The sequence below is a fragment of the Chenopodium quinoa genome, unplaced genomic scaffold (genome assembly GCF_001683475.1).
Source record: "Chenopodium quinoa cultivar QQ74 unplaced genomic scaffold, ASM168347v1, whole genome shotgun sequence".
Classification (NCBI taxonomy): domain Eukaryota; kingdom Viridiplantae; phylum Streptophyta; class Magnoliopsida; order Caryophyllales; family Amaranthaceae; genus Chenopodium; species Chenopodium quinoa.
The window spans coordinates 145,363-217,451 of NW_018742541.1; the positions used below are offsets into that span (position 1 = coordinate 145,363).

The 72,089-nt window shown below is 36.0% G+C and overlaps 3 protein-coding genes, 1 long non-coding RNA gene and 1 pseudogene across 4 annotated transcripts; 2 read left to right on the forward strand and 3 right to left on the reverse strand.

Moving 5' to 3' along the window:
* The first annotated feature begins 27,973 nt into the window (after positions 1 to 27,973).
* On the forward strand, positions 27,974 to 32,456 carry LOC110720184. The gene is made up of 10 exons (XM_021899194.1): positions 27,974 to 27,979; positions 28,456 to 28,506; positions 28,596 to 29,175; positions 29,764 to 29,813; positions 29,909 to 30,004; positions 30,103 to 30,315; positions 30,398 to 30,490; positions 30,610 to 30,714; positions 30,815 to 31,252; positions 32,148 to 32,456. Exons 1-10 carry the CDS (start codon positions 27,974 to 27,976, stop codon positions 32,181 to 32,183), a joined length of 1,668 nt encoding a protein of 555 aa, XP_021754886.1. The 3' UTR covers positions 32,184 to 32,456.
* Positions 32,457 to 35,004: 2,548 nt separating this feature from the next.
* LOC110720099 (cytochrome P450 71A20-like) lies at positions 35,005 to 36,020 on the reverse strand. The gene has a single exon (XM_021899097.1). The coding sequence runs from the start codon at positions 35,740 to 35,742 to the stop codon at positions 35,068 to 35,070; it is 675 nt and encodes a 224-aa protein (XP_021754789.1). The 5' UTR covers positions 35,743 to 36,020; the 3' UTR covers positions 35,005 to 35,067.
* An 11,622-nt stretch (positions 36,021 to 47,642) lies between these two features.
* LOC110720077 lies at positions 47,643 to 50,856 on the reverse strand. Its single transcript, XR_002511261.1, has 2 exons — positions 50,636 to 50,856; positions 47,643 to 47,806 (listed from the first exon to the last, which is right to left on the reverse strand). It is a non-coding gene; the product is annotated as an uncharacterized LOC110720077 (long non-coding RNA).
* Positions 50,857 to 51,415: 559 nt separating this feature from the next.
* On the reverse strand, positions 51,416 to 53,824 carry LOC110720078 ((-)-germacrene D synthase-like). Its single transcript, XM_021899080.1, has 6 exons — positions 53,556 to 53,824; positions 53,076 to 53,448; positions 52,772 to 52,990; positions 52,531 to 52,669; positions 52,187 to 52,435; positions 51,416 to 51,824 (listed from the first exon to the last, which is right to left on the reverse strand). Exons 1-6 carry the CDS (start codon positions 53,812 to 53,814, stop codon positions 51,528 to 51,530), a joined length of 1,536 nt encoding a protein of 511 aa, XP_021754772.1. The 5' UTR covers positions 53,815 to 53,824; the 3' UTR covers positions 51,416 to 51,527.
* A 12,994-nt stretch (positions 53,825 to 66,818) lies between these two features.
* LOC110720185 lies at positions 66,819 to 67,842 on the forward strand (annotated as a pseudogene).
* The last annotated feature ends 4,247 nt before the right edge of the window (positions 67,843 to 72,089 follow it).

Consider the following 72,089-nt stretch of genomic DNA (forward strand, 5'->3'; position numbering starts at 1 on the left):
CGTCTCTGGAGCAAAAGAGCTTCTGATGAAAATGTTCACGCGTCTCTGAACAATAGAGCTTCGGTGCTTGAATGTTTGTTGCGATAATGTTCTGAAGAAAAATTTCCGAAGACCAACGTTTGTCGATCTCTAAAGCTCGCCTGAACTTTGCTTTCGCTAAAACCAGTATGTTGGTGTTTCCGTAATGAGCCATATCTTAGGCGCTTTAAGCTAAGCAAGACGATCTTTCATCAGGTCAACCACTTATTGTGATTGTAATCAAACTTACTATTTAATCATGTCAAATTGCTTATAGGGGTTAACTGGCGCACTAAGGAACCCAAAATTGTTGTATGAAGTCGAAATCACCTTTCTGAGAGGCTTCGAGCTCTTTTGTTGTTGAGATATTTCTGGCGCCAAGAGTTGATTTTGTCGCCGAACTCTGTGATAGGGTCTTCCCTGTTCTGCTGCACCTGTACTTATTTTTTAGGGTTGACCTAAGGCTTAATGTTATCTTAGGGTTGACCTAAGGTTTAATGTTTCTTGACTCATCGACTTAACACGACTCGAGGTATAAACTTGACTCGCTGATTGAATGATTCGAGGTTGACTCGACTCGAAGTAACATGACACATGTGACTCGTGACCCATGTGTGCATTATAATGTGATCGTGCGACTCGAAAATGCAAAAAGAAAAAATTTTCGTCATTTTTATGGAGGGTATCGACTTCCTCCTGAAAAAGAAAGACGTGAAAAAGAAAATCAAAAGTTTGAAGATGCATGTTGAATGAGCTTAGTTAAATGTTGTGTTGATGTTTAAAGGTTTTGATGATGAGGAAATTAAGTTACAGCAAACTCATCTCATAAAGACTTTTCAAGTGTTTGTGCAGCCTAGGTGAAATTGATCTTGGAGATGGAAGAAGTAACTAAAGCTGAGAAGACTTGAAGGAGTTCTTTATCAAGAAAGTAATTCAATATAAAAGAAGAGTTCCCTAACAGGAACTGAGTTCCCTCACAGGAACGTTCCTTCACAGGAACTTGAAGAATGCTGACTAAGATCTTTGGAGGAACTTAGTAAGCGTAGAGTCCAAGTAAACCTACCAGAACAAGAATACAGCGCAACAATGTTTTAGTTAAGATTTTATCTTCTAGATTCATTGTTAAATATGTTAAGTAGGATATGCATGAAACTTATTAGAAGCGTGACAGTTAGCTTGGCAAATAAATTAAAATCGAAAAAAATAAAAGATAGAAATCGGATAAAGATTTTCTTTAAATATTTATCTTTTAAAATCAGTTTGTTAAAAAGATATTATGCTCAATATTTCTATCTTATTTTCTGAAAAGATTTTCTTCAAAGGATTTAGTTAAAAAACCGTGTTTTAAGATAAGTTAAGTTTTACTTATTTATCTTTATGTAAACCTACTGTTTATACAGGTAATACTCGTATAAATAGTAGATAATAACATGAGCCTAGGTTTTTGTGAGTTTGATGTGTGAAGAATTTACAGAGCGATAGTCGTGTAAGTTTGCCAAGCTTATCATACTGTCATATTAGCTTCGGGTTTCATGCATAGCTTACCTATCATATACTAGGTGTTAATTCTTGTATTTGGTTTTGGGTTTATTAGGGTGAGAGTATTTTTATCATTGCATACAGAGAGAGCTTCTGGTGAGAAGGGGGAAGATCTGTACTTAGGGAGTACGAGTGAGTTTGAGTGTGGGACTCAAACTGGGTAGAACAAGGTGTTGTTCTGTAGCAAGTTCGAGTGGAAACTTGTGAGTAGACTGATTTATAATAGGTTGTAACTTGGTGTTTGCCCTATTATAGTGGAAGTATTTGTGTTTGAAATCCCTAAGGTAGGGTCGAGGTTTTACTTCTAGTTGGGCACTAGAAGGTTTCCTCGTAAAATCTGTGTGCATCGCAAGTTCCTGTTTTGTTCTGTTTTATATTTGTAAAATTATTATTTAGGAACTCAACTACAATTCACCCCCCTCTTGTAGTGTTCATCTCAATTAACAATTGGTATCAGAGCACGGTTCTCACGTGCAAGCAGATAATTTTGTTGAGTAAGTTCCTGGAGAGATGAATTACAAGGAGAAACTTGAAGAAGGGTACTCTACCCAACGTCCACCTATGTTCAACGGTAAGTTTTATGCCTACTGGAAGAACAGGATGGAGATATTCATCAAGGCCGAAAATTACCAGGTTTGGCGTGTAATTGAAACTGGTGATTTTGAAATAACTCAAATCAATGACAAGCATGAGGTAGTCTCTAAATCTATTTCTGATTATGATAAAGAAGATTATCAAAAACTTGAAATGAATGCTTTAGCTATAAAGTATCTGCACTGTGGACTTAGACCCCATGAACATAATCGTATCATGGGATGCAAGTCTGCCAAACAGATTTGGGATTTGTTACAGGTAACTCATGAAGGTACTTACGAGGTAAAACGTTCTAAAATAGATTTATTGATGTCTAGGTATGAAAGGTTTGAAATGCAATCCAAAGAAACCATAGAAGAGATGTTTACTAGATTCAATGATATTATTAATGAACTGAACTCCCTTGGCAGGAAAATTCCTATTGATGAACAGGCAAGGAAGATCTTAAGAAGCCTACCACAAGATGAACGCTGGAGATCCAAGGTTACTTCCATGCAGGAAGCTAAAGGACTTTACTAAGTTCAATATGGAACAACTAGCTGGATCATTGATGACTCATGAACTTCATCTGAGTTCCAACACTGAAAGTTCCAGAAATAAAGGTTTGGCACTCAAGGCCGAAGACTCAGAAGGATCAGATGTTGATGAAGAAGAGATGGCTATGCTAGTGAGGAAATTTAAGAAGATGATGAACAATAGGAAGTTTGACAGGAACAAGAAGTATACAAGTTCCAGAAACACAACGCGTTTCAAGTGTGGATCAAAGGATCATTTTATCAAAGATTGTCCTGTTCAGGATGGAGAGAAAGGAAAGACTAAAAGCAAGGAGCAATCCAAGGAGTCAAGAGTCTACAAGCCTTACTTCACCAAGGACAACGTTAAGAAAGCCATGCTTGCTGCTTGGGGAGATACAGATTCAGAAGAAGAAGAGGAGGATCAACCATCAGAAGAAACTGCTCATTTATGTCTAATGGCAAAAACTGATGAAGCTGCCAAGCTAAAGGAGCTTGAGTCTGAGGTATGGTTCTCTTACAATCAATTAAAACATCTGTCTAAAGAGAATCTAATAGATACTGTTTTGGAAATCCAAGAAGATCTAAAAGAATTGCATAGATCCAAACATCTAAGTGATAAAGCTTTGATAACTTACAAAGAAAACAATGAATGGGTTGATAACATGAAGTTTGACATTCAATACAGGTTCTTCAGTCTGTTTGATGACAATAAAATTCTAAAAGAGACTCTAGAGAACTTAAAACAAGATAACATACTCTTGAATGTGGAATTGTCTTTGTTAAAACTAAGTGTTGATACTCCTAACTCTGAAGTTCCTCCACCGACTGATTATCCGAATTTTGAAAAATTGAAACATGATTTGGAAAAGTTAAAAATGGATAAGGCACGTCTTGAGGAGGAACTTGAGAGGGCTAGGAAAGGTAAACAACCAATAGAGTATAGAGTTCCTGATTGGATCACTAAGGCTCAAACTAAGAATACTGAAGGTTTAGGTTTTAAAAAGAAGTTCCAGAAAGAAAAGAAGTATGTCAATTTTCCCAGTAGAATTGTTTGTTATTTCTGTGGCAATACAGGGCATAAGCAAGCTAAGTGCCCTAAGAAAGAACAAAGCACTCAAAAGAATATCAAACATGTAAAACAAATCTGGGTAAAGAAAAATGAATCAACCCATGTTACACAGGAACCCAAGGAAACCTGGGTTCCTGACTCTAACGTTTAAATTCTTCTCGCAGGTTCCAGTGAGGGGGAACAACACATGGTACCTCGACAGTGGTTGTTCTAAGCACATGACTGGAGATAAAACTAGATTTCTCTCACTGGATGCCTACTATGGTGGAACTGTGACCTTCGGTGATAATATGAAAGGTTATATAATTTCTATTGGTAAGATAGGAAGGTCACATTCCCATGCTATTGATAATGTATTTTTGGTCGAGGGCCTCAAGCACAATTTGTTAAGTATTTCTCAGTTTTGTGACAAAGGTAACTCTGTTAGCTTTACTTCAAATAAGTGTAGAATCATCCACAATGACACTGGGAACATTATTTTAGAAGGAACTCGAAAAGGGAACACATATGTTGTGGATCTTAACGAGGTTCCTAACAGTAGTTTAACATGTCTTAGTGTTATTGAGGATGATCCTCTTTTATGGCATAAAATATTTGGCCATGCAAGCTTTTCTTTACTTGATAAACTAAGATCTAAGAACTTAGTGGAAGGACTTCCTTGCATTAAGTTCCTGTATGACAAAGTGTGCGAAGCTTGTGCTAAAGGTAAACAGACCCGAATTTCTTTCAAGTCCAAAAAGATGGTAAGTACCAAAAGACCTTTGGAACTCATTCATATGGATCGCTGTGGTCCAATGAGAATCCAAAGTAGAAGTGGTAAGAAATATGTATTGGTTATTGTTGATGATTTTTCAAGGTTCACTTGGGTTTTCTTTCTTGTAAGTAAGGATGAAACGTTTGACGAGTTTGTTGCTTTTTTTAAGAAAGAACAGAGAAGAACAGGTAATCAGTTGATACATCTTAGATCTGACCATGGAACAGAATTTGAGAATTCAAAGTTTGATGAATTTTGTGCTGAGTATGGTATGGATCACAATTTCTCTGCCCCAAGAACTCCACAACAAAATGGAGTAGTGGAACGCAAGAATAGGAGTCTTGAAGACATGGCAAGAACAATGCTGATATCAAGCAGGCTGCCTAGGAATTTCTGGGCTGAGGCAGTGAACACAACATGTTATATACTCAACAGAGTATCTGTTAGGGCCATCACCAACAAAACTCCCTATGAACTTATGAAAGGGAGAAAACCTAATATTTCTTACTTTAGATCTTTTGGTTGTAAATGTTTTGTTCACAATAATGGTAAGAGGAACTTGGGAAAGTTTGATGAACATAGTGACGAGACAGTTTTCCTAGGATATGCCTCAAATAGTAAAGCTTATAGAGTTTATAATAAAAGAACAATGTGTGTTGAAGAGTCTGTACATATTATATTTGATGAGACTGAAAATTTGGTTGATGTACATGATTGTGATGATGATTTCAAAATTGGACTTGTGCGTAAGAAAAATCCAGATGAGGAACTAGCATCACGGCAGAAGCAGCATGGTGAAGTTGCAGAAGTAACGAACAATGAAACAAATGCTGAACCAGAGTTGGAGAATGCACCAGGAACTCCACTTCAAGAACAGACTGAAAATCTTAATGAAGGCCAAAATGTGGAAACTCCTGGAGAAGTTCAACCTGAGTTCCAGAATCAAGTTCCTACAGAAGAACCAGTCAACAAAAGAGAGGATGTACCCAATCAAAGATTTCACTCCAAGGCCCTGGAAATATCAGAAATCTCATCCAGTTGACACAATCATGAGTAACATCACAAAAGGAACTAAAACCAGATCTCAGCTTAGGAACTTCTGTGCATTCAATGCATTCCTTTCTTCCATGGAACCTAAAAATTATGTTGAGGCTTTAACTGACGCAGACTGGATTAATGCTATGCAAGCTGAACTAAATGAATTTGAAAGAAATAAAGTTTGGCATCTGGAACCTAGACCTAAAGACAAGAAGTCCATTGGACTAAAATGGGTATTCAGAAACAAACTAGATGAACATGGTATTATTGTCAGGAACAAAGCTAGACTAGTTGTACAAGGTTTCAACCAGCAAGAAGGAATTGACTATGAAGAAACATTTGCACCTGTAGCCAGGTTAGAAGCTATTCGTTTACTTATTGCTTTTGCTGCTTATATGGGTTTTAGGCTGTACCAGATGGATGTCAAATGTGCATTCTTAAATGGATACTTAAATGAGGAAGTCTATGTGGAACAGCCTCCTGGATTTGAAAATCCAGAGTTCCCAAACCATGTCTATAAACTTGACAAGGCTCTTTATGGGTTAAAGCAAGCTCCTAGAGCATGGTATGAAAGATTATCTAAGTTCCTTTTGGCTAATGGTTTTAAACGTGGAAAAATTGATAAAACATTGTTTTTAAAGTCAAATGGAACTGATATCTTAGTTGTACAAATTTATGTTGATGATATTTTATTTGGTGCAACTAACGAATCTCTGTGCAAGTATTTTGCTGACCTTATGAGTGGAGAATTTGAAATGAGCATGACTGGAGAATTAAATTTCTTTCTTGGTTTGCAAATTAAGCAAACTGAAGAGGGAATTATGATTCATCAGCAAAAATATATTAAGGAACTGATCAAGAAATACAAGTTGGAAAATGCCAAAACCAACTATACTCCTATGGGAATTGCTACTAGATTGGATGAAGATCCATCTGGAACTTGCATTGATCAATCTATGTATCGAGGTATGATAGGTTCACTACTTTATCTAACAGCGAGTAGACCTGACATATCTTTTAGTGTGGGTTTGTGTGCCAGGTTCCAAGCAAATCCAAAGGAGTCTTACTTGTCAGCAGTAAAAAGAATCCTTAGATACTTGAAAGGAACTGACGATTTGAGTCTCTTCTATCCTAGAAGTGATTCTTTTGATTTGAATAGTTTTACAGATGCTGACTATGCAGGTGATTTGGTAAACAGGAAAAGCACTTCAGGTATGGTACAGTTTTTAGGACCTTGTTTAGTTTCTTGGGGTTCCAAGAAGCAAAACACAGTTGCTTTATCTACAGCAGAAGCTGAGTATGTAGCTGCAGCAGCATGTTGCTCACAAGTTCTATGGATAAAACAACAGGTCAGAGATTTTGGTATTATTTTTAAATGTGTACCGATTTACTGTGATAATACAAGTGCTATTTGTATTTCTAAAGATCCAGTTCAACACTCAAAGGTAAAACATATCCACATTAGGCATCACTTTCTTAAAGATAATGTGGAGCAAGGGAATATTAAGTTAGAATTTTGCCAAACTGAAAATCAAATTGCTGATATTCTGACCAAGCCCTTGAACAGAGAAAGATTTGAGAAATAGAGACTGGAACTTGGAATGATCAAGCTGAAGTACTAGCCTCTGAAGTTCCAAGATATGGCAAAGTCAAAAATATTGTAAATAGAGCAAAAAGAACTTCTACCACAAACTTGGTGTGATAAACATAGCTAAAGTGTCACCGTTGTTAACTGCCAAAGGTAAGTTCATTAAATTGCTCAATAGTATAAGTTATTAAATTTGTACATTGCATACATGTTGAAAGCGTGTTCCAATTGTGTTTTATAGAAACCTCAATCAAGTTTAACTGAATTTGGAAATTTAAAATTTTTGAAAGATTCATCCAGTGTTTAAATTTTGAAAAATTAATTGAATTTGTTCAATTAATAACTAAACAGTGAAAATTTCCTAAATTCTCTCACACCGCTTCATTTATTATAAAAGCAAATTTTCACCCACTTTTTTCACCTCACTGCCACATCGAATTTACTCCCTCTCAGTAAAACTTTGAAAACCCCTTTAAAACCCTTCCTTAAGCTTCAATGGTGATCATTGCTGAGTTTGTTTCCTCTGAAGAATCCCAAAGTCTAGAAAACTCAATTCAGGAAGAATCATCTCCTTTAGCCATGGTTAACTACAAAGCATCTTCTACCTCTCAAACACCTTCTGAAAACCCTAAGAAATCTCCTCCAAAACCAAAAGAAGTAGAGAGTAAAATCGATCAAGGGGATTCCTCTGTCTCGAATGTTCTTCAAAATTAAAGGAGTGGAAGGAAAGAAAACAAAGTGTAAAATCTCTGGAAGAGCACATTGAGGAAGTTGATGAATTTGAGAAAGAGAAAAACCCGGAAGAGACAACAGAGGAGAACAGAGAAGAAGATGAAATAAGCGAGGGAGAAGAGGAAGAAAAGAAGAGGAGAACAACTCAGAAAAGGAAGAATCGGAAAAGGAAGATGAAGAAGAGGAGGTAACTGATCAAGAGGAACTTGAATCAATGGCAGGAAGGTATGTAGTAGGTCATCGTCTTGACGTTGTGTGGTGTAGGAAAGCAAGATTTTTAGAGTTTATTGATTTAATTAAATTTCAAGGTTTGGAATTTCTGTTGACTAGGGTTTCATCAAATTACTTGTATCCTGCTGCTATGAATGAATTTTGTCAGAATTTTCAGGAAAAATTGGGAATAATAACGAGCATGGTGAATGATGTAAAGATTGACTTGGACCTAGAAACTCTAGGTAAAATTCTAAAAGCTCCTACTGAAGGTTTTGATACTTACTTGAAGGGAAAGGGTAGTATCAATGTAGGAAATTTCATGGTTAGGGATATTGTTGAGGAATTAGGAGGACAGAGGGGTAAGAAGATCATGAGTCATAATGATCTAAGCCCTCTAAATAAGCTACTGTTTAATTTGGTGAAAAAGACTATTCTGCCTAGGACTGCTAAGAAGGGGGAGGCATGCTTATTGGATATGGCTGTAATCTTCTGCATTTCAAAGAAGATTAAGGTGAACTTTCCTTCTTTGATGTATCAGCATCTAGCTCATTGTGTTTCAAGTAGGACAAAAGTGGGGTATGGAGCCATTTTGTCTACTGTTTTTGAAAATGCAGGAGTGATCTTAAAAGGAAAATATGGGGCTTTGAATGAGAAGCCAGAAAATGTGATCAATGAGGAAACCCTTGCTGGGTTAAGTCTGGAAGTAGTACAGGGAAAAATTCAGAAATTAGAGAAAGGAGAGAAAAAGAAAGAGAGAGTTACAGGGAAGAGGAAGGAAAAGGCTATGTTAGAACAACCTGTAAGGGAGAGTAGGAGGATTTCTGCCAGTAGTGTTCCTCAAACTAGTATGGAACAACCACTGGAATTGGATGTCAAGGAGAATATCCTTGAAGGGCAAGGTACTGAGTTGGCTGACAGAATGGAGAGGGTAGAGAGTCAAATGAAGGACTCTGCTGGAAAACTTCATGTGCTGACACTTGAAAAATTGGTCCAGGAGCAGGGGAAGGAGTTGAAGGAACTCAAAATAATGATGCTCAAACAGACCAAGGACCTTCAAGAACAGAAGGAGTTCCAGGAGAAAGAACTTCATAAGGCTCTACAGGAACAGAAGGAGGAGTTCCTAGTGAAGCTCAAGGGGATTGAAGAAAAGTTGGAGGCCTCTGCAAAGCAAACAAAGGAGGACTTTAACAAGATTCTGGAGTTTCTTGAAACCTAGCCTACCCCATCTCAAAATCAGCCTACCCCATCTCAAAATCAGCCTATCTTTTTCTTTCACTGTCTTAGTTATGAACATTTTTAATTTTCGTTTTTAAGTATTTGAACAATTGATTTTGATTGTAAATTTTTAAATTGTTCATCTGGATGTTATATATTTTTAATGAAAAGTTGGAACTCTTGCTTATACTTGTGTGTTGTGTATATTTCGAACACTTATGCTGAAGAGTAGATCCCACACTCGATGAATTGCTTGCGGGGCTGTTGGTGGATGTTCAATAAACTTGACAATACGGGACTTTTTGATAATGCCAAAAGGGGGAAAAGAAGAAGCAAACATGGAGGTTGAAGTTGTTCTGGGTTCCAAATGAGAAAGTATCATAACTTTCTCAGTTTCGTTTACTTTCAGTTTACTTAGCTTACTTTTTGTTTTTGTTTTATTTCTGTTGTGTGTTTATTTTCTGTCAATAAAATTAAAATACAAAAATACGACCTTTTATTTTGTTTTAACTTTCTCAAGAGTTTGCTTAAGTTTGTCATCATCAAAAAGGGGGAAATTATTGATGTTTAAAGGTTTTGATGATGAGGAACTTAAGTTACAGCAAACTCATCTCATAAAGACTTTTCAAGTGTTTGTGCAGCCTAGGTGAAATTGATCTTGGAGATGGAAGAAGTAACTAAAGCTGAGAAGACTTGAAGGAGTTCTTTATCAAAAAAGTTATTCAATATAAAAGAAGAGTTCCCTAACAGGAACTGAGTTCCCTCACAGGAACGTTCCTTCACAGGAACTTGAAGAATGCTGACTAAGATCTTTGGAGGAACTTAGTAAGCGTGGAGTCCAAGTAAACCTACCAGAACAAGAATACAGCGCAGCAATGTTTTAGTTAAGATTTTATCTTCTAGATTCATTGTTAAATATGTTAAGTAGGATATGCATGAAACTTATTAGAAGCGTGATAGTTAGCTTGGCAAATAAATTAAAATCGAAAAAAATAAAAGATAGAAATCGGAAAAAGATTTTCTTTAAATATTTATCTTTTAAAATCAGTTTGTTAAAAAGATATTATGCTCAATATTTCTATCTTATTTTCTGAAAAGATTTTCTTCAAAGGATTTAGTTAAAAACCCGTGTTTTAAGATAAGTTAAGTTTTACTTATTTATCTTTATGTAAACCTACTGTTTATACAGGTAATACTCGTATAAATAGTAGAGAATAACATGAGCCTAGGTTTTTGTGAGTTTGATGTGTGAAGAATTTACAGAGCGATAGTCGTGTAAGTTTTCCAAGCTTATCACACTGTCATATTAGTTTCGGGTTTCATGCATAGCTTACCTATCATATACTAGGTGTTAATTCTTGTATTTGGTTTCGGGTTTATTAGGGTGAGAGTATTTTTATCATTGCATACAGAGAGAGCTTCTGGTGAGAAGGGGGAAGATCTGTACTTAGGGAGTACGAGTGAGTTTGAGTATGGGACTCAAACTGGGTAGAACAAGGTGTTGTTCTGTAGCAAGTTCGAGTGGAAACTTGTGAGTAGAGACTGATTTATAATAGGTTGTAACTTGGTGTTTTCCCTATTATAGTGGAAGTATTTGTGTTTGAAATCCCTAAGGTAGGGTCGAGGTTTTACTTCTAGTTGGGCACTAGAAGGTTTCCTCGTAAAATCTGTGTGCATCGCAAGTTCCTGTTTTGTTAGTTTTATATTTGCAAAATTATTATTTAGGAACTCAACTACAATTCACCCCCCCTCTTGTAGTGTTCATCTCAATTAACATGATGTTTTATACTATATCTCAAGGTGCAAGGATTAATCCATCCTAGGCTATCTCAACTGTTGACTCAATGATGAAAGCATTTGGGTAACTTAGGCACGGAGGCTAAGTACTTCATGCTTCATGATGCAATGATGATTATGATTGATGAGTGATGTTGATATGATAAGGCATGCTTCAGCGTTGTGTTAAGATTTCATGACAAAGGGTTCCTCAGGGAAATATATTTGGTCATGTATGCGTGATGTGTGTGATAGTGACACTAAGGCTAGGCCACAAGAGCTAAGTGTGTGGAAAAACATATTGTTAGAAGAGCCAAATAATGGTGACTCTTAGGCTAGGTAAGCTAATGATGTAAGGACCAAGCCCCCAAGTCTAGCTCTAAGTGAAAAGGGATGAGCATTGGAGATTCCTTGATATGATCATGGTGTAAGTGTGTGAATGTGAATATGAATGCATGTTTATTACAGCCGCACCTCAATGTGAGGTTGCCTACGTATCCGTTAGGAATAAGGCCGAACGTAGCTCTAGCCGAACCTCGCACAAGTGTGTATACCTCAAAAAGGTCTTTTTAAGGGTTGTAACGTGGTTAGGCTAAAGGTTATAGAAGAATAAGGGGATAAAGGCTCAAGACCCTAGATAAGCCCCCAGGGTGTGCAACTTCGCTTTTGAATCTTTGTATTTTCATACTTGAATTTCTATTCTTTTTTAGCTCTTTTTTGCTTTAGCATTTATTTTATTTTTATAAGTGTGAACAATCTCGATCATGCGGTCTATCACTCACTTGGCATTCATGTTTCTCAGGCACGGTACCGAGCACTCGATAAGAGACGCAATCTGAGACGTGTTCTTATCAAAGATATTTTCATATGATAGACATTGGAACACTTGCCCTTTTGTACACTTGTTTTCGTTTTTTATTATTGCTTATTTTTTTACTATTGCTTTCTTTTGAATTTGCTCAAGCTTTCTTTAGAATTGCATAAGTTGCACACTGTCCCATCCCAAGGTTAGGTAGATGTAGGTTGAAAAAAGAAAGGTCTATCGTTAGACGAGGCTCAAAGTGGTTTATGAAGAAAGGATTGCATATTTGAAAGGTGAAAGGACATATGATGTGGCTACAAAGGGGTGCCTCAAATCATTGGTATACCTTGTGCTTAATTCGACATGGATTTTTTTTTTTTTTTGAATGCAATGTAATGAAATGATCATATGCAAGGAAATAAATGCTCATTTTTATTAAAAAGGGAAAAGAAAAGAAAAACTACAAAAATAATCTAAAGGAAAAGAAAAGGTGCCTATGCTAGACTTATTGGGGAAAGGAAAAAATGAAAAAGAAATAGAAAAAGAGGTCATGAAATCTTGTCATTGAAGCTCGCCTCTTCTCTTGTGTTGTTTCATCATTACCCTCATTTTTTGTTTGTCAATCACATGACTCAAACTCGATTCAACACACATGGATGGAGAAGGTGAAGAAAGATGGAAGAATGTGAAGAAGATTTAGGTAGAGGGATGTGAAGAATTAGGAATAGAATGTACCCCCCAACTCAAATGACGGAAAAGACCGACTCATGCATGAACCTAAGACATGGTCATGGTGATGTATACTCAAAGTGTGTGCTAAGACTAGTGAGTGTAGGTGATATGTTAAGACTCGTGTCATGACCACGTGGCTAGACTATGTGACCAAGACTCGATTAATGACTTGACAAGGTGTTATTGACAGCGAAAATTAACCGAGTTAATTAGCAAACTGGTTAATTAGAAATTAGGTGATGACTCGACAAATAATCCGAACTGTCGGCCAAGCGACACGACTGGCGTCACATTATGGTGATTGGCGCCAGACATTTTAGTTAATGTCTGGCGCAACACATTATAACGTGGCGCTACAGCTCAGACTTTGGCGCCAATATTGGAGCTTCGGTCTGGGACTGTTTTCGGTATTATTAGTCAACTGGGGTATGCCTAAAGTCGAACTAGGTCAATTCTGATTGAAAACAAAAAGACTTTATTGACTCAAATTAATTAATTAATTAATTAATTAATTAATTAGGCAAAGTTCTTTAAGTCATTAATTTACTTATTTTCAACACAAATCAATAAACGGTTAAGAGAAACAGAGGATATATATGCACAACAAATAATGCACAATTAGTTAAGTAGGCACAATATGATAAAATGAGTTCGCAACCTAACCATGGCTCTAGTTCTCTAAAGTTCGGGATATGGTTTAGTCAATAGAGGGTCCATGGTTAATTGTTCGGATGCACCGCGCAAAAGCCTAACCATGAAGGGTTAGCGCGTGTGGATGGGACACCGCGAGTTTTAGAAAAAACTCACTTCCATGGTTTGGTGAATTCAACATCTCAGATGTACCCTTTGTTGCCAGGAGCGTTCAATCGGGTAGATAGAGCATGAATTCCCAGAAGGTTATGTCCATATGTAGAACACATATGGGTTTCAGAAAAGTGAGAAAAAATTCAATCAGGAAGTGGGATCGAGCAAACAATACGAAAAACCGGTCGAAATTAGAACGCATATTTCTGGCTCGGTATTGGGGGAAATTGGCGCCAACAAACAGAGACTGGCGCCAACTTTTAACTGTAGCGCCTGGCGCCAATATTGGCGTCTGGCGCTACGGCTAAAAGTATGGCGCCAAGCTCTGGCCCCTGACGCTACTTCCCACATGCCTCTGCAGCTTTCTGTGCTCAATAAAATCATCCAGTTTCGCGTGGTGTTATTTCAGTCCTAGTTGTGAAAGACATTTCTCAAATTTCCTACGTGTAAAATCCTATGTTTTTGACTCATTACGGATGGTCTTTCCAATGAGAACCTTTTTATGCATATGACAATAATGTTAATCAAAATTACGCACATGAAATACTTAGAACTTTTCGAGTCTCATCCACTCATTCTAAATCATTGCCGAAACAAATTCAGGAATTAAAATAGAAATCCTCCCCAGTGGAGTCGCCAAAAACTGTAGGGAATAATTTCAAGCCTTTAAAATCCCACTAGCTTGAACCCCACTGTGATCATACACTAAAGTACGGTGGCGTCCAAAAGGGAAGAAGATAGAGCAAAAGAGTCGCCAACAAGTTTTTAAGGAACTTGTAAACCATTCACGAGGTGAAGGTTACACCCCTTAACGATCCAAGAGATCGTCGCCATAAAGAATTAATGTTTATTGAGAATTGATGAATGAATGAGATGATGATGAATGAAGAGAATTAATGAATGGTAATTGATGAATGAAAACGGAGTTTTTGATACGATATTTATAGAGAAAATCATCAAAAAAGATAATTTAACAAAACAGAGTCTGAAGATCCAAAACATCATTGGCGCCAGCCCTGGCTAATTGGCGCCAGCACCAGTGGCTAGCGCCAGGCGCCAATGGCTACGTCTGGCGCCAAGGCCTGGGGTTGGACGCCAAACTGGTTTTCAACGCGTTTTCGAAAATCTGATAAGTTTCCCGTACTGGAAGATAAAATAATATAACTTCTTCGAAAATGCTATTTGATCTTGATTAAAACTCTGAAAAGTCCTAATTGAATTAGGAATGATAAAGAACCTTCTAGAAGAATCTAGAAGACTAAAACCATTCCTAATTGCATTAGGAATGATAAATCATATTAGGCCCTCCCCTAGATCATTGGGCCGTACATAAAGCTCAAACCGGGTCCAGTTTAGTAAATTGGCCATAACTTCCTCAATATTCATCGGAATTGGGCTTATAATATATCATTGGAAAGGTCTTTGCAAGCCCCATCCAACTACACCACTATTGGACCCATATCATGGACCAACCAAACTGGATTGGATGTTTTCTTAAAATAAAGTTTTCAAAATCAGGGAGAAGAGAAAAGAAATAAAACTTTCCGCAACACAATACCTTTCCACACTTTCGTTTCATTCGATTATGATTCGACGTGAAATATACTCATCACTGGGTTTGGTTTTGGGGAGACACAAATGGGTGTCTACACCACTTTAAAAGCTTATGGATTTAATGAAACTTTTATTACATGGATTACATCTTGTGTTACTACTGTTTCTTACTCGATTTCTGTAAATAAAACTCTACAGAATTAATCACTCCCACTGGAGGTCTACGTCAGGGGGATCCTTTATCCCCGGTTCTCTTTGTTATTTGTATGGAAGTTATTGCTTGAAAATTACTTCATCAATCATTAGATAAATCACCTGCCATTGGTCTCAAAGTTACCCCATCTGCTTCGGTCATCCCTTGTTTACTGTTTGAAGACGACAGTTTATTATTTTGTCATGCCAAATCTAGAGCATGTGCTAATCTTAGGGATATCCTTGATAAATTTTCTTCAATGTCCGGGCAATTGATCAATTTCCATAAATCCTCTATAACCTTTTCAAAACTAGTAAATAATTCTAGAAAAGTTAATTTAGCAAGTTATTTCAATATGACTCCTAAATCATTCCTTGGCCGTTATTTAGGTGTCCTTTTTAACTCCTCGACTTTTATTAAACAGAATTTTCATCACCTTTTAGCAAAAGCAGAAAACAAATTGAATAACTGCTCTGTCAAATCAATTTCTAAGTCAAGTAAAACTGTGTTAATTCAAAGTCATTTGGAAGCTCTTCCTTCTTATGCTATGACTACTGCACGTCTTCCTAAAATAATCACTAACTCTATGGATCAAATTAATCGTAATTTTTTTGGAAACAATCTCTAGATAATAATGGCCTCCCCATGATTTCTTGGGACAAAATTTGTCAACCCAAAAGTCAAGGAGGATTAGGTTTAAGGAAAACAGAAGCAATCAACTCCTGGATTTGGGGGAAAATTTTACAAGTTCACCCTCTTCTTCTTAAGGGGCTAAGATGGAAAGTTGGATCAGGTTCAAATATTCTTTTTTAGCTAGATAATTTGTGTTCTTCAACGAATTTGATTACTTTATTATATTTAAATATTTCTATTCAAAATCTAGACCTTACGGTTGATCAATTTATTACTGAAGATCATTCTTGGGATATTGCTGCTCTTTCTTTAGTGGTACCTCCTCACATAGTTCAGACCATTAAAGGTATTCCTTTGCCAGTTAATGATATTTTTGATGAACCTTGTTGGGGTTTGTCTGGTAATGGAGAATTTACGGTTAAGTTAGCAACTTGGTTAGCTCATAATTTTAATTCTCCTACAAAATGGGAATTTTCTTGGATTTGGAAAATAAATATTGCTCCAAAACTAAAGATATTTATTTGGCAACTACTACTTAATGCTCTTCCAACTAGAAATAATTTGATTTACCGTAATATTAATGTCCCACATATTTGCCCCTTTTGTAATTCACATGCTGAAACACAGGATCATCTGTTTCTTAATTGTCCATTTATTAGACAGTATTGGGATGCCGATATCGTTAGTCATTGGTTGGGAACTCATGTTATTACCCCGAATCTCCTTACTCTTTTTCGGGACATTCTTCATAATGTTTATCTTCCTGTAAAAAGATTATTGTTTCTTTATGGAGTATATGGAAAGGTCGTAATGCTCTTATTTTTAATCGTACCCCCTCTACTATTATGAGTATTTATTCTAGAGCTTTCAAAATATTTACAGAATGGAATATTCGTTCTCATCTTGATTCTTTTAATGCCATTGCTCCCAAGATCCATTCTCCTCTTTACCATAAAACCATCCAAGTAGCTTGGTCCCCTCCTGCCCCTGGTGTTTTCAAAATTAATTTTGATGGTTCTGTTTGTAATAACTTTGGGTCAGCCGGAGTTGTTATTAGAGATTATACAGGAAATAATGTAGTTATTCGTGCTTATAATCTTGGTACCTCGACTCCTATTATTGCAGAAGCTACAGCTCTCCGTAACAGTCTTCTCTTAGCTATTGAACATAATATACGACAACTTTTATTGAAGGTGATAACTTTTTAATTATAAATATTTTTCAGGATAAAGCACGTTGTCCTTGGAAAATACAATTGCTAATGAATGACATCAAGAAGTTATTGGCTCACTTTGAGGTTGTTTCTTCTTTCCATGTGTATCGAGAAGCTAATCGTGCAGCAGATTATGTTGCATCTACAGGCCATCAAATTACAGGCTATGTAAACATTGACCCTATTGTAGATGCTAAGTTCTCTTATTTTATTTCTTTAGTTAAGTTAGGGTACAGCTTTAAGAGAAGACTTACCTAACTTTTGTATTTTTCTTATAAAAAAAAAGGGAAATTTTCTTTGGTAAACCTCTAATTTTTACTTTTCTTAGTGGTAAATTGCAAAAATTCTTATTATCCTTGATAAACTTTAATTTGTTATATTTTTTCAATGGTGAATTTAGTAAAGAAATTTAGTTAATATTTAACCATGGTTAATAATTTTTTAAAATAAAAATTTTTTTCCTAAAATATCCTCACTTAACTCATCATCATCATCAAGATCACCAATTCATCATCTTCATCCTGTCATCATCTTCATCCTCAATTCCTCACCTTTTCAACAACCACCACAATACACTAAAACCACCCACCTACATTCTCCACCACCACATTCATCGCCTCACGCCAACACCGAACAACCACCAGTTCAGCCACAACAATTAGCCATTGCCACACCTTGTTGTACGCTACACCACTTCAGCCACACCTTCAAACCGCCACCAACTCTCACCCATTAGCCCGCAACACCACCTGCCATCAATCCTCAATCTAATTCCCCACCCCTTTCGCACCTTTCCTTCCCTATGAACCACCACTGTACCCTTTTCCCCAAACAAACAGTCGACGTCCCTCAAATCCTCAATCTCTTCTCCTAAAAAAAATCCGCAGAATTTAGCTTGAATCTCCCCAATTGAACCTCTAAAAGCGTATTTTCTTCTGCAATTTTGAATGAATTGTTGGTTAATTTATGCAATTTCTCTTTCAAATTGTTATAATGGTAAATATGGCATTAAGTTCTAAACCAAATTCGCGCATCATATGGTCATATGATCGAAATCAACGAGCTGTTAAGTTCTTGAATCGGACCCCCATCCCTTCCCATATCTCAAAAATGGCTTCCCTCCCTTCCCCCACCTTAAAATCGCCCACCAAACCTTAAACCCCACCAAAAAACACTCTAACAAATGAACATCAAACCCAGAAACCACTTTTTGGGTGGGGCTTTCAATTCGACGACGAAAGACAGAACGCAAAGGAGGAGGAGGATGAGGGGCTGGGAAGGCCGGTGATTGTAGGAGAAGGGTTGCCGACGTAAGGGAGGAACTATTCGTGGTTGAACGCTTTTGGTAGGAAAACTAGAGTTTAAGATTAGGGTCAATTTACTCATTAAGTGTTTAGTTAACTAGGGTTAGACTTATAATTTCATTAATGTTACCATTGAAATATTATAACTAATTAAAGTTTACCAAGGATAATTACTTTTTTTACAAGTCACCATTGAGAATGTTAAAAACTAGAGGTTTACCAAAGAGAATTTTATCTAATTAAATATGGGGATTTTGAGTATTTATAATCTATATGCATCAGTATGTAATTCTTTAGTTGAATCTGAATGTGCTTCTGTGTGAATTATATTTCTAAAAATTAGTGGAATTTGATCAGCACATGGCTGAATTGTTGATTATTAAAGGTCAAAGTGGTGATGTTGGAGTCGGGCTTTGGTGGCGAATCGATGGAGCAATTGGTGGTTGTTCTGTGTGGGCGTCCGATAGAGTTACGGCTGCTGATGATGTGGTTTGACTATTGTGGTGTTTATTGCGATAGCTGGTCATGTGACTTTACGGAGGTTGGTTTTGGATTTGGAGGGTGCTAGGTGGATGAACTACATTGCTGGCTAGGCAAATTAAGGTGGCTTGTGGTTGTTGTGGGAAAGCGTAGCTACTTTGTGTTGTTGTTGGGTTGTGCTGAAGTAGGTGAGTGGGGGTGAATACTTGCAGGTTGCAGCAGAGTTACAAGGTTGTTTTTTTGGGTGTTTAGAGAACCACAAGGGTGGGGGTGAGAATCAATCCTAGGATCTCCTGGAATCGGGAAGGAACCTCTAACCACTTGAGCTATCCCTCCCTCTCTCAGAGTTACAAGGTTGTTTTTAATGCTTGTTAGTGTTGTGTATGTTGATGGTGGAGTGAAGGCTTAGGTGTTTAGGTGCAGGAACAAAGGAGGGGGGCAGCAGCCTTAGCGTGTGAAGCAAAAGAACATTTGATAGTGGTTCCGCTGAAAACATTATTGTATATAATGACCTTAGCATCAAGAAAATGTTGTAAAATTTTGACATAGTTACCTTATTTTTGTATATAATGACCTTAGCATCATGAAAATGTTGTAAAATTTGTTTCAGGACCTTATTTTTTTGTATATAGAAATCTTTAGGTAAATGTTGTAAAATTGATGTAGTTACCTTATTTTTATATATAGTGACCTTCATTTTTGTATATAGCGACCTTTATGTAAATGGTTTCAAAAACTCAAAGTCGATATAGTTACCTTATTTATATGAACTTTATGTAAATGTTGTTAAAACTGATATAATTATCTTATTTTTGTATATAATGACCTTTGTGTAAATATCGTCAAAATTGATATATTTACACTATTTTTATATATAGTGACTCTATGTAAATGTCGTCAATTTATTTAGATCAAGTTACCTTAATTTAGTATGTAGTGACTTTTAAAATGTTAAATTGATTATATGTAAGGTTGGAAAGATCTTAGGGCTTTTGAATCGTCTGATCTTTTGTGAATAATGAATGGTTGAGATTTGTTGTTTTCAGCATAAGCCTTATTTTTAGCAGAGCCATCCTATATACATATATATGCACACACACACACACATATGTATCCTCCGTTCTTTTTTTATTGCACCATGAAGGATTTCATGGTTGTCAATGCATTTTTTAAGCTATTAATATATTCAATTATACTTTTGTAAAAATTATAAAAAAATAATATTTGAAAAAAAAAAATTTCAAGACGACTCTAACTAGATCCCACATGACTATATTTTTCCAAATGGATAAATCACAAATGATGGTCAAAGAAGATTAAGTGAATAGTGTAAAAGTCCCAATGGTGCAATAAAATAAAAACAGAGGAAGTGTTTGTGTATATATATATGAAATCTTTTTACTCTATAACTACAATTTTATGAATTAATGCACAAAAAAAAAGAAATGATGATTAGTGGACTGGTATGAAGTGGCATCACATCATATGCCAAATGACAAAATTGATGATGATACATGGCAAAATAGCATGTCTTGTGTTGAGTAATTAGCACTACAAGAAAAATCTCTTTTCGTAGCGATTATTTCGTAGCGATTGTACATTCGCTACAATACGCAAGTATGTTTGTGAAATAATTAAGGATGTCGTATCATTTTTACAATCGCCATTCCCATATAAAATCGATACGGAAAACATAATAATACATATCCACACTACTTTTACACATTTATAAAATTTTGAGATATCGTATCATTTACAATCGCCACTAAATCCTAAAAATCGATACGAAAAGCCTTTTCAACACTAGATATAAAAATAATGTTTGACAAAGAATACATAAAATATGTCATAACTTATTGGTTAAACATTTAATATAAGATTTTGAGGTTGCATGTTCGAATATTGTAAAGATCATACACATGTTTATTTTTTTTTTTAAGATAATGAGTTAAACATTTATAGCGATTGTAATCGCTACAATAATTACCACGATTGGATGTAGTTTTTCGTATCGATTATTGAGGTCAACCCCAGCGATATTGAAAACTACTACTAAAGGCTAAGGCAACGAGGGATATTGTATCGAATGACCATTCGTTGGGAAAACTTTTTGTTGCAATTACAATCGATACTAAAGGTTAAAATAATTGCTAAGAAAAGGTTATTTTCTTGTAGTGTAGGTTTTGATGATTATCTATCTAACGTGTTTGTTAATTTGTGCATAGAAAGAATAAGTTATGCTTAAAACAGGATACAAGGAACCTGAGCAATATTACGTATATATATAAGAAACCTGAGCAATATATGATAAGCAATAGAGAAACAAAAACAATGATGAGTGTCATGGTTGATAAGCATGATGATGGCTAAAGAACCATGAAGGTAACTATGTAAATAGGTGTTTGCATATACTAGCTTCACGAGGTAAGTACACTATGCATATATGAGAAGTATATGTGTAGGAGTATTTACGTAGCTTTAAGTTTAATTAGTTCTCTCACTTGAAGTTTGTTTATGACAAACAAACTTCAATCTAATGTTTCTCTTAAGTGTTTATGTGAAGACAGGAACTGACTTAGGTGAAGTCAATGGGTTGGAACATAGAAGACTTTAAGAGAAACAAGAGAGAATGAATGAACCTAAAGCAGGTTCTCCGATCCCACGAGAACCAAACCACGAAGCACTAGTAGAAAAACTCAATTTGGCACCGATTCAAAACCCCTCTAAGGCACCGATTTTGAACCGTTGAGTATTTGGGGGATGCCAATTCATCCAACAAATGCCACCGGTTCAAAACCGGTGGCAATATCTAATATTGGCACCGGTTAACCGGTGCTATAATTGATTTTTGGCACTGGTTAACCAGTACCATAACTATTCCCTTTTTTTGTATTAAAGTCAATTGACACTGGTTAACCGGTGCCATTTCATGTTTTTTTTAGTTTGCTTTTTACACTTGACAATATAATCAGAGAATTAAATATAAGCAAAACACCATCAAAATCAACCAAGCTTGAAAATGAAATATATTCATCATTAAATTGTTATTTTACAATACCAAAAAAAAAAAAATTACAACATCAAAATAAAAAAAAATTACAACATCGTAGAAAAAAAATTACAACATCAAAATCAAAATTCCAAAATCAACACCTTGATTCTTCACCTGCATCAATTAAAACACCAAAATTGATAAAACTCATAATAAACTAAAAAACCTCCATGATTCATAAACTCAAAATAAAAAAACCTCATAAATCACGAAAAATAAACCCCAAAAATCACGAAACATAAAATCACCCCGGAAATAATAAAAAAAAAACCTAGAAAATCACGAAAATTAAACTCATAAAATCACAAAAATTTAAATCAACCCAGAAAATAATAATAATAAAAAACCCAGAAATCACGAAACATAAACCTAGAAAACAAACCCAGAAATCACAAAATATAAACTAAGAAAATAAACCCAGAATTAAACCCAAAAAATCAGCAAAAAAACAAAAAAAAAATCATGAAAATTTCAATATCGAAAAATTGCAATGATTTGAATCAGATCTAGTAGAAAATGTAGTAACATAGAACATAGAAAAACATTATAAATCCATAAAAAAAATTAATTTAATCCACAACACCCAAAAACCCTAACCCAGATTTATATTTTGATCGCGTCGAATTAATCCACAATACCCATGGCATCGGCGTCGGCGTGGTTGTTGAGAAGAGGAAGAAGAACAAGAGATGAGAGACCGAGAGATAATAACGGAAGAGAAAGAGGGGAAAGAAGAGGGAGATCAGAGAAGAAGAGGAGGGAGCGAGGCAGAGGGGACGAGGATATATATATATATATATATATATATATATATGTATATATATATATGTGTGTATATATATATATGTATATATATATATATATGTGTGTATATATATATATATATATGTGTATATATATATATATGTGTGTTTATATATATATATGTGTATATATATATGTATATGTATATATATATATATGTGTGTGTGTGTGTGTGTGTGTGTGTGTGTGTGTGTGTGTGTAGCCATCTCTATTAATGTAAATCCCGCCCTTTTTTCCCCAACGGGTTTTTGAAAAACCGGTGCCCTTTCCTCGGTGCCAAAGTGATATTTTCTACTAGTGAAGGAACTTGAAGGTATTCTCTAACAAGATTCAGAATGAACTTTCGGCAGGCTTTCCCATGAAAGCCGGAGCATGTTCTCTAATAGGTACATGAGGTGTTCCCTAATAGCTACACACAAGGAGCTTCCTAACAGGAGCATGACAGAATGCTAAAAGAGTGAAGCTTAGATTAAGAAGATGACAGCAAGTTCCAGAAAGGAACCTAGTCTGCGAGTTCTAATAAGAAATGATAAAGAGTGACAGCAAGTTCCAGTTAGGAACTTGGCCTGCGGTTCCAAAAGTGGAACGTTGCCCCGATATCTAGAATACATCAATACTACAAGATTCCAGATCAAGAGTTTCAAAGAAACAACATGAAGACGAAGAAATCGAAGTATATCGCTCTAGGATTCATGTAAGTATGTTGGACATAAAAGTTAGTCTGGAACAAGTCTAATTAAAGAACCAAGGTGAACTCATGATAGTCAATGAAATTAGAGTTACTGACTTGTCAAGAACTCAGAGACTGTCAGAGTTTCAAAACCTAATTGTCGGAACTTAAGTCTGCACGTTGTTAAAAGTCGGTTTTAATGATGTATATATTAACCTAATACGTGCATATCTTTTAGGGATCTGATTTTACAGAATAAAGATATTTATTTTCTAATAAATCCTTTTTGGAAAAAGATAAGTTATTTTTGGAAAGTATTTTAAGCAAAAATAAGTTTAGAATAAAATATAATTTTATTATAAGTAAATATTGGAAAAATATAAACTAGTATATTTGGAAAAATTTAAGTTTAAAATCTGATTTTATGATAAGTATATCTTTGAAAAAAATAAGCTAGTATATTTGGAAAATATAAGTTTGGAATAAAATCTGATTTTATGATAAGAATATCTTTTGAAAAAGATAAGCTCGTATATTTGGAAAGTATAAGTTTTAAATAAAATCTGATTTTATAGCAAATATATCTTATTATTATTGACAGAATATATTCTTAACAAAAAGATATATTTTTGGAAAATATCTTTTAAACATATCTTTTTATAAAACATATCTTTTTATGAAAAGAATGATTTGGGTGTACTATAAATATGCTCATATGTATTCTTTCAAAGTTGAGGCTGACGAAGCTTAGTGGTCGTGCTTAATGGTTTCATCCTTCACCACGAAGCTAAGTCAAACCTCCCGGTCAAAGTTCTAGTCAAGTTTGTTTTTAGTTCGTCCAGTAAGTTCTAGACAGATCTTAAGTGTTCAGCATATTAGTTTTATCTTTCATTGATATGTATATAGAGTTATTATTTTGAGATCTTTTAAAAGGGAAAAAGGGTTTTGAGTGTTTTATGTATTGGGTGTGAGAGTTCGTGAGGATTCTCGTTATTGTAATTGAGATATTGCAAAGTGTGAGCTTCTAGTGAGAGGCCGAGTGAGTAGTACTTAGGGAGTACGAGTGAATCTAAGTGTGGGGCTTAGGTTGGGTAGGATAAAGTCCTATCGAGTAGCAAGTGTCCTTGGTGGAACTTGTGAGAAAGGTCCATGTATATATAATAGGATGTAACTAGGTGTTTTGCCCTATTATAGTGAAATGGTTGTGTTGAAATCCCTTGAAGGGTTGAGGTTTTATTTCCAGTTGGGCCCTGGATGATTACCTCATAAAATTCGTTTTGCACTGTCTAAGTTCCTAGCATCAATCAGTTTTATATTCCGCGAAAAGTAGACACTAGGATCATACTACAATTCACCCCCCCTCTTGTAGTATATCATCCGAAATAACATCTTGCCATGGATTATATATATATATATATATATATATATATATATATATATATATATATATATATATATATATATATATATATGGAGGCTCTCGTGAGAATTTTTCTTATGTGAGAATTTTTTTATGTGAGAACACTCTTTATGTTCTAAATTTTTACTTGTATGTTCTAAATTTTAAATATGATGTTCTAAACTTTTCCTTAGGTGTTCTAAATTAAATCAAATGTTCTAATTTAGTATTCACATGTTCTAAACCATAAATTAGTTAAGTTTAATATCATAAATTTTAAATAACTTGTTACAAAATTTTAACTTATATGTTCTAAATTTTAAAATGTGTGTTCTAAAATTTTTAATTATATGTTCCAGATTTTAAAGCGTATGTTCTATATTTTTACTCATGTGTTCTAAATTTTTTACTCACACTTTCTATATTCTATATTTGTTTGTTCTAAATTTTTATTCACATGTTCATAATCTTAAATCAAATGTTCTAAATTTTACTCATATGTTTAAAATTTCATAAAGCAGCTTTTATAAATTTTTAATCACTTGTTCTAATTCTTAAATCAAATGTTTTAAACATATTACTCACTTAGATGTTCTAAATTATTACTCAGATGTTCTAAATTTTAATTTCAGACGCATGTTCTAAATTTTTACTCGTATGTTCTAAACTTTTACTCACATGTTCTAAATTTAAAATCAGTTCTCATATAAGTATGAATTCTCACATATGATCCTATTCTCACCGGATCCCTTCCATATACATATATATATATATATATGTTGATTGATATTGATATTCATATGATCGAGTTTGTCAAATCAAATCATTTATAGGATATATGCATTGATCCTTCCATGTCCAATATTTGGATAATATAGCATGCTCTCCATAAAGCTTAAAGTATTTGCTAGCTAAGTAATTCGTACACCTATAGCGCATAAATTCATAAACATGACATAGATTAATGAAATTGAAATTTTCCTCACTTATTCACGATCTACACAAATAATATATTAAGTGTTAAGCTAAATAGAGAATTCGTTCACTTGTAAATATTAGTTGGAGTCGCGATGACCTTCAAAGGATTTAGTCGTCCAACACCAGCACCTGGACTTTCTGCAACATCTAATTTTTCTCCTTGTCTTCCATTTGGTAACGCCCAATTAAACTCATAAACAAGGCTAGCTAATACAATTTCGGCGCTAGCCATGCCATAGGATGCTCCCGGGCAACCTCTTCTCCCGGCTCCCAACGGAATGAATTGAAAATGTTTGCCCCTCAAATCAATAGATGAGGCGTCGTCCATAAATCTTTCGGGTTGGAACTCAAAAGGGTCTTGCCAAAATTGAGGGTCGAGTTGGATTGCCCATGCGTTTATTATAACTTGAGTTCTTGCATTAATGTCGTAGTTTCTGATTTTGACATCTTTGGAGGATTCATGAAATAAGAGCAAAGAAGCAGGTGGATGTAGTCCAAGTGTTTCCTTGATCACTGCCTTAAGATACGTCATATTCTCCAAATCATCCTCGTTTAATCTTCTTGTATTTGTTTTGACATTTTCCCTTAATTCCTTTTGTAGTTTTTTCATAATTTTAGGATGCCTTATTAATTCTGTCATTGCCCACTCCGGTGTCGTGCTAGATGTTTCCGTCCCAGCAACAAACATGTCCTGAACAAAATATAATTTATGCGTGGTGCAATTTATAATAATGACACGATGAATTTACAAAAGGTTATATTAGCTCTATTCAAAAAGTATTCTATGTTTAACCCACTTGTTTTCACAGTTTCACAACACATTTTTTACATGCACTACTACAAAACACGCATATTTTAGACGCTTTTGCTTCGACGCTTTGGATGTGGTGTCAGCGTACAATTTTTAGTTCCGCTTTTTCTCGACGCTTTTTGGTGTCAGCGTCGAGAAAATCACGAGTCTAACACGTGACTCCCTCACACCCTACTGCCCGCAATTTTAAAATTTTGTGAAAAAAAGCGGGTTTGTATCACTCCCAATTATTTACTCAAAAAAATAACTAACTAAAAAAAGGAAATACTCCAAACCCAATTAAACCACCCACGACTGATAAACATTGCTCTCTACACTGCACTCTGCGTCTCTGCTCATAATCAAAGCTACAACATTCATCGTTTTTTTGTGTTAAATTCTGGGTTCTTGCTAATCTTCAACGAATTTAGGGGATTTTGCTTTTCACTTTCAAAAATTTCAGGTAATTATCCACAATTTGCTTCACAATTTTTGGTACCCTAATTGTTCACAATTCGTTAAATTTTGTTTAATTTGGAAATAATTCTTTGCATGTGTTCGATTTACAATTGGAGTAGAACAAGAATCGGTCTTACTGCAAGGTAATTTTTTGCCCATTAGATAATTTAAATTCTTTTTTTGTTCTTTTTTTCGTGAATTTTGTATTCAAATTTCAGATTTCCTTGTTGTTGCTGTTGTATTTTTTTTTGTAAAAAGTTGTTTATGGGTTTTTGTGATGAATTTGATGGCTTTTTCTAGGGTTTTAGTTTGGGGATTTTCGACTATGAATATTATAGGCTTTGAATTTTTTGGTTTGATATGAATTTCATAGGCTTTGAATTTTATGGGTTTTTGATATGAATTTTATAGGCTTTGAATTTTATGGGTTTTTGATATGAATTTTATGGGTTTTTGATATAAATTTTCTGGTTTTTCTATGGTGATTTGGTGGCTGATGATTACATTCTCTGCTCTGATATGAATTTTATGGGTCTTCACATGCTCTGCTCTTACTCTCTTAGAAGCAATACTCATTCCCTTATAAATCATTAGGCAACAACCCCAATACTCACGGCCTGCTGCTGATGAATCAAGTCATATTGTTGAGCCTAGAACTCTTGTTATATATGAAGACTATATGCTCTTATAAATCAGATGGATGCTGCCTGTTTTTTCTTAATTCTGTCACTCTGGTGATCATTGCTCAAATTGCTGACTGATGCAGGGATCTTTCATTCAACAAACTATCTGGCAGCTTGCCTCAGAGTTCTGAATCTCTTTCAAGCCTTTCTACGCTGTAAGAAATAATTGCATATACCTTTGTGCCTGATTTTCATTTCATCAAACATCGATATATTCATAATCTTGTCTGATTTTGTTATGATTGAGTAATTGACAGTGAAAATGCAATTGTACATCATCTTGAAAGTCTCAATTTTATACATTTTAAAATTAGTCTATATATGCAGTCCTAGTAGACTCCTAGTGTTGTCTAGCAAAGATAGATTACCAAAATGGATGTGTGTGAGTCAGTTGGATTTGAATAGCTTCATGCTTCAACTTACCTTTTTTTGTTCACTATCTACGACACTACATGTAAGGCCGTGGACAATTGTATTAAGTAATTTCAGAATTGTTGCATTTTGTCTTCCTATGTGCTCTCACTCATTCCCTTGCCCAATTCTCACGACCTGCTGCTGTATTAGTGCCTTGGTGCCTGTTTTCTTCTTCTATCTGTCATACGTGAGGACCACAGATGGCTGGTTCATTACAGAATATATTGTTTGAACTGAATTTCTGGTATGATTCATTTCTGGAATAATCAGTTCTGGAATTCATCTTTGGAATTTCAACTCTGATGCATTGATTATTGTTGTTCTTATTTTGTATTTCATTTTAGATGTTTAGTTTAGCTGTACATATATTGTCTTGTCTTTATATCAGTTTTTTCTATACATAGTGTCTTTACTTCCCACTGATATTGTGATTACATCAGTTCAGAAATGTAATTGAACTAAGTGCTGTTGCTGTTTGTAATGAACTCACTGTAATTGTGATATTGTGATTATAGTTTAGAACTATATAGTTTATTGTGATATTGACAAACTAATGTAGCTTGTCTTATGGTTTTATCAGGTAAAGATGACTTATCGAAGCAAGAGAGCAAGGGAAATACTTGCTGCCACAGCTAAGTCAAATGCTACTGAAGTTATTTTACAACCTACCAAAAAACATGCTACTAAGTCACCACAGAATGAGGTACTTAAGGATGACATATGGGGACCTTTTTCTCCACCTATTACCACTACAACATCTGACCAACAACCACCTAATAGTTTAGGATCCATTAGGAAAAATCCTCCTGGTTCAACATCAAGTTCAGTCAAAGAGGCAGCTACATCAGGTTATCAGAATAAATTCCCAGCAAAAGTCCCACCTAATATTCCACATTCAATTGCACCAGACTCATTGAACTCCCCTTCTACTTCTCACAAACCTCCCGAGCGCCCAAAACCTGCTACACGAGGAATCCGGAACCGTGAAACAGGTGCTGTGAAAACTTCAGCTACAGCTCCACAGGATAATCATGAAAGACAAAAAAATGGAAACGAATCAGAAGAGATCCCGAAACAATCTAAGTCCTTACGACCAAAAGCACTTCCGGATTGGCCTAAAGACATTGATTTTGACGACAAGGAGGAGGTTCTAACCATAGGTAAATGTTTTCTGCCATAGTTGTCATGCTGATGCTTGTTGTTGTTGTGGTGTGATCCTGCCATGTTGCTGCTGCTTGTTATTGTGGGGGGAGGGGGTGGAGGCTAGCTTGTGTTATACGTGTTACACATGCATATGTATTTTAAATATCATTGTCAAACTTGTTCTAAATTTGGATATATGGAATTGTTTATATCTTGAAACTTGTATTGAGCTGCATAATTAATTAATGAGATTATGATTACACTTTTTTTGAATATAAAATTGGACAATTATTTAAACAAATAATAGCTACTTAATCCGGGCAATGCACGGGAACTAAACTAGTGTAGCACCTAGAATACTCGGTAACATATGGTTTTTAATTTCTTGTATAAATTTATACTAGAAGTCTAGTATGTTGCTATTCCATTTTTCATGTGATAAGGGGAGAAATCAGTGCTTATTCTATAACTGTGTGAGAACATGATATTCAGTGACATATTCTGCTCTACCCACATGACAATTAACATGCATCCCCCCAAAACAAGAAAATAAAAATATCACCTTTGTTTAATTTCTTTTAACTTAATTTTGTTATTTTATTTAGATGCCAAGGGTAATACTACATTAGTAAGTGGTATTATTCTGCCAATTGACGTATGGAGTAATAACGGCGTCCAGTACTATGTCGAATTCAATGATTTATGCCAGCCAATTAGGAAGGGTGGACATATTTTGGTTAAATTCATTAGTATGATTGCGAAGATGGAGTCACATTGTCCAGTTGGGGAAAAGATTGGAAAGCAATCGACAAGCATTTTAAAGGGAAAATAATTAAAGACATAAGAGTAAGTATATTCATCCCTAAGACACATACTTAGACGGTCTCTTACTTGTAATAGATTACTTACTGATTTACATTTTTAACTAATTATTTTTACTGAAGGACCGTTTTGTGATTCCTCCTGGTGTGGAATACGACAACCAAGCTCTCAAGCGTGCCGATAAATGTTGGAGGCAGTTCAAATATTTTCTGAAAATGATTCATTACAAGCCACTAGAGAAGAAATTGGATGATATGTGTAATAATGTGCCACATGGAATTACCAGTAGTAACTGGGTTAAGTTGGTAAAATATTGGGATTCAGATTACGGGAAAGTAAGGACAATATTTACCTTATTGTTTATTCTATCAAACGTTATTTAATCTCTAACAAAAAAATCTGAAAATGTGATTGCAGACTATGTCAGCATGCGGTAAAAAGGCACGAGCTTGTCAAAATCAGATTTATACATCTGGCTCTAAAAGTTTTGCAAACCAACAAGCTGATTATGTATGAATATATATGTCATTTTATATTTACTTAGGACATTAGTAAGAGCAAAGCCAAGTTATATGCGTTATATACTATTGTACACATATTTAATGCTTGTTTTGCCTTATTATTTATAGGAGGATGAACATGGAGAAAAAATGAGCTTGTTAGCGCTGTGGATTAAAACCCATGCGGGTAAAGACGGAAAATTTCTTTCTGACACAGTCACTCAAGATTTTGTGGTATGGTTTTGTGACAGATTTCTGGTATCATTTTGTGTAGATTTTGTGGTGTGATTATGTGTTATTTGTGGTGTTACATTACTCCTAAATGTTGGTATAGGATGATGTTAAAGCTAAGGTTGAAGAGTTGAGGATGGTGCACCCTAAGATGTCTGAACAAGAGCTCGAAGATGAAGCATTTCAGCAAACTATGTATGGCAATGAGATTCCCGATCGTCCGGTGGGTTACAGACTAGGGGTTAAAAAGGGGGACATATTCGGAGTACGTGGTGTGTTAAGGAAGGAAGGCTATGGAAAAGTTCAAAAGAGGACTATTGTGATGGATAGTGTTAAAGAAGAAGTGAATGCTTTGCACAAGAAAAATGATACGCTATCTCAAGAAAATGAAAAGCTGAAAGACGAGGTCGGACACAACAATGTTCTTCTTAAAGCGCTTATTGGACAATTTTCTCAGATTGTAGGTGCAGTTCGTCAAGGGAATGCATCTCCGGGTCTTCTAGACAAAGCATCTGAATTCTTAGGAAAGGCAAAACATCAGGTAACATTTAGAGCTTGTGTGAATGCTTGCTTGTGATGTGTGTGTGTGTGTGTGCCCTGCTCCCCTGCTACTGCTTGTCCTGCTCCCCTGCTGCTTTTATACTACTTGTCTGCCCTGCTCCCCTGCTCCCCTAATATAATCTAATATGCTACTGCTTACTTTGCTTTGAGGCGGGATCCTTTGCATTTCCTATGGTAATTGGATATTTCTGCATGAAGGGTTAGAATCGTTTGGGAGATAGGGGATTAAGGGAATGGATGTTTCAATCTCTTTATTTCTTTCACTTCATGCAAACATAATGAAAACAACCCCTCGAACATGGAGATTTGTGCTATATGAAAAGGCGTAGCCAGTAGAGTATGTGAATACGATTAAAAAATAAAAAATGATGTGCTCTTCAAGGCTTCAAGCTATAGTAGCTGTTTTTATTGTTAGATAGGAACAATAAAAATTACAATGCATATTTGAGGATTTACAATCATAAGATTAGGAAAAATAATGATATTAGTAATGGTGGGGTGAAAACTCAGTTTTTGTCATTGGATATTCCCTTCACTTTGAATACTACTTGTTACCATGTTTAATTGAGATGACTGATGACCATCTAATCTGATTATGGTTAGCCAAAATCTGGCCTGAAGGCCCTGCCATATGATTTTATTTTATACTTGCAATGATTTGTATAAATCATACTCAATTTTATTGCTTGAATCAAGTTTCCTGGCATAGTTGAATCAAGGCCCTGCCATATGAATCAAGTTTCCTGCCATATGATGACATGTATGTATGAAAAAGTTTCCTGCCATATAATGTGTTATTCATATGTGTAATGGTGGTTGCTCTGGTAAAAAATGATTTAGACTAATTTATACTTTGTATTTTTTTTTTTTTGAAGATTGGAAAAGGCAATGTAGGTGCAACAAAAGAATAGGTCGGGACACTTGAGCATCAACAAGCGACTATATCGATCAATGTGGCCATCATCTATCTATTTTGGTTTTTAGTCTTATATTAGTGATGTATTTATTTAGGGACAAGCTACATACTATTTAATATGCGACCATTTTTTTTTTTAATGATTGTACTGTCTTGATGTTTTCTTTTCTAAATTTGGTAATTAACTACGACTTACTATTTTTATTGTCGATTAATTATTGTTTTTTTTAATCTAGTTATATATAATTTTTGTTTATTTTTATTTTAATGTTATTAATTAATTTAATTTATGATAAATTTTAATAATTATAATGTATGTATGATGATAAATTGATAAAAGAAAAAAAAAGCTTTAGAAAATAAATCTAGACGCTTTTTAATGTCTACATAATTGCATATTTTCATATTTCAAAGACTTTCCCGCCATACCATAGGCTGACACGAATAAACTCAAGACAACGAAAAGCGTCGCTAAATTTGATTATGTGGACAGGAAAAAGCGTCGCTAAAAATCTACATACATTTGGGATAATGCGCGAAATACGTAATTTTCGACGCTTCGTATACTAGTTTGGACATTAAAAAGCGTCGAGATTCTCGACGCTTTTTTGTGTCGCTGAAAAATTTTCGACTCATGGATTTGCGACGCTTTTTTGCAGCGTCGAGAAATAATTTTTCGACGCTTTTTAGTGTCAAAAATATGCCTTAAAAGTGTCCAAAAAACACACTTTTTGTAGTAGTGATGGAAAAAATTAGAAATAATAATCTCAACTTTCATCAATTTTGGTAGAATAATCCCAACTTTCGATTATGCTAGAATAATCCGATCCAAACTTTGGGATGGTGGTGGCTAGGGTTTCGGTGGGCTATGGGCCGTGGTTGGTTTTCTTATTTATTTTTTATTTTTTTTGGTTTATTTTTATTATTATTTTAGCTAATTAGCTCTTGACACGTGACATTTAAAAAAAAAAATAACCTTTATAACAGGTAACTGGTAATTGAGATTGAAGAAAAAGAGGAACCCCTAAATTTCGGATTATTCTAGAATAATTCAAAGTTGGGATTATTCTACCAAAATTGATGAAAGTTGGGATTATTATTTCAAATTTTTCCTTTTTACATTAATATCTTCATTAATTTGTACGAGTAAATAAATTTTAATATTTGAAAATACAAGTTGAAACAAATCTAAATAAATTACTTTTAATTATTTATTTATTTAAAGATTCAATCAAACTTTATGTGGAGTTAATATGATCATCAAATTTTCAAAAAAAAAATAAAAAATTATCATCACATAAAAAAAATTCGAAAATTTTCACTTTTACCACCTTCAAAAAACCACTTAATTGAATTTACCACCTACATAAAATAAAGTTTTACTTTACCACCACATAAAAAAAAATAAACTTTGATTTTACCACCTAATCCTAACTCTGGTGACGGAAAATGACTGTGGGGACCACTGTCTTTTATTTCCCTCCAAATTTAATGTTCCAACCCCGATTTCCCCCCCCCCCCTCTCTCTCTCTCTCTCTCTCTCTCTACCTTTTCTCACCTTCTCTATTAAATTTCTATCATTTTCTCACCTTCTTCCCATTAAATTTCTTCTCTCTCCTCTAAATTTCATCTTTCTCTCTATAAAAGTAAAACCCTAAATCTACTACAACCTTGCCATTGGAACTCCACATTGGCATGTTTTCTTCTTTAAAGGTGATATACTTATAGAAGACATTTCCTTCTGAAATTCATTAACAACAACATTGAAATTAGTTTTATTTTAACACAATTAGCATAATCTAAGCCTAATTTTACTATCCAATTGCATTTTCAAAAAATACCAATTTAATTTTCACTACCATGAACCCTAATTTTTTCCGCTGAAATTAAGGTTCAATTAATAAGTCATATGTGCAATTTCAATTACACTTAACAATTAAAACATATTCACGACAACAAATGCAAAAAATTACACAATACATCATGGAACTTGGGTACCTTCTTCCTATTTCTTGTAGAACTGCTGACTTGATTATTCAAGGACCACAAATCTAGACGAATTTGATGTAGGATTTGTAGGGGTCAGCAAATTTAAGGATTTGGGAACAAAATCGCATAAAACAACCTCAATTACACCATGATTTTGTAGAAATGAAGAAGGTGGGTTTAAATAGAAAAGGAAACCGAGAGAGATTGGGGAAAATTTCAAAAAGTAGCCGTTATTGTGGACCCCACAATCATTTTCTGCTACCGAAGTTAGGATTAGGTGGTAAAATCTAAGTTTATTTTTTTGATGTGGTGGCAAAGTAAAACTTTAGTTTATGTAGATGGTAAATTCAATTAAGTGGTTTTTTGAAGGTGGTAAAAGTCAAAATTTCCAAAAAAAATTCACTTAAAATGATTAATTATGATGAGAATTTATTTTTTCTAATAGTATCTGAAATAAGTATAAAGTGCTTAAATAATTACATTAAACTAAACAGCATACTAGCTTTATACTTTCTGTGTGGGTAGATATAGTTCTATAGTTGTCGGTTAAAATATGACTAGCAGATTATTTTAATGATAAACAATATAATCGGTTTATTTTTTCACATTATAAAATAGAGATAATTAGTCTCCTGTTATCTACAATGCAAATAAATTATTTGAAAAGTTTAATTCAACATAAAATAATTATTTATCGGGAAACTATAAAAATAATTATAAAAATTACAAAAATGGAACTAAATAAATATAAAATAAAATATAGATAATATTATTTTATATCATAACTTAGGTAATATGATTTATTATTTGGAGAAAAATATGTCAATTATGAACCATATAATCAAGAAAACATTATCGTAGTCATATTTCAAACGACTGCTATAGAATTTTCAATGGTAATCAGGTGAGAACCGGGAATGGCTTACCAGTATAATGGCCTTGATGTTATCTCTTGAAAGCCATTCTGGGTTTTCGCTCTGAACTTTGAGCAAAACGTCTACAAAGTCTTTGATACGATGTTCATCGCCTTCATCAGTGTACACTTGATCTGAATTCAACCGAATCTCATGCTCTTGAATTATAGTCTCAATAAAATCATCAAATTGTTTCCGCATATTTTCGACTTGCCTTTCCAAACCACTCAATCTATCAACCCATCTTAAAGTAGGAACGTAATCTCCCACACTCACCTTCCCCATCACCTTCAAAAGATCCTTTATAAGCTTATAAAAGCCGATACCGTTTTCGTCAACACCGGTGCACGTCCGTCCTAAGGCCGTCCTATTTATAATCCCTTTGAATAGCGCCAATAGAATTCCGGACAAGTTTAGAATTGATCTATCATAGCTCTTGATTTCTTCGATTACTCGAGCAACTTCTTCTTCTCTTATAGGTCTAAAAGATTGCACCATTCTCCTGGACAGTAGCTGCGTCACACAGATGCTCTTCATGTACCGCCATTTTTCACCGTATGAACTAAAAGCTACGTCATTACCGCCGTAGAAGATTTTGTTGATGAATCTTAAGTTAGGCCGGTTGGCAAACACGAGGTCGTGTGTCTTCATGATTTCCTAGGCTGCATTTGCGGAGGACACAACAAGGGTCGGTCTGTTGCCTAAGTAGAGCAACATGAGATCGCCGTACTTTTGAGAAAGGGATCGTAGGGAGCGTTGAGGGAATTTACCGAGTTGATGGAGGTTTCCTATGATAGGAAGCTTTGGTGGGCTGGGTGGTAAGTGAAGCATTGTGCTGCGCTTGGTTGATAGATGCCATTTGTATAGAAAGATTGAGAAGAGTATGAAGGGAACAAAAGGAAGAAGGTTGAAAGACATTTTGATTTGGTGTTTCAAAATGACTTGTACTTGATTTATAAAAGATTTTTCAAAGGTACAAAATTTGAGTCAACATTATTTCATTTTGAAAAGATATATAAAAATATTTCATGGCTTTTCATTTTTAGAATTGGGCACTTGATTTCAATAATCTAAGGGTTGGATGAGAGATTGAGAAAGTGTTAAATTGTGACTCAAAATCTGATAGGGTCGACTTTGAATTCAGATATCTCGCAAAATATAAGTGGTTTTGAGGTGATTCAAGTTGGAGGTGATAGCTTAGTTCAAGAGATTTCCAACGATAGGTCATATTCCCAATTATGATAATAAATGAGAAAGTTATGGTCATTTTATGAAGACCTGACAAAGCTGGAACGATGCTAATGACGTGGGCAATTTTTTGGGTCTGTTTTAAGCTTACGTGTTTTATGTAATATATCCTAAACTTTAATCTTTTTTATAAGGAAAATTTTTCAAGAATAAGTCAACATTTGCTTTGTTAACTCAAAATAAGTCAACCTTTTGATTAACTCAAAATAAGTCGAATTTTAAGAGTATTTTCTTTTATTAGGTCAAATGACCTACAACCTACCAAACATATTATTTTTTATAATTACAAATAATTTAATAAATTTATTTTGTTTAACTATAAATATATTTGATAAACAAATTATTAAAGATTTAAAGTTAAAAAAAAAATAGCTAAATCCCCTCCCTCCACCACTGCCAGCTTCCCGCTCTGCCAACAGCCGGCGGCCGAAGGCCGGCTACACCGAGACCACCTCCATCCTCCGGCGCCAGCGATCCCCCCACCACTCTCTTCCCCTTTTCCTCATTCAGCTTCCCCAGCCCCAACCCCAACCTCACCTTCCCCTTTCCCCATTCCCATTTCCCCCCCAATCTCCTATTGAAAAATGTCCCCTCCTCCCTCGTCCCCACCATGAATTGACCCTCCTGGAAACGCGTAATCAAAACCCTAAACCCATTCCTTGCAAAACCACCCTAAACGGCTTTGGGTTTCGTGTTTCCAAAAGGACCCTTGTGAAACCACCCTAAACGGGTTTGAGTTTCGTATTTCCAAAAGGGGAAAGGGGGGAGCAGGAATGAGAAAGGGATGGGCTAGGTGTCACGTTGGTGGGGGACAAGGTGGGCTGGGGTCGCCGGCGCCGGTGAAGGAAGCTGGCCGCCGGTCTCTAGCAAGGGGAGGGGCTGGCAGTGGCCAGTGGTGGAGGGTGGCTGGGTATTTTTTAGTTTATTTGTTTATTTTATTTTTTAATTTAATTATTAATTGAATTAATTGTTAATAACTAAATAATTAATCTTAATTATTCTTTTAACAAAAGGACCAATCACACAATGACACGTGACATGTTTTACCTTAACTACCGGTTAATTTTAATCTAACAAGTTTTGACTCATTTTGAGAAAATATATGTTATAAAGGTCGACTTATTTTGAGTTAATCGAAAGGTTTGCTTATTTTGAGCTAACCATATAAAGGTTGACTTATTTATGAAAAATTTTCCTTGCTATAAAGGCTATTTGAGCATACTTGAGGAATAATTTTAGGGTTTAATTAGGGTTTCTTTATGCTATAAAGACACTCATTAGTTGATCAATTAGATCATACCTTTTGAGCCATTAGATTTAGGATTCCTAGTATTATTTTCTTGTTTTTTCTCCATTATAGTGAAGAAGCTCTCGAATCTCCTACCCGTTGATGTAGGTCTAATTTGACCTTACCACGTAAATCCTTGTGTTCTATGTTTATCTTCTTTATTGTTTTTTTCTCGTTGATTATTTTTCATTGACTTGTTCTGCATTAATCAAATACAATTACACCCTTATTTCCTATCAAAAAACTTTGTCCACTATCCAACTAAGTCTAATCCAAGTGGATTTACGTCCCATGAGATAATACACTAGATAAATACTGCAGGGCTATTGGAAAAGTAAGCTCCCCCCAACCCAAATAAAACTGTCACTATAATTGGAATGGTCGAAAGTACTTCTATTCAAACTTGTGTTGAATTTAATTTTATAATTATTGACCTCGAATATTTAAGTGTTAAACATTTAAGATGAGGAAAAAATAGTGTTATTAATAGTCTTCCTACAACCTGTATACATATAGTTCAAATTCATACTATATGGTAGCAATGATTTTCTTTCTAGTAAAAACGTTAGATTACATTTGCTTTACAAAATAAAATTGACTTTGAAGTTCATGCCAATTATTAAACATCTTTCCTTGGCTTCGATTTTTTTTAGTTGCAACTTTGGAGTAATTTATATCTCTCAAATAATATCCCAAAGTTGCAACTAAAAAAAATCAGAGCTAGTACTTCAATGTGGTGAGAATCAAGTCTTTAAAAATAAACAAGAGCAATCCTCGAGATGTCAAGTGTCAAAAAGATGTCATGTACTCCATGAAACCGAGATCAAGGCTACAAATTCTCCAAAAGCCAGAATCAAACAAAATATGAACTAGGTCTCTTTTTACAAGTTTTAATATCCATATAATATTCTCATTCTAGGTTTAGGATATATTTTGTATAAGATTATCTTTGATATCTATACATATCTTATGTTACCTAATATGATTAGGTTTCTCATTGTAACCCTATAAATATTGATCAATGGAAATCACTCTAATCAAGGAGTTTATATTATCTGACATGGTATCACAGCTTAGGTGAGATCTTGGGATCATATACAAAAATTCTCACCCTGCCGATGGGTTACAAAAATAAACCCACCGGCGGGATATACACAAATTTTTTTATGCTTCCGCAAACACACACATAGATTTTTTTTTCTTTTCTCAAAGTTTTTTTTAAATCTTTATGTAGCATTGCGCTTCCCACCGATAGTAGCAACCGCGAAAGCCGCCTCCATCATTGGTGGCAATCGCATACACTACCGCCTCCCACTACTGGCAGTAATCACATCTGCCAACCTACTCCATGTGCCGCACTCTATTTCCATCTCCCCATGACCAACAATGATTCTTACATTGCCTCATTGGTTTTTTAACACATAATCACATAGATTTTGTTTTGGTGGTGGTATATCACAATAAGTCAACTTTTGCACATCTCTTTTGCTATCAAGTTAGCTCCTTTTATTGTTGCAGCACTTGGAATCTTTGTGGAGTATTACTTATTGCTCCCTGGTTTCTCTTTTGATAATTGATTAATTTCAAGCGGTGGGATTTAATCTTTTCTTGCGCAATTTTATTTGTTTTTCTTCAACTGGGATTTCACGTAGTAGTGTAGTGTCTTCTCCCCGATGATGGTTTGATCCCTTAACTTATTCTTCTCTGGATCTGCAACTTGGCCCAAGTATATGCGTGACTCTTCTCCTTGGGCCTAAAAGCGCATATCTCTATTATACGTAGGCCGTGGTTGTTGCTTCTCATCGTCATCACCAGCACACGTCTACTACTTCTCTTTTGATCATGAGTTATTATACTATCCTTACCGTTCGATGCGTGATTCAGATCCAGTATGAGCATCCGATTTTCTCCCGCTCTGACTACGGGGGTGTGATAGAGAATATCCATATAATATTCTCATTCTAGGTTTAGGATATATGACGGATTTGAGACTACCGACGTCTTTAGTGCTAATACATAGAGCAGCCGGGTTATAAGATTATCTTTGATATCTATACATATCTTATGTTACCTAATATGATTAGGTTTCTCATTGTAAACCTATAAATATTGATCAATGGAAATCACTCTAATCAGGAGTTTATATTATCTGAGAAACATGTTTTCTAACAAAAAATCTCATTTAAAAGTGATTGCCGACAAATTTTCATTTCTATAATTAGATTCGAACAAACTTTGTCAATTTCACTGGCCTAAAGCACGTACAAGGTTTGTTTCCATATCTCCGTCCAGTGAACCACAACGTGACACTTTGTCAATAATGCAACTAGCATGCACCACGAGTCACTAATTTAATTACTGTAACCCATGTAGTTAGTTCTATTATGTAAATTCCAACTACTAGTACGTACCATTATAACAATTGGTGTGACTCACTCTTTTTTGTCACCATATTGTTTGTAATATTCACCGTCCGAAAACTCGTGACGCATACACCCTATGTGTTAGCCATACAAATATGATGATATTTTGTAAATAATGGAATTTAAAGGTAGAAAATATAATGGCAAAAAGTACTACTACATTAATAACAGTATACAAAAAGTACTATTCAGATAACTTATACTCTAATATAATGATACATTATACATGTATAATAGTACGCAAAATATACCATTGTACCATTAAGAAAGTAAAAATGTACCACCAAATACTAGATTATCCTCTATATTGGTTATGAGGCAAAAAAGGAGGGGACAGACGGAGTATTGACATGTTCACTTGGATATATTAATCACTTTAAACGTGCTTATTCTGACAACTGATAAATTTTGAGCCAATTGATAAAATATCTTGGTTAATGAGAGAGACATGCGAATGTACTCATGGGGCCGCTGGGCGCCTGAGCAGAATTGAAAGCAGCTATATTGACCAATTTAGCTGCAATTTGTAAACTTATTGTGAAGATGGTACAAAAGTGGTGGTTTTTTAACTAATTTATTCTTATGTAGTATGGAGTACCATGCTAATACAAAAAACCGCTTTTTAAACGGCTGTAAGCAACGTCTGCTTAATTTGTTTGTGAGAGAGTCTGTAAATTGATCATACACGACTTCAAACATTATCGGCTTTAACTTTTGGTGAGTTGGTCATTTAACATAATACAAAAGAGACTTCGAATTGCTTGAAAACGATGATTAAAATAGATACAAGGATGAATAATGGCACAAATTAATGTTATTAGCTTAGGCTAGTATGTTGTTGCATCTACTCATTTCTGACTGTTCTCTTCGAAAACTTAGAATTAGGGTCGTTTTTATAGGCTATATGGTGGGAAAATGGGGCTGAGTATAAATAAATTTCTCTTAGATGTAAATTAAAATATTAGAACTTATTAAATGATGAAATCACTAAATTGAAGGATAGTTCATACAAAAAAAAGGTTGAAAATCAAATTGTAAGGTGTTTTTTTTTTTTTTTTTTTTGGCACAAAAAAAGTGCAAACCTAACTTTTTGCTGTGTTTTTCAGTTATTCTCTCTAGATATATTAAATTTCCAGTAGTAATTCTTGATTTCTAATAATTTTTATTATAAAAGTGATTTCTTATAATTATAGTAGAATTATATTTGTTATACTTGTTGAATCAATTTGTAGCGTATTATTAGATTACAAAAATGTTTTACATACAGAAATGAAAACGTATGTAACGGTTTTAATTTTTTGGAAAATTTGACATATTTTTTGCACCAAACTTAATATGTTGTGGTGTACAGTTCACCCGATTAAGGTTGTGCTATTCTTTACACCCAACCTATAGTTGATGCCGAGCCTATTTTGCCTTCTTTTTAAAGGATACAAAATTTGTGGTAATGTTGTAGTAAACATATTAAACCATTTTATTTTGGGAAATTATCAATGGTACACCCAAGGTTTGGGCTTTTATCAATGGTACACCAACTTAGTTTTTGTTTATCAGCGTACACCCAAGGTTTAATACACTCATCTACAGTAACCCTAACGTTAATCAAACGTTAATTAAAGGTTAATTATAGGTTAATTCACTTAAAATGAAATGACTAATTTGCCTCCCTACTTCAAATACATTAAATCGCTCATTTCAAACCTCAACTACCTATATTAAAAACTCCTAAGTCAGAAGATCGTTCATCTTTTTCTTCCTTCTCACTCTCTCCCCTTTTTCTGTTGTTGTGAGGTTCCATAATCGATGGGCGAATTGAACAAAATTCTAGCAAATTCTGCACTTCATTGTTGATCGCTTAAGATAAGTTTTCATCCGAGTCTTTGATTTTCTGACTTTCGCTTAGTTTTGGTAGTCTATGAATTTTTTGTTTAAATGGTTGAATTTTGGTTTCCATGTACAATTGTTAGCGAATTATGGTTTAAACTATACACAATGTGCCTGTGATTATTATATGTATATTTGTGTGTGAAAAGGGAAAATCAGAAAGGAGGGAAACTATATATGGAGGAAGAGGGGGTAGGTAGGTAGAGTACATAAAGGAGGGAAAATGAAGAGGGGAAAAAAAGGGAGGGAATTTTTTAAGTTAATAAAATCGAATTAAACCCCAACTTAACCTTTACTTAATGTTTGTTTAACGTTAATTGTATAGTTGATAATCGTGTGAAACCTTGTATGTACCGCTAATAAACAAAAACTAAGTTGGTGTACCATTGATAAAAGCCCGAACCTTGGGTGTACCATTGATAATTTCCCTTTTATTTTTAGTAAAAATATAAAGGATTTTCATATTTTGAATTGTTGTACTTACAAAAACGGAGGGAGTAGTATTACTACATTAATAAGTAAAAATAATTTAATTGACCTTTATGTGACCCAAAAAAAAAAAAAGAAGTTGAAAATAATACTATTTTGGAGGATTCAAATGACAAAGATCGTTATCATCATACACATAGCAGATTAAAGTGGGCACTTGATGGCAAGAATTTAAGGGTTGGATGAGAAAGCATTGTCTACGATCTCTATTCCTAGAGGATATTTTTTTTTTAATTTCTTTGAAGAAAAGGATGCAAAGAAGTGTAAAATACATAAATTTAAAGCATTTAATTACTTGTAATTTTAAAGTATGACTCGGGAATCTCGCTTCACATAGTACTTCAAAAATACATCAACCAAAGGCTCCACAAAAACATGTGAAACATAAAACAGTGAAAGCTACTGATGTTAATGTATATTGAGGAGCTAACCTTAATAAAAATCGAGTACATACATTATGTTATTTTCGATTTTAAGTTAATCACTCTTGAAGTTGGCCAATCTATGTGATACACGTGTTTGCTTTTTACTGGAAAGAGGCGGTACGACATAGAGAAAGACTAAGAGCTACGGCTTGCTCGTGGGTGTAGCTAATAACACTTCGTAATTGAATCATGTAAAGCTTTCTCTGTTAGTTACAACAATAATCAATGAGTAGAAATGACAATAGAGTTGTCGAGTTGTTCAGCATAATGGATTTAAGTTGGAGTAACTATTCAATGATGTAAGACATTTAGAACAAGTTTAATTAAGTCCATATAAATTCAAGATTCAGGTTTGATTTGATTCTATATTGGAAAAGTTTTAGGGCAATATTGAATTAGGTTGTAAAATACAGTAAGGCCACGTCGACATCTAAACATATATTCCTAAAACCAAACCCGGCCCAATGATGAACAATCTTTCAATGTCGTGATTGGATGGGTTAAATTTATATTTAATTCATTACATTTCATAAACTAACCCTATTCTTAGTCCATTTATCCAAATCATAACTTATTTTTCTCTTTTCGTGTACACATAGTTTTTTTTAATTTTTTTTTTTATAATAATATTAGTAATATTAGATATTTACTTTTCATCTTTAAATTTAATTGTTTAAATCCCAAATTTCAGTTTTTTGAATGATAATATTATATACCCATATAGTTCGGATTACATCAACTGTTTTGTTAAAATTAAAACCTCACACACTTATTCTAGATAGAATGATAGGAATTTAAATTTTATAAGAATGTTAGAGAGTTGTTCGGTTGCTATTAACTTGTTAATTGTGTTAATTTCTCTGACAATTTTGATTGTATGATAACGCTATTGAATTATTGATTCATCTTTTTCAATTCAATTAGGACATGTCTAATGTTCGCCTAACTCAATCAAGTCTAAGGCAACTAGAAAACAACCCGATTGATTTGATCTTCGGCAAGTTGAACAGATGAAATCCCAAGGAAATGATTCTTTTTTTCGTTTCCCTTAAGGCCTAAACTAAAGAAAATGATATGGAAATAGGTGGCTTAAGTTTCAGTATTATATGTGTTGAACTGTATCCTCAAATTAAGTTTTGTGCCTTTTTAGTGTGAATTGGTTCAAAAAATAGAATTGGATCAAAAAAAAGAAAAAGGTATTGAAATATTCTTGACTTTCCTCAAATATAAGGGTCTGTTCACATTTAATGAAATGAGCTAAACTGAATTAATTGGAGCTAAACTGAATATTTTATAAGAGAGGGAAATTAGGAGCTGAAATGAACAGAACTGAGCTGAAATGAATATTTTATGAGAGAGGGAAATTAGGAACTGAATTGAACTGAACTGATTGGAGCTAAACAGAACTGATTAGAGCTGAACTGAACTAAACTGAAATTAATTAAGTAAATGTGAACAGGCTCTAAGTGTCTAATTTATATATATGTTTTTTTCATCAGTTTAGATTGTATGTATAAGTATTTTGGTTATACTTAATAATCTATGTGTAGTAATTTTTTTAGGACTTTTTATGAGAAACTACATATTAAACGTCAATTTTTGTGAGAAACTACCTAATTAATAAAATGTTATAAGTAACCACCTATTTAAATCAAAATGTTGTAAAAGAGTACCCATCTCCAAATTTCCACCTTTGACTAATTTCTCCAACGTTGACCATTTGAGTTCGGTCACGTAACTTTTTAAAAGTTTTTTTTCCTCTTTATTTCCATGTCCCACCGGCAGTGCCACCTCCTCTCCATTGGCCACCACCACACCATTTTGACCCATCACTACAACACCCTAACCCACCTCAAAACACCCCAAAACCAACCTCGTGTATCCCCAAAACCAACACAAGCCCTTACTCCTTCACAATTCATCGTTGCAGCCATCACCGCACCACCACACCACGACTCTACCTCCTAGCGCCACCAATAATAACACCAGTACATCCACTCTTTCTTACTGTACATTGCAGCCCATATGTCACGAGGAGCCTTGCTTCCGTGCTCCCCCACCAAGGCGCAAGTAGTAGCCACACCAGTCACCATTACATTTCGACCATTTTTGGCACGCTATTCCAACAACATAGCACAACCAAGGCATAAATTGTAGCAATTTCAGCCTGCAAAATGTTGAGCCCAGAAATAACCCACATGTGAGCATTCTCTTGTCCCACGCTAAAACACTAAAAAGGGGGAGTGTAGTATTGTATTGGTAATGGAATCCCACATTAAAAGAATTCAAGAGTTACCACCACAATATAGGGCTAAGAGGCTACTCCCCTCATTGCCATATGGTTTTGAGGTGAAACCTCCTTAATCTTGTAAAGTGGTGGACTTATACTCTCTCGTGACGGGTGTGGCCCAGACCCGTATCTAACATGGTATCAGAGCCAGGTTCACGATCTCATGACTGGAGCCTTAATGGCTAAACTATACCGGGCCAAAAATTATGGATAGTTCACATGTGAGGGGGGGTGTTGAACCTAGAAACAACCCACATGTGAGCATTCTCTTGTCCCACACTAAAACACTAAAAATAGGGAGTGTAGTGGTAATGGAATCCCACATTGAAAGAATTCAAGAGTTACCACCACAATATAAGGCTAAGGGGCTACTCCCCTCATTGCCATATATATGGTTTTGAGGTGGAACCTCCTTGGTCTTGTAAAGTGGTGGACTTGCACTCTCCCGTGACGGGTACGGCCCAGACCCGTATTTAATACAAAATCAGCCCAAATTTATAAAAAAAATTATAATGTCAAATGGAAGCATGGGGAGGTAAAATGATGCAAGGGAAGCAAGAATAGAGAAACCGAGGGATATATGGATGAAATTGGGATGGTGGACACCGATTTGGGGGATAAAGGTTAGAATTTGGTTGATTTAACATCACGTGACCGATACCTGGGCGGTCAGGAGAATTGGTCAATCCGTAGTCATTTACAGCATTTTTATTTTTATAAATAGTTTATTACAACATTTTTTTCTCGCAAAAAAAAAATGTTATAAAAGGTAGTTTTGAAAAAAATAAAAGTCTTTTTTTAAACACTTTTGTAAAAATCATGCAATGTCTGTTTTTCCCCCGATTTGAAATTCCTAGCTCTCCCACTGCAAAAATTATGTGGGAAATTTTCAACCCAGCACCAAAGGAAGAGCACGAGGCTAATTTTCAATTTTTTTTAAATGAAAGCTAATTACAAACATAATGTAGTAAATAACTGAATTTTCAATTTTTTTAACAAAGGCATATTAATTTTTAAAACAACTTTTTTTTTTTTTTTTAAATAACAACATTTTTTTCCCTAATTTATGGTTATATTCATTAAAAAAAATTATGGTTATAAAAATAGCTAAAATATTTAGATAGGTTATAATCTCTAAAATATGAAAAAGACTTTTTTTCATATATTCCCTCTCCCAAATAATGCCTTCTAAATCTCACGATCAAATAAAAAAGCTAAAATCATCTTTAAGTTCATTTTTTTTTAAAATTTATTTTTCACAAATACAAAATAAAATAAATTCATCTTTAACGTAAACAAAAGCCCAACTTAAACAATGACATTGCAGATTCAAACTTTAATAATGGCGTATACTCAAAAAAATCATATGACTAATCAAAATTTAACACGAAATTACACATGAAAAATTCAATTAAGCACAATATCATACGATATTAGTCATATTACACAATCTTTTTAATCAAATTGTGTATACATAATTATATTATTTTTAATATCATAAATTAATATTGACCCAAAAATATGATGATTATATATTAATCTTATTAATATCATATATACATAGGTAATTTAAGAATGAGTTTTGGATGAAAAATAAAGGTTTAAAGTTCTAGATGTTGCAACTATTAATACTTTGTATGAGTTTTCCTCAAAAAAAAAATTGCTATCAATTTTATAATTTTTTTGGATTGTTGTTTATAATATTGTAATTTAGAATAAAAAATTACTCCCTAATAATAAGAAAACAAACAACACTTTGCTGACTGGTCATGACTTAAATGATATGTAAATTAGATATTTTAATTTTTCAAAAATATAATATGTAAAGGCTAAGCTTAAATAACAAACATTATAAACGGTTTAGATTAAATCACTTGGCGTAGTCGAAGTTAGTCATCTGTAGTCGCCTTAGTTGACGAATATATAAACTACTACTACAAAAAGCGTGTTTTTTAGACGCTTTTTAGGCCTTTTTTCGACGGTCAAAAGCGTCGCAAAAATATTTCTCGACGCTGCTAAAAAGCGTCGAGAATACGTGAGTCGAGAATTTTGAAGGACACAAAAAAGCGTCGAGAATATCGACGCTTTTATGTGTCCTAACTAATATACGAAGTGTCGGAAAATACTTATTTCGCGCATTATCCAAAATTTGTGTAATTTTTTAGCGACGCTTTTTCATGTCCACATACTCAAATTTAGCGACGCTTTTTATTGTCTTACGTTTATTCGTGTAAGCCTATGGTATGGCGGGAAACTCTTGAAATATGAAAATGTACAATATGTAGACATTAGAAAGCGTCTAGAATTTTTTTTTAAAGCTTTTTTTTCTTTTTATTAAATTATTACCATCATACATACATTATAGTTATTTAAATTTATCATAAATAAGAGTATATAGTTAATTACCAAATTTATAAAAAAAAAAATAATCAACAATAATAAGAGTACGTAGTGAATTACCAAATTTATAAAAGAAAACATCAACACAATATAAAATAAAAAAATAAAAAAAACGTCGCATATTATAGTAGCTTGTCCCTAAATAAATACATCACTAATATAAGACTAAAAACCAAAATAGATAGATGATGGACTTATATAGTCGCTTGTTTTGATGCTCAAGTGTTCCGGCCTATTCTCTTGTTGCACCTACATTGCCTTTTCCAATCTTCAAAAAAAAAAGTATAAATTAGTACATTACATAATATAGGCTCAAGATTTAACATTCTGTATTCAAACAACTAAAAGACCAATGTATTATTTGAACCAGAACATACATTGCTGAGAAAACTACAATTTTCAGAGCATATTAAGGACTAGTCTACAATAGAAACTAATAAAAGTCTGTGTATCAACCAAGTATAATGAAGCACCATAATTATACCATGATAAATATCAAAGCATAAGATTAAACAATTTAAATGAGGTTCAACAAGTATATAAGTAAAGATAAACAACGACAAAGCTAATAAAAAGGATAATCGACGCTTACACACACACACAAGCTCTGAATTTCACACACACACACTCACAAGCATTTTGAATTTCACATTTGATTTCAATCTGATTTTCAGTTCTGAATTCAGTTCTGGACTTCAGCTCTAAATTCAGTTCTGGATTTCAGCTCTGAATTCAGTTCTGAATTTCAGCTCTGATTTCAAATCTGATTTTTAGTTCTGAAATTCAGTTCTAGATCCAGCACAGCAACAAAAGTAGACAAGTAGACAACAATAGATGCAATGGATTAATACATTAGAATAATGAGAAGACGGAGAGAAATAAAATATGGATTAATATAACACTTGCATATAGTGTCGTTTATATAAATTGTCTGCAGGCCCCTTAATACCAAAGCAATGGTGTAGAACTAAAAACAAAGTGTGTATAGTAATAATTAATGTAATAGTATTAATCACTATCTACATTATGCATAAATGAATCATAAAGTTGTTTACATAAAACATGGCAAAATGTTTATGACTTACAGATATGGATATCCATATAACATAAGGAAGTTAAATGCAAAAATATCAAGAATCCATACTCCATGCTCAAAAGGTCAAAAGTCATATTGATTAATTATATCCTATATTCTTATAAACAAAGAATGTGACTGCCGAAAGCTCCATTCAAGGTACGATATTGGAGATTAAAGTTTTAAAAATCAAAGCTGAATATAAGAAATCAATAAGCGGCAAGACATGAAGATATCAAGTGTAAGACAATGATCTACAATGTAATGCCGATTCTAAATAAATAGTTAATAGCTGCTCTTAATCTCAATGGCTTCACAAATAGCTAGTGTTCCAGCCTCAAATCTGAGCTAACAGAGTGGAATTTTAAATTAAGATCATACATAAACAAAAAAAACTCAATCATGGATATTGATAGTATGATATAAAACCTAAGAATGAATATTTCTTAATAAAAGCAACAGCTTTTGAAGCTAAATGTCACCTAAGCCAAATTTTATGCACATAATAAGTACTCATCTTTATTAGAATAAATCACCTTAAGTGTAGAGAGACTAAAGATAATTCATTTACAAGAATAAGTAACCTCTTACATGGAGTAAGACTGTAAGACGCCACCCCTTACTAAAAAGAAAGCGTTTTGGCTTGGGAAAATTAGTCATATCTCAAACCCCACCTAGTCACGTACTCCTTTTCCCATCTACCACAACCACAAATAAATAAGAATAACACCAATAAAATACAAGAACTTATCAAATAATGAGCATACATAAGACGCTACAATAAACAATACTTGCTCAACCAGTGCACCAAATCAATTCAAGGCATAATATTTGTCGAATTTTCTTACTTAAGCATGTCATACATATAATGGATTAATAGACATCCACTGAACTCTTTTGTCCAGTTATTAATACTCCCTAATTACCTTTTAAGTTTAATAAGCTATGTAGCAAAAGCAAAACCATTACACTAATTTAATTAATTTTAAAAAAATAGCTTTATGCATATGTATAAAGTTCCCAAAATATAGTCCCTCTTAGCCCAATTGCCAATGAAATAACTTTTGAAGATTTAAGAGCCCTTTATAACATCTATACCAAAGTTGCAATATGGTTTTTGGACCAGTTTATATTCATGTACTGTCTTCCTGATTGGAATTTGGAACATTTCATAAAAGCAAAAGCATGAAATGAGAGTCCAATTTTCGAAAACAATACAATCATCCAGAGACATACCCATAAAGGTTATAAATCAGTCCAACTTGGAATGAAAGTCAAGTTCTTGCATTCAACAAATGTCAGCAAAATAATCCATAATCTGATTAAATATACAACCTCATCCATTATCTTCAATTTAGGTATCGTTTTTCACTTTGTACCAAAACCTTAATAACAAAAGAATTCCTATATTCAATGAAAAACAATCTTTTTGATGAGACATCAATATTAAAACAATATAATTCATAGCAAAGTAATCTACTTCACCAATGTACACTAGAAGAACAATTATAGCACATATACGCCAGGAACAAATTCCTCCCCTTCCACACTGCCCACCACACAGCTTACTAGTAACCTTTCTCACTCTCTCTCAATGAATTACATTCAATGATTGTTAAAATGCAATCAATTTCCATGTTTTATTGATTTTCTAAACACAGATAAGCGCCGCTATAGACCCCTCTAGTATTCAATTACATCAAACTCCAAACAATCCAAACCCAATTTATGCAATTTCTGAACTCATACCAAAAAATTGCAAAACAGAATCCTAATTAACAAATTAACACGATACAAGATTAATTAAAGAGATCGAAATCGACCTTCATTCATACAAAGAATAAAAGAGGGCTAATTATTTGGAATTTTATTCAATTAGTAGAACAAAAAGAAACCCTAAAATATCTATCGCTCATGAATCAAACCCATTTATGACCATAATTTCGTGACATTACTTCTAAACACAATCTAAAGAACTCAATTTAACAAAACAAAATTTAAGCCATAGAAGAAACAAGGTACCAGAATATTATCGACAAAGATCGAAAGAGATGAAATTGAATGCCATTAAAGGCAAACAGAGATATTCAGCAAGCAAATGAGCAGTGCAAGGAGAACCAAGATCTGATTTTGACATTCATGACGCTCTAAACCTCATTGCGAATTTGGGATGAAGTAGAGTCGTAGAGAGGATGAATAGTAAGGGTTGAGAACTGAGAATTGAAAGGGGTTTCGTGTTTGCTTTGGGCGGTTATAATATTCTCAAATTAAATCTGAAATAGTGAACTGAGATAATTACAGCATGTGACTGGCACAGGCTAGCATTCTCGACGCTTTTTGGCGTCAAAAATTTATATCGACCTAAAAAAGCGTCCACAAAACACGCATATGGTATTTACCCACTAACACTGTTACCTCGGCGTCGAGGCTTAAGCGTCGAGATTTTACTCATTTTGTAGTAGTCTAGAAGCTGCACTTTCAATCAAGCAGGTTTACACCATTTTACATAGTATGTATAAAAGTCTACACACTAGTACACTACTTCTCGTGAACTTCAAGAGAACTCAGCGATACAATCACAATAGAAGATTATAAGAATACACCAGTGATTGCTTTAAAAATGGAGTTGATATTTTATTCATATCAACAAGATGAAATCTTTAATCGAGACCAAAAAAATTGAGATAAGCTAAAGCTAAGAAGCAATACAATAAAACATTGCAAAAACTGATGGTAATAAATAATATGATGCAACTCAAAGGTAAATATAAATTAATAATATTATACATAGATTAATGCTAGTTCAATACAATTATACAAGTCATTTATTCATAAACAAAGGGAAATTACTCAACACAAAAGTAAAATCTAAGGTAATAAAACTTCAATAAAAGACACACATAAAATTCATAATTTATGATAATGCTATAGGATGAATAAGAATTGTGCCAATTTTTTCTTGCGTAAACGTGCTAGTAGTATAGCCATCTTCAGCATTGTGATAAACGTCATATAATGTCCTTGATAAGTTGGTGACTCGCAAAAGCAAAGCCTTTGGCACGATTTCTGGCCCAATTATTTCATCGTTAATGTCCTTCCATGCTCCCTCTATGTATGCTTGGAGCCCCCTCTTAGCTTCTTCGATGGAGGTTCCGAATTTATCCATGTAGCAATCTATTGAAGACGAAACATGGTTTCTTTTCTTCTCGAACTATAAAAACATCAATAAAAATGAAAAATATTGAGATTTAGAGCATTTGATTATAACACCTATGATCATTGAAAAGTAATAATTTGCAAGAAATAATTAAAAAAAAAACACTAGGGTAGATAATTCTTTTTGAGGAAGGAAAGATCGATAATTCTAATAATACATATTATACTTAAGAAAGATGATATTACTAATTTTATTTTGGCTAGCAAGATAATAATAAGTCTAAGGGAAACACCACGATATACTCCACCAATTAGAAATTTAGAATATATATAGTCACATGATGACTTTTTTTTTTTCTCACTAGGTAAGGAGAATGTGTCATATCGGACTAGAGCCTTTCATAGGTCCGTACATACCTCATAGCTAGCAATGTCATTCAAGAGCCTGGCGAGTATGCATGAACCTTTTTGAGCCTTTGTTGGCTGGTCGATCCATTCAAAGGCATCCTTATTTGCTATTTCCCCCATGCCTAGGAAAGCGGCAACTATTACGTACAAATAGCCGGCACTTCCAATGGCATTTTCCATGTATTCGTCTAACGTAGGAACAACATTTTGATGACGCCACATAGCTTCAATCAAGTAAGCTTGACATGTAAAGCCCATCTATCAAATTGAATTAGCCATAATTGATCAATGTTCTTATAATAATTTCTCAAAATTAAACAAAGTATATATTATAGATAAGCTTTAGTATGTACTTGTTTTTGGAGATGATAAACACCATATGATCGTTGCTCCAAAGCTAAATTTTGCTCAATTTCATCAAACATGTCTAAGATAATTTGATAAAATACTCTCAAGTAGCTCGGAAATTGGTCGATGCAAGTTTTGTCCCACCTAATATTTCACGAAGTCAAAATCAAAATTTCTAATTAGTTCAATAATTAGGTTTAAAAAATATTTAGGTTCATTTAGTACATATATTCATGTGTAACGAACCTTTGAATTGCTTCTGTGAAGGGTTTTAACTCTTCAATAGTTCCATAAGAGTCATAGATATCATCTACAATAGATATAATCTTGAACAATTTTGTTAACAACATCCTCGCATACGAGTACTTAGGTTCGTAGTATTCGCCCAAAATCCAGAAGTGAACCTCTACCAATCGATGTCGTACAAAAGGTAATTTTTTTTCCAAATCCAGACTTCTCCACCATCTACACGTTTTAATCATAAACCATAGTTTAGAACATTCAAATTAAAGTATATATCTAAATTAATTAAGTTATCTCAAATAATTACCTGGTAAGCTCTCTAAGTTCGATGTTGTGCAATATTTGAAGCAAGTTAAAATCTAACTTTGCAAATTTAAGCAAAGTTTGATTGTTGCAAGACTTTGACTCATAAAATGAGATTTGATACCACGATTCTAGTCTTGTAGTACGTCGATGGAGGGGTAGTTTCAAGGCATGGGCTACTTGTTCGGCCATGGGAGAGCTTAATTGTGTAGCAAATGAGATTAGATGAGTAGTAGCAAATGTACGGGCTTCGTCGAGTATTTTCTCACCATGTACATCTAGATATGATGCTTCATACAAGCTCAATAAGCCTTGAACATCACTTGCTAGACAATCCTTAAAGCTTTTGTCCTCACATTTGAAGTTTTCAAATACATCTGGTTTAGTACATAAAAATAATGAATTAATAATCTTCAAATGTTAATAAATTTAACACATAAAACTATGCAAGCACGATCTTATGGTGATGAAGATGGTGTCATACCACATGAAACATTGAAGCCATGTTGTCGTAAAAGACGAAAGCGTAGTGAAACATAGTGAAGATCATCCTCATAGCAACCATCAGCATAAAACTTGTCATAGAATTTTTGAAAGATGTCTTCAATTTCATCTTCAAAGTGATATGCTACTCCAAGTCGAATTATATCATCTATAAATACAAGCCTTTCTTTTGTGTCCTTGTCAATGACCAAAAGTTCTTGACGCACTAGCTCTTTAAGTGCTACAGCCTCTTGCTCCATTTGTCCTTGGGTAACCTAAGCCAATAGCCAAAGAGAAAAAGGTAGAACATATTTTAACTTATGGACGATTTCTTCAGACCGTATCCTTTCACCTTTTAAGGCTATGTAAAAAGTATTTGCTTATTTTTACACAAATAATTAAGTTAGATCTAACCAAACTTGATTAGATCGAATTTTTATAATTGGAAAGTTTTTAATAGTCTTTAAGGTTACAAATTTGTATTCAAATAAAATTAAAATTCAGTTAAATATTAAAATTAGATCTAATCACACTAAATCAGGTAAACAAAACATACCCTAAAATAAAGACAACAAACCAAAAAAATTACTCCCTTAATTACCAAATTTGTCATATGGCTTCAATATGAAACCCCTTTTGGATTTGTAAAGTAGAATATCTTGATTAATAATAATAAGTACGTCCCAAACTTAATATTTACGAGAAATAAGTACGTCCCAAACTTTTGTCAGCCTTAGACTGCGTCTTCATATGCATCTATTGGCCATTCCTCATCAGATTCTCTAAACGTGATATTCAATTACATTGCCTTAATAGAAGAAAGATCTGGTAATAATAGGACTTGGATCTCAAGTAAGTAGGCGTTCTCGAGGTCTTTTCTCTAGCACCTTCCTGCTTTTCTTATCCCGAACACCTTCCCCTTCTAACCTAGGAGAACTACTGAAAGCCTTCGTACTTAGTTCCTTTACTCCGACTGAACTAATGCAAACTTACCGATGTTCTTTCAAGGGGGGTGGGGAAGAAGAATATGGATTACTTGAACCTTTTGATGCATAAGATGGAGAGCTGTGAGCAGGGCCCTATTGAGACCTTTTACAAGATCGAATGGAGGGGGCCAAGATAAGATATGTAGTTCTATTCTGGAATCCAAACAAAGAAAGTAACTAAATAGGCATCAAGCCGTTCAGATGAGACCCGAAGAACAGGAAGAATAAATAGCAAAGGGAATCCCCGACTTCCTAGAATCACAAGGTAGCATAGCCCGTTAAGTGAAGTAGTGCGCGAAAAGGAATGATTTGATAAAGCAGTAGCCGGCTCGGGGGTAGGAAAAGGTAGGTCAGTCTAGAGCCAGACGACTCGTGAAGAGAGAAAGCATCTGCCCCTTCTATTGACTTAGATGAGGAGTTTACTATTCTACTGAGAAGGTTTTCACATATTTGACTCGGTCAGGAGAAAAGATACAAAAATATGATTTGGATGAATCTTATTTCAATCCCTATTTGACAGAAAAGGATGTCTGTCAGAGTGTAATCTCTAGCCAAAGGCTAGACAAGTTCTTTAGTCTGGAGGTACCGGAGGACATTAAAAATGACAAACGAAGACTTAAAGTCTGGAATGCTAACGTCTCGCGTTTTAAATAGCACTACTATAGCTATTGTCATTTTGTATGCGGCGAGAATCTTTGTTGGAATTCCCATCAAGAAAGGTGGTAGAGCTTTGAGAGAAAGCTCACTGGAAAGTATTGTTTACACCATTAATGAGATATTTTATCAACAAAGCTTATTCAACAACGGCGGAAAGCAGACAAAAAGAAGCTTTCGTCTTATTGAATCATATTATTTCCCGGGTTGACCGATCTAAATGCCAACACCCCCATCCAGGGCTAATCATAGCCTCTCATACCTTCAAAGAGCCATACTTCGCTTTTAGCGATTTTGATCAACTCAGTCTGGCTATCATGGATCTCTTACTCCGGGGTGCTTACCCTTACTTATCGGGTTCGAATTACGCTAAGTTCAATGTTTTATTTACAATGTTTACCTCCGGCGAACACCTACCACCTTTGCGGCTGGTCGTGCTATCGCCTTGACTTAACTTATGAAGATGGAAAGTGAATTCCAAAGAGTGAGATATATGCTCTTTTAAATGAACGAATAATCGATTTGATCGAAAAATACGAAGGATATTTGGTTATTGGAGTCACAGTCCGAGTCTTTTTGGAGACTAAATTAAAGGAGGCGCAGTACCTCTCTGCCGAGGTTAGGGAAAAGATCCTTATCGAATTCTTAAAGGTTCGATATTAACGGATATCAAGCCAAGAAAGGCAAAAGTTATCCGATATCGGAAGTGTAATTATCCAACCCATATCACAGCACTGAAATCTGGTTCAACTAGGCTGAAACCCTTCCTGGTTGCTGATACCGAGACTATACTAATAGATGTCAAGTCCACTCCCGATCCCGAGACCGGTGAGGAGGATGTGACCAAAGTTCATTTTCCTTATGCTGCAGGTGTCTTGCTGTTTCGTCCCGGTGTGGTGATCGATAAAGGTCGAATTTATACCTACTACAGCGAGGATTACACTTCTAAAGTCTTCAAAAGCTTTGAAGAAAGAATAAGTTACTTACGCACTTTGTCTATAGGTTAATTTCAATTATTAAGCAGAATCCTTCGATTCAAACAGTATACTTCCATAACTTCTCACGATTCGATGGAATTTTTTTGGTGAAGCACCTAGCGTTACATCATTTCAATTTTAGGCTAAAACCTCTGGTGAGGAAAAAATCTACGAGATAGCCGTCTATACAGGTAATAGACTCTTATTCCGCAGGAGAGACTCCTTGCATCTACTCCCTGGCAAGCTGCATGTCCTAGCTAAGAATCTATGCAAGGGAATTGGCGGGAAAGGCTCTATCACCTATGACGAGGTAAGCCTTGAAAATTTTCTTATTAAGAAAAAAGAGTATATCGAATATATGAAAAATGAAATTTTTGCTGAGGTAGTGCAAAAAGCCCAAGAGTTATATTGGAAGAACTATAAGATTGACATAGAATGCAAGGTAACTCTTTCTTTAGTGGCTCTAACCATCTTTCGTATGAAGTACTACGACGTTAACTCCCAACAAGCACCGGGTGACGTGAAATCCGTTTTAGTTAGTCACTAAAGTCGTTTTCTTGCTCCTTATGTAATGCATGATTTTCCGATGCCTGGAGGTGAGCCTGAGTGGCATGGAAATTTGGGTGATAAGGACTTAGATAGCCTCTTTGGCTTTATTGAGGCATATGTGGAATGCCCCGAGACTATAAAGAGACCCTTCCTTCCCTTTCGGGAAAAAAGGGGGGTTTTTATTGGTGTCTACTATAGTGAGGAGTTAAAGTATGCAAGAGACATAGGCTACACTGTGATCCCGCTCTCAGGCTACCTCTTCCAGAAGAAGGAAAGCCTGTTCAAGGACTATGTTAGCAGTCTTTATATATAATAGAAGATTAAAGGCTAAGAAGGAAGGATATGACGCCCTTGCCTAAGAACCTTTTGAATTCGCTGTACGGAAGGTTTGGAATTAACCCTAAAAGCACGATAACCTTGATCTGCGATGACAAGAAATAGAACATATTTTTGAATAAGGATTCATTTATAGACTGTCATAAGCTTAAAGAAAATAATTGGGTGTTATGGTACCATAACAATATGGAGGAAGCATCTTCGTTTAGCAACTCCTCCCTTCTCAAGCGCTCTTCCTCTCTTCTCACTTGATGGATGAGTTGTTCTTGTTCCTTCTCGAGATCCAGGATCCGTTCTATGACTGGCTCTGTTGGCATGCCCCGCTCTCCACGCCAGCACACTTGGCGTTCGAACTCAGCAAACTCACCCTCGATTTGATCAAGTCTCTTCTACAATACTTCTATCCCTGAGGAGTGATAATAGTAGCGGTCTTCATGTTTCACGGCTGGAACAACGGCATTCACCGTAGCAGTTTCGTTCAACGAAGGAGCAGCAGTGGTTGTAGCAGTGGTATTGTCAGCATTTGGAGACCCTTTTCTTTGTCTTTTCCGGGGATATGTAGTAGCTTAACCTTAAGGAACGTAGTCTCTTAAGAGAAGCTTTTGGTATGTAATCGCTTATGTTAAGCTTAAGGAAAGAGAAGGCTAGATCTAACAGATAATAGTGGTATTCTTACCTAGGAACTAGAGCAGACGCAAACCTTTCATCTATTGTCTTATCGTCTTCTCTTCCTAGTTCTATCTTCCTGTAGTTCCAGGAAGCAAGGGAGCTATGGAAGAGCGTAGGAGAAAGAGAAAGGAGGAGCATATGACTCTTTCTTCTTTCTTTTTAGAATATAGGAAGGAGATCTTACTTCTTAGAAGAAGATGACTAGACCTTTGTATGTACGGTCTCTGTAATTGAAGAGAGAAGATAGGTTGGATTCAAAGGAGGCTTCAAGGTAGCGGGCTGCTATGGATAGGCGCTAGTGGTAAGTCGGATTCCTTCTCTTGCCATCATTCCTCTCCAGTAGCATTGGGAGAACTTCACTACACTTCATTCCTTATTGCTTGCCCTGCTGCTGCCCTCTTCTATCATGAGGCCAGTCTTCATTCTTACTTCCTTCGGCCTTCAGCCACTCCGTCTCTCTTTCCATTCCTTTCTCGTGCCTATCTCTTCCATGGATTCTCTTTCATCGTGCGGAAGATCTTCCCCTTGGGTTCTTTTGTTCCAAAATTCTTTGACTGAACCGATCCGTGGTCTCTTTCATTCCCCAACCTCTACCAGCTTCTTTGCCATCCCCGCAAATAAGTTAAAAGTGGGACTCTTCGATCATCTACTAATGAACCTCTTATCCAATTCGATTCGTGTTCCATGGATCTATTCATTCATAAAGAGGCAAGTGCGTATTCTTCGCCAACTCCCGCCTACTACTTGAAATTGGTTTCGGTCTTTAGGGAAATGAATGTTATGGATCTGAAATGCCTACCTTTTTACTTTTTCGGGGAATGACTGTGGAATCGACGCTTGGTGGGAGACCGAGCCGGAAGGCCAATCCGAGATAACTCGAACCGAACAGCTCAAAGGTATGGTACTACGGATAAGACTTGGGTTGGCAGAGACTCATCGAGCAGACTGCTTGCTATCTACTTTGGAGAGTGTTCTATGATTGGCAGAAGGAATAGTAGACACCCTGGGTTCTTGTATTTTGCTTGCCTGTGCAATTGAGGTTTTGACGTACTTTCAACTCACCAAACTCCGTCTTTTTTCGATCCATCACTTGGAAGTGGTCTTGCTGGAGGTCACCTTGGAAAGTCTTTTCGTAGGAAGTGAGTTTTCTAGAAAAAAGAGCAAACCCTTATCCGAAACCCGTTTATTTAGCTCGTTTGTCCTCTTGTTGAGCTTCACTGCTATACCACTATTATCAGGCTTGGGACTATCGCAGCTTATCCGAGAGGTTACAAGGGGTTACTCTGACTTAAGGCGAGGCCCATCTTCTTTTAAGAAGGCTAAGCAGATTTTTTTTAGGGAGTGGAATAAGGCTCGGCTGCAAAAGGACCAACATCAACGCTTCCTTCTGTAAGGCCTTTGCGCCCCTTAGAGAGAAAATCAATAGAAAGAAGTCTAAGGTAATTAAATTCTATTGAATCATCTTCACTCAGTTGATACATAATCGGCTGCTAATGCAGAACTTGACTCACTGGATTAAGTAGATTCTCTATAATCTAGGTCTCAGTAGACAGAATTAGTCTGGTAAAGCTCTAGGTCTGGGGAAGCTGTGTACTATCTTGGTAGAAGATCTCCAATCATTAGCTCTGGTTCACGGCTAAACGTTGTAGGCCTAAGAGCAGTTATAGCTCTTGGAGTCTGATCAGTAGGGGAGAAATTCACACTGGGAAGTCTCCTTCTTAATAAAGAAACTACATCCTAATCATACCCAGCTACTGGCCTTAACGAATCAATATTCGGAGAATGGTAAATGGTAAGAAAGGGTGTAACCGGCAAGATCCGACTTGAAACTTGAAAGCGAGTGATTGTGTCCTTAGCATATACTAAACGTCGCTCTTCTAACCTTCATTCATGGAAATCTTTCTATCTTATCTTCTTCTTTAACATGAATTGTTACAAGTGATGAATCTTCCACCTATTCAGTGGAAGTTTTTGTGACTAAAGAAGATCAGCCTACGAAAAGACTTCTTAAACTATTACTACTGAACAGAACTAGACTCATGAACTAAGCTAGCAACTCCTTAAGAAGGTATGTAATTGCTTAAGCGAAGCTTTTGGAGAGGAAGCGAACATATGAAATCCAATATCGGCACAAAGATAAGGTTTATAGGCTGGAAATGGTGTAGCATCAGAGTGAATAGTTTCTGTAGCTGGTAACTCATTCACCTCTCCAGCTTCTCCGAGCTATCTATCTCTAATTCATTTACTTTACTTAACTTATGAATCCAGTCTCCTCTATAAGACTTTCATTCCCTAGACCTCGTAGGCTGATGATTGGCCAACAGTATCAGTTCAATCTGGCATTTCATCAAGGGTAAGGGTGTACACTATCAATGAACAAGTAGTTGTATTATTTACAGCAGAAGATAGATTGGTCCTCGTAGAACGTTAAAGACTTTTAGTCTGTTGTTCCATATCTATGGTATTAAGCCTCTTAGGTTGTCTGCCTTTGATTCAATAGTCTCACCTTGGCGATCTACTGAGAAGGTCATATCCATGGTATGGAAAGGCTTCCTTCCTTGGTGGTACGTACCAGGGACCTCACACCTCTTCACCAAGGTCTTACTTGGGAACCAACCTGGAAAGCAATCCCGAATTGTCCTTACCTTACATCACAGTTGATTGAAGGTGGTGTCAAACCAAAAGCATCGCTTAAGCGATTCGCTACGCCCCTCGGTTAGCTCGTTAAAAATCCCCTTTCTAGCTACCAGAGGATTTTTCATTTCTTTCTTAAGGCCTCTAGCTGTCTAAGGCCTTTTCTGATTATTATATGTAAGATTACATATGAATCATTAAACGTGAGTTTTGAAGTCATTATCTCGCTATCTGCTGAGTTCGTTGGGGCCCAACTATGACTGAGGATTGTTCAGTTTGGTCTTCTTTACCAAGAGAAAGGATAAGATAGAATTCTGCTAAGGAATCGAAAGCATCCAATCTGCTAAGAGCTGAAAATCACAAAAAAGTATATATCACCCTACCTTGCTCAGAGAGAAAGCAAGATAGTTGGAATTTAAACTCTTGAGTGAAAGTTAGATCCATTCGCTCCTAGAGGCAGAGCAAAGAAGGCCTTAGATCTTTGCTTTACTGTCGAGTCGGAGTAGCTCTTTTCGAACAAAGAAGAAACTGGCTAAGATTCAACTATATAGCCACCAGTTCAACTAAAGGAAGTAGCTTACGGAAAGCTACTAGGGACTCTGGGGCGAGAAGAAGCATTTCCCGCCTTCTAAAAGCATAACTTTAGCTATTACAACCTAAGCTCAATGGAATTATGACCATAAACAGCAATAAGATCAAAACTATATCCCAACCTCATATCCAAAACATGACAGTGTTGGTCAGAAGCCTGAACAAACCCCACTTTTTTAGCATTCCAAACAATCCATAAACGACCATTATATGCAAAATCATAATTATCTACACACTCCCAACCTCTACAAATCTTCTCACATCGCTATCAAAGCACTCAGCACTTAAACTTTTCATTACTTGAAACACAGGTGCGTAAACCCAGAATAAAGTGGGGGAATCTCTTCTAGGTAAAGAGAAAGATATAGATTCTCATCAGACTTACCAAATCAATCTATATATTGCCAGTCCTACCAAAAAAAGTATAACCTACTTAAGGGCTTGAAGGGTATCTGAAAAGAGGAAAGAAACACTAGTTCAATAGAGTTCTATAACGTGGCCTCTTATTTCGCCTATTACACCTACTTTTGATAGTGCCTTTTCTCTTATCTCAGATCTATCTTTCTTTCTTAAAACCAGATCTGAGATCAAAAGGCAGAGCAGCATAAAAAGAACGAAGAGAAGAAACTACAACTAACACAGGGTTGTAATAGCTAAAGCTATGCTTTTGGATAGCTTGCACTAGGCTAAAGAAAGGACTGAAACTGGATGCGTTTACAAAAGGACTGCTGAACTTAGAAGGGGTGTCCTTGCCTTAGGGCTTACCAATGCAACTCCAAAGGCTGACCTTCTTTCCTAAGGAACTGCTGATACTGGCAAGTAAATGAAAAGAACAGGGGCATACCCTAGAATTTAAACTAGAGAGACTGAAGACTGCCTAGAGGAAAGATCCCAACGAAAAGTGAATGACTAAATGTAAATGGACGAAGCACTCGAACTAAAAATGTCTGGAAGGGTACTGGCTTGTAATCTCAATAACTGGCTCTATACATAATCTTTAGCTAACTTTCTCACTGGCGGGCTTACACAACCCTAAACTTAGCACTTCCACTCTCTCCAATGGAAAAGGAAAGCACCCTTTTTCTTGGCTCGTATAAAACTCCCTCCCATTCAAATGGAATAGAACAGGCTCTCAAAAAGAAGGAATTTCCAATTTAAATAGAAACTTCTCCTTCAAACAAAGGCACTAGGCGGTGTGGAAGGAACCCCCATCGGGACGGGTCGTCCTTGCCTTCCTCATTGGATATCCCTGAATCACTGTCGAATACAAGTCTCCGAATACACGTCTTAGCCCTCTTCCTCAGTCTGAGCGAACTCTCAGCTTCGTCCACTCGCTTAGCTCTACTAGCCTGAGTGCTAACAAGCATCTCCTCCCTCATAGGGTCAACTCTGCTATTTACCTCATCCTCACTATCACTAAGAATGATGTGGTCTATAGTAGGCTGAACTGGTGTATCCTTAGGTGCCCTCAGAACTGCTACTAACGCCAACCGAATCAGTGCTCTCATTGGCTTGAGCTGGTTCAGGTTCTGAATCTTCTTTGTCATTATCCAATTCAATCACTGGGTGATTAATTCCCATTCTCTTGTCGGCCTCAGTAACTTCCTCAGCTATATCATTAATCATGGCTCTCCAAGCCCTAGTGGACAAGCCATACAACCCAAACAAAGGACATCCATTGGAATACCCACTTAATTTCATAATAAGAGGGACGTTTCATCCTAAGAAAGTCTGAAGTTCAAAAATATCCTTCTCCCTAATAGGAATAATCTCACCAACTTTAGGTAAGTACCAAGCTATAAAGGCCAAAGCATACCACGGATACCTCAATCTCCACATACCATAACAATGGTCTAAACGGTTTGCAGCAACGTACATCTTTTCCACATATGCACTCCCTGTCTCCCAAACTTCCTTTCTTAAGGTTCCAACAACAGAATCAGAAGGCGGAAAGTCTAAAAACAACATCTGCCACATACACAAGGATCCTTAATTACTAGCGATTCCCAAGAACAAAAGCAAAAACAAGGTTCACAAAAGTTCATGGTTCAACACAATGTTTCAGAAGTAACAAAATGCAAACAGTTCACATAATGCAACTTGAACTTCCCTTAAATGCAACACAGCACATAACTCTCTGCTTTGAGCTTTGACAATAGGTATATTTAGAATTCATGTCCGAATTCGAAACTAGGCCTTTGGCTAAGGGAATTACTGCCAGTGCATAGACAGAAGCATCGGCTAATTCAACAAAGGCGTCACAGGCCTTTGATAGGCACAATTTAGGCCCACCCACCACGACAGACTTCACTACCTCTTTGCTAAGCACAGCAATGCTTGATCGAGAAAAGCAAGTAAAAAAGCAGCAGTCTAACTTGGAAAAGAAATCCTGAGCCAAACGATTATGCTGCTTTTCTAGGCTCGGACCTAATTTAGAGAGGTCTTTCGGCTTGGACATGACCTTTGCTTGATATTGGGCGGAGTGGGCTTTGTTTGTTGCTTTGCAGAGACTAGGCTAAGCCACGTGAATTGGCCTCACCCATCCCATCACATCATCTTGGGAAGCTCCTCCCTCCTCAACAAGCTCCACCTCCAGAATATCTAGAACCGGTTGGGATTGGACAAGATTGGTTCACTAAATATCCTATATAAATATAAAGGAGAAAGGCAAAAATAAGTAATCTATCCCTTAGACCCTTTTGCTATCATGCTTAGTCCGGTGCTATTCTCAGAGACAGGTACGGTCTCAGGTGCGGAAGGATGATAAACCTCCTGTAGATCAAATGAAGCTATGCCGGGTATGGAAGATAGCGGAGAGCAGAAGAAGTAGCATACGACATAAGGGCGACGTAGCGAGCCTATTTAGTTAAGTCGGGAGAGCAACGTAAAGAGGTTTGTTAGAAAAGAAAGTGTGCCTCTCTTTTAGGACTTCCTGTACGAGTAGCCATTTCTGAGTTCTAAAGGTAGAATTGGTAATCCCGCATCTGAGATAAACCTAGTCTGATTCACGTGGTAAAGGCCTTTTCTTTTGCCTTTCTTAAAGTTAACTCTTTCTGATCTTAGATCTCACCTCTTTCGACTAGTTCTTCTCTTATCTTTTAGGATATAAGAAACTACTTACTTTATTAGATTAGCATGGAATGTAATTCCAAATAAAAAAAAAATGCGACTTAATTATAAACACATAAGAAAACAAGAGCTTCTCCGTCCGGCAAACCACTAGAAGTACCCATCGAGCCGAGCAATGATCCAATGAAGCAAGCTACTCTTTGTCACCCCATTTTCCCCGGAAACCAAGATATGGAGCAGCCCATTCAGGCTTGGTCAATGAAAATTTTACTATTTCTAGGCCGGAACCGTAGCCAATGAGTCTGCTCCACTCCTCTTTGTTCTGCACCACTTGGCTATAGCTATTTCCCCACCTAGGCTCCCTAAAAGAATAGCATAATATAAAAAAGTGAAAGATTAGATTGTTACAGAAGACCAGATCGAGGGAAGGTACCGGATAATCAAATAAAGAAGCCAGCTTAAAAGCACCCTGGTCGAAGCGAAGCGCATGCGATGAGGGAAGAGAGAGACCACCAATGCAAGTGGATCGACTTAAGCATCTATTTCGAAGGCGAGAATATGAAGCCTGAAAATAGAACCAGCCATTTTTCTCGTTAATAATGTTCTGTTACAAACAACAACGAGAAAATACGCTCTTGGACACATGCATGCCCCTATCCCCCGCCCATCGTCCTGATCTTGGCTTGAAGTATCCAAGTAAGCAAATAGTAATTACCATGAAAAAGTCTTTCAAAACTTTACATCCATCAGAGCGGCAAGCATGGAAAATAGCCTTGGGTTGAGACAGACGGAGGCATCCGCAGCCCAGCGAGATCCTATCTATCGGTCGTTAAGGACCTATTCTCAACCTCCAATACAAGACTGAGACTTGCCCTACTTCGATCGACGGAAAGCGCAAAAGAACGTACTCTAGTCCAGTCCGAGGCTACTTTGTAGTGATCACTAGCTAGCTCGAAACTCTATAGACGATTAGGATAAAACATCCTAGTAAGTAGAAACATCCCCTTCTTTGGTAAGCACCGATGCAGCGAAGGAGTCTGATGTTAGTTTCCCTTCATCGTCTTATGTTAGTCTTGAATTGTCTTCTAAAACTGAGACTGGGAGTTGCGGGATACCCATACACAAAGGATCTTCCCAGTCGATAGGACTACAGGTGAGATGCCCCTTGGAGTGTTGGATTGAAGGAGATGAAATGCGCTCCACTAAAAGGAATCGGAGACAAAAGAGCTCTCGTTCTAGCAGCTTTGAGTTCAACTGCCTATCCCAGTTAAAGAGGTAAAGGAGTGGAAAGGGGCAACGCCAATGAACCGACATCTAATTGAATGGATTCTTTATAACCTACTTCGCCTTAACCAACCCATCCTACATGAATCAAGCAAGACAGTGGCACTGACCATCTTGATAAAGTAGCAAGAAGAATTCCTACTAGGCCAGAAGGGAAGCCTACGCCTAAGAGAATGGGCTCAACTGGCCGGGGTTAAGCTGCTTTCTTTACCAAGCGCAGAAGGACTTAGAGATCTACCAACAACTATATTCTCTTACGCAACGATCACAGGGGGGTTGTTGGCCGGTTGAAAGCAACAACACTCGCGGAAACAGACCGGAATGCCAGCTAGAGAAGAAGCAGAGTCCCTTAAGGTTTGAAGAGCTGAGTTGTAAGACTCAGGATGGTGTGATAAAAAAGAAAGAAGTTTGATCATTTCTTCTGTGATGGAGATAGCACTGGCTAGGGATAGTTGCGGTGGAAGACCTTCTGGAAATTGAAAAAGTAAAGCACTTCCTCTGACTAGTAATGCATGCTAGCTTGACACTCGTCTTCAACCTAATTTAGCAGTTTATGACAATTGCCTTAGATGCAAGGACCCAAGCGAGGCTTTCTTGTTCTTCTTGAGAGAGTGTTCATAGTAGAATTAATAAGGTCTGGATGAAGTTTCTGCCCAACTTTTTCCGAGGGAACCAACTACCTACGGGGGTGTGCTGATAAACTCGTCTCCGCTCATCTTACCTGGAAATGGAAAGAAATTGGTGTACCTTACCCACATCATCTGAGATGAAGGAATTTCCTACTAAAGATTAAGATGTCTATTTTGCTGCTGATGAAATTGTTACCAGCCTACTCGTGATCTTCCTTGCCTGGTTCGCTATAGGAAGTGTTTTCAGCAAATGAGGAAGCAAAATAGCTAGGAATATTCCGTCAATGGAAAAACGCAAACCTTTTTTGAATTGTTATGCCTTTGTAAAGGAGGATAAAGAAACCTTTCATATGGCCCGTGTTGACCCTGCTCATTCTAATTAAACATGTCTGTAAGTTACATCGTTCGATTTATGGTTTACGGCAGGCTCCACGAGCTTTATTTCAGAGTTTTAGCTGTCGTCGAGCTGATCCTTCGATGTTTATCTGGCGATCCTCCTTTGAGATAGTGATTCTTCTACTCTATGTGGATGATATCATTTTCACCGGTTCTTCATTAGCTGTTCTTTGTTCATTGATTTCTAGACTCTCTTCACAGTTCTCTATTAAGGATCTAGTGGGCGTACTGTTGGACCTGTCCACTCAAGGCATTGCGAGCAAATGGTTTTTGAAAAGCGCTCGAAATCATGGTGAACATTTTTCCAGTGCTTTAGCGCGGTTTGACCCTTTGGTATACTGAAACTCATGTCGTACAGCCAAGTAGAAAAGCAGCGAAACATAAATTCTCGTAGAAAAGAGAAATGTTTTGTTTTCTCGCTATTCGTGGAGGGGTCGCGGAAAGAGTTGGGTTCGAGTCCCATATCCCCGATGTGGCGAAAAAAGACTAACTGATTCAACAATACATAATTCCTGCATTAAAATTTAAAACTTGTCGTCTACTTTCGGGAAATGTTCGGAATAAAGAACTTACAATAGTGCAACGCCAATTCTCGGAAAATTGAGAATGAAGAAAAGATCTATTAAGAAAAAGATTTATCCGAGAAAAAATCGTAACAGTTACATACAATTACAAAGTACACGAAAGTTGTCCCTTTTTCATGGTAATTTACCCATCACAAAGATGCATAGAAGAACAAAACTCACTTCATATATCCCTTTTCTACTCAACCCAGAAACAAGATTGGATGTTATTCTGGTTCGTCTCCATTTTTGTGAAACTATTCCTCAAGCAAGGCAGCCGATAAGTCATCTAAAAGTGTGTGTGAATAATGGAATAGTGAACATTAGTCATTTTCAAGTTTCCCACGGTGATATAATATCTTTTCAAGAAAATTACGCGAACCCACGGTGAAAAAATAAGGAGATTCTTCTATATCAAAATATCAGTTGAAAAAATCATAGGCAAATTCTGGGGTCGCTGGGTAAGAATGCAGAGAAGAAAAATTAAAAAAAGAAGAAGCAAAAAAAAATGGCTCCGCCGAGTAAGACTGTGGAGAAGAAGCAAAACAGAATGGTTCCGCCGACTCAAAACTAAGAAGGAATGCCGCCTACTACTAAAAGACCGGTTTTTGCAAAAGTTACATTCTTCTATGCAAAAAGAAGACTTAAAAAGAACAAAGAAGTTTGGATCCGACGCTGAGCACAACAAAATGAAAAGGAATTTTTATCACTCCGTGACCTTATCGAAGAAGAGAATGCAGAGAAGAATCAAAAGGATAGAACTACCTACTCATTATTCGGAGGTCAATCATAGAACACTAAAAGCTGTGGTATCTTATGGACCTAACATAGATCACATCCCTCACGACATAAGATTGAAAGATCCAAACCTTCCTCTTCGGAGCGGAAAGGGGCGTGGCCAAAACACATAAAGATCGGCGTAGTCGCTCATACGGGCATATCTATCCGGATAGAGATAAGGACAGGGATCCATCTAGATAAAATATTGAACCGGTTTCATTTTTTTTTCCTTATACTGGTTGATTGCCTTTTTTTTACGACAAGTTTTAAATCTTAATGCAGGCAAGGTAATGCAAATTCACTTAGAAGAACAAGTAAGGAAACAATTTCTCAATTATGACTTTCTGGGTCGGGGAGTAGACGGGCGAGCAGAGCCCAGGAAAGAGGGAAGCCCTCATAGAGCAGTCTTCTACTTCTAGTCGACTGCTGCCCTGAGAGAAGGCGGCCTCCCTCGGGAAACATGGCCCAATTTCTCTTCTTTCTTTTTGATTTTGGGTTTCTTTATTGCCCAGAACGCTAAAAGGTGGGGAAGAAGCTAGCCGAACCCAGGCACATAAGAAATTCTCGGCGTCGAGTGATCGTAAGTAACTCAGTGAATGCTCTCCAAGAAGGGCTTGGTTTGGAAGAAGGAAATGAAATATGAACAACCGCGCTGGTCGTACGTAATAGATCGACTTTCATGCTAGTTCTTACTCCAAACCAGCATAAAAGTTCCATTTCAGTGAAGGACGACGTACCATGATACTTTCTGTTTTGTCGAGCCCGGCTTTGGTCTCTGGTTTGATGGTTGTACGTGCTAAAAATCTGGTACATTACGTTTTGTTTCCCATCCCAGTCTTTCGTAACATTTCAGGTTTACTTCTTTTGTTAGGTCTCGATTTTTCCGCCATGATCTTCCCAGTAGTTTATATAGGAGCTATAGCCGTTTCATTCCTATTCGTTGTTATGATGTTCCATATTCAAATAGCGGAGATTCACGAAGAAGCATTGCGCTATTTACCAGTGAGTGGTATTATTGGACTGATCTTTTGGTGGGAAATGTTCTTCATTTTAGATAATGAAACCATTCCATTACTACCAACCCAAAGAAATACGACCTCTCTGAGATATACGGTTTATGCCGGAAAGGTACGAAGTTGGACTAATTTGGAAACATTGGGCAATTTACTTTATACTTACTATTTTGTCTAGTTTTTGGTTTCTAGTCTTATTTTATTAGTAGCCATGATTGGGGCTATAGTACTGACTATGCATAGACTACTAAGGTGAAAAGACAGGATGTAATCCGATGAAATGCTATTGATTCTAGAAGGAATATAATGAAGAGGACGACAGACCCACTCACGATCTACTAAAGGTATCGGAGATAGATTGGTTCGAATCCAATTCGTGAGATGGTAGTGAACTTTAGCCGGTCATGGCCATTAAACCTTTTTAAGGGATTTAAGCACCTACAGAAGTCGTATATATAGTATAAACTATGTCTTTTATAGGTCTAGGCTTTTGCGCCTGTGTACATGTTGCGCTGAACCGGAGTGAAATACATTGCGTGGCTGCCCGATCATGACGTATCCGAGATGGTTGATTGAGAAAAAGGGGGGATGTTCCACGAGCTACTTGTTTGAAGTATTTTTCCATTTCTAGGTAAGAGAAAGAAAGGATAGACTTCCCAAGCATGGGTGTTTGATCGATGGAATGCTTGCTGTCAGCATCTGTTACTGGACATCTAGCTTGAAATTCTTTTCCAATCTTTCGCTTTCTTTGCTTTTCCTCTGTCCTTTGCCTTATCAGAATCAGTATCGGTTGATTCTTTCCGTCTTTTTTGTTCGCTTGCTTGCTGGAAAGCTCTATACCGACCTTGGCTATTTGAGGCAATTTCGAAAGCATTTAGTCTCGCTAGCTATGCTAGCTTGAAAGGTATTGCTAGCTTGTTTTTTGGTGAAGTATTGCCCTGCTGTCGCATTCTTCCTTTGCGTTGTACTCTCTCTCGTAATTTTTCTGCGACCTCTCTCTTTCTACTTTGTATTAGCTTTGTTAATTGGAATTGCCCCATGTAAGCGATTCTAGCTAGCCTCTCCTTCATCGTTACCAGTTTCCAAGGCTGATGTCACCGATAGCTCTGCTTTCATTCTGATTGGCTACCAGAAGGGATAAGAACTATGCTTTGACTGGGAGGCACCTCTGCCGCCGTTACGTTGGGGAACTCTACTCTTTCCGATGAGACGGTCAATATTGGTGAACGGGGAACGTGCTTAGTGATGATACATCAGAGAATTCCGAAGTGTTCTATGGATTGGCTTTGAGGTTGCGCATTCGATGACAATTACTGGCTTCACTACCGATCCCACGTTGAAATCTCTGCCGACTTATCCTCGGCAATTAGGCTAGTGTTGCGAACCAAACTACACAGGCCAAAAGCGTGGGCTCTAGCGCCAGTTTAGGACCCTTTGCTAGGGATTACCCTGATTAGCATATCATCCAAACGTGGCTTTTTCGGACCTATTTTTGAAGCAATACTTTTGAGGCTCAATCTCCACAAAGTACCCCTCAGGTTGCATTTCCGGTCTTTTATCGCTTCCATTTAGACAACTTAAACTCACCGGGCTTACGCCCCAGGATCCCTTACTTGAGCTGAGCTTTAGGAGAATACTTTAAAGCTAAAGCTCCATCTCTCTATAATGGGCGTTACTTCACTTCCTTTCAAACGGGCGTATACGCGACGTTAAAGCTCTCTTCTTCTTCCCTCAGATGTCCAAACGAATCTATACTTGAGTGAGATTTTGAGACGAGCTTTCCTTAGCCGCAGCATACATGCTGGGGGGTTTCATATCCATATGGATTCTGACTGGCTGCTCCGAGATCTGAGACAAGAGATTGATCATTGGGGGAACTTTGAAGAGTTGGAAATGGCTAGAGATGCTTAAGGGCGCTGTTCAGGAAGTCGTTTAGCTGGTGCTTAAGTGTACCCGTGCAGCTAGTGAAAGGGCTGTAGATCAAAAGTAGAGTTCAGCCAAGGAATAGCAGTCATTCACCCATTACCATTCCCAACGTTCCCGTCATCCCTTTCATCGGCCGACTTCAAGATAGAGCTCCGCTGCTTTAAAGAGTCCACCAGCGAAGTAAAGATCTGGGTATCGTAAAACAGTCTATTTGAATCTTGGGGCAAGGGGGACATCTCCGTAGTTGTGACCTTCCCTACCTGCTATTGGGGAAAGGGCGAATCTTCCTTGAGCTAACTAAAACTATTATTTACAAGTTATGTCATGGTGGCCCATCGCTGTCTGATAAGGCGCTTTAATACCCCGGGGAGGGGGTCCTTAAACCATTCTTGAACTCATAATAGACTCATAATAGAAAGCTTGGGTTTAGCGCTTTAAAAATACCTATCAATAAAGAACCCGAGAAAGCATAGTTAGACAAGATATTTCTATCCCTTTATTTAGCTATTAAAAAGGCTCCTGCTACAACTATTCTTTCTGCTCCACTGAATTATTAGCCATCGCTTCCTTAGCTCTCCTCGCCCATCTTTGGCTGCCTATGAGGTGCCATGTCTGCTTTTGATACAGGTGTGTTTTGTTCTTCACCATCAGTCCTCCTCTTCTTGGATTTTTGATCCCGACGCTTTGCCAGACGATAAATTGGTGACAAACGCACCCGAGGTCATGAACCCATTTATTTGGAAACTTAGAAGACCCCTCTCAAGGTAGTAAAGTAACCAAATTGAAGAGGAATAAGAGATTCGATTTGAAAAGGCTATAAAGGCCAAAGCCGGATGGATTGCTTGACACGACACCGATTCCCAGATCAGGCCATATCTGATACCGGCTGGACATATTCATTAGTGAAGGACCAGGCCCATGCCAGCACATGGCACTGATAGAAATCTATATGTTGAAGAAGGATTTTCCCGAAGGAAAAATTAAGAACCATCGCACACAGGAAGCTCAAGCCGAAAGCGATCACCTGCTAGCTCTCAAGATATGGGATAAATTCGTCGTTTTAACGCATGTTTCCGACCCCCTCGTGTTCACTACTACAGAATTATACTGGACTAAAAAAGACAGGAGTTTAGCTTAGGAATAAAACTTATATTTAGACTCCATCGTCAAATGTCCTTCAAAGTCAGAGTCAGAACTATTGAATTGAACCTCTTCCACGCGGGAAAGCAGCAGTCCTTCCTTACCTTTCATGGGATGAGACTGCCCCACTCTCTTTCTTGCTGTATGGCTTTGTTGGTTGCTTTTTTTCTAGCTGGAAAAGCCCTCCCTTTCTTAAGTTTTATGTGTGTGTGCACGAGCCAATTCAAGCTATAGCCCGCTCTCGCTTCTGTACTCTTTCCCCATCTCTCTCGAGATCCTTCTTTCATCCTTGACATCTTCCCAACGAAATTGATTGGTGCCCTGTATGACATAGACTTA

Coding starts and splice junctions, on each gene's coding strand:
- LOC110720099 (XM_021899097.1), bottom strand. CDS start 35,742: ATGAAGACACACGACCTCGTGTTTGCCAACCGGCCTAACTTAAGATTC.
- LOC110720184 (XM_021899194.1), top strand. Junction 30,316..30,397: donor GGGATTCAGATTACGGGAAA/GTAAGGACAATA, acceptor ATGTGATTGCAG/ACTATGTCAGCATGCGGTAA. Junction 31,253..32,147: donor TAGGAAAGGCAAAACATCAG/GTAACATTTAGA, acceptor TTTTTTTTGAAG/ATTGGAAAAGGCAATGTAGG.
- LOC110720078 (XM_021899080.1), bottom strand. CDS start 53,814: ATGGAGCAAGAGGCTGTAGCACTTAAAGAGCTAGTGCGTCAAGAACTT. Junction 52,436..52,530: donor TTTATCATCTCCAAAAACAA/GTACATACTAAA, acceptor TCAATTTGATAG/ATGGGCTTTACATGTCAAGC. Junction 51,825..52,186: donor ATGACATTGCTAGCTATGAG/GTATGTACGGAC, acceptor ATGTTTTTATAG/TTCGAGAAGAAAAGAAACCA.